This window comes from Macadamia integrifolia, chromosome 3, assembly GCF_013358625.1.
Source record: "Macadamia integrifolia cultivar HAES 741 chromosome 3, SCU_Mint_v3, whole genome shotgun sequence".
Lineage (NCBI taxonomy): Eukaryota > Viridiplantae > Streptophyta > Magnoliopsida > Proteales > Proteaceae > Macadamia > Macadamia integrifolia.
Window position 1 is genome coordinate 13637249 of NC_056559.1, and position 71835 is coordinate 13709083.

Consider the following 71835-nt stretch of genomic DNA (forward strand, 5'->3'; position numbering starts at 1 on the left):
TTGTAGCTTGGTAACTGTTGTTATAGGAAAACTCCATAAGGGGTATATATTCTTCCCAACTACCACACATTTCCATTGCACATGCCCTAAGCATGTCTTCTAATATCTGTATGGTTTACTCCGACTGACCGTCAGTCTATGGGTGGAAAGCAGTACTCAATTTCAATTGTGATCCCAAAGCATGCTGGAAGTTTTTCCAAAATCTGGAAGTGAACCTTGGGTCCCTATCTGACACAATGCTCACTGGCACTCCATGCAAGCGCACTATTTTATCCATATAAGTTGTGCTAACTTGGCCATAGAGAACTTGGTCTTGATGGGAATGAAATGAGCAGTCTTAGTAAGCCGATCAACTATCACCCATATCGCGTCCATTCCCTTAGGTGTGCATGGTAGTCCGGTGACAAAGTCCATTGTAATCCTATCCCACTTCCAGTCTGGTACTGGGAGTGGTTGAAGAGTACCATAAGGTTGATGCCTGTCAGCTTTTACTTTTTGGCATGTGAGACAAGTCGCTACATATAGGGCTATTGTGATTCTCATGCTAGGCCACTAGTAATTTTGTTTAAGGTCTTTATACATCTTCGTACTTCCTGGGTGGAGTGAGTACTCGCAGCTATATGCTTCTTGCACTATCTTGTCTTGTATATCCAAATCATCTGGCACACACAATCTTCCTCAAAACAACAATGCCCCATCATTGGCTAAAGCAAAATTAGGGTCGTTCATTATTTGATCTTGAATCTTAACTCTGATCCGCTGCAATTCAGGATCCAAAGGTTGTTTTATTATCACCTCATGCCTAATAGATGGATGCACCTGTAGAGCTGCCAGGGATACAGTCAACCATTTAAGGTTTTCTAGTTGATGTTCAAGCTCTAAGGTTGCTCCTTCATATAAGAGAGTTTCATCCATTAGCGTCGCCTCTTGTACAAGTGGTGGGCTGACTGCTAGGTATGAGAGTGACACAGTCTGTGCCTTCCGACTCAACGCATCTGCCACTACATTAGCCTTGCCAGGATGATACTGAATGTCGCAGTCATAATCCTTCATGAGCTCAAGCCATCTCCTCTGCCTTATGTTCAAATCCTTCTGGGTGAAAAAGTACTTAAGGCTTTTGTGATCACTGTATATCTCGCACTTCTCCCCATACAAGTAATGTCGCCAAATCTTAAGGGCAAAAATGACTGTGGCTAGTTCCAAGTCATGAGTGGGGTAGTTCTTCTTATACTCCTTTAGTTGTCGGGAAGCATACACTATCACCTTTCCACGTTGCATGAGAATACAACCCAACCCAACTTTGGAAGCATCAGTGTAGACTGTCATTCCACCTGTGCCTTCAGGGATGGTCAACACAGGGGCCGACACCAACCTCTTTTTCAACTCCTGAAAACTCTTCTCACATTCCTCTACCCATTCAATTTCACACCCTTTTTTGTCAACTTAGTCATTGGTGCTAAGATCCGAGCAAAATTCTCAATGAAGCGCCGATAATATCCAGCCAAACCCAAGAAGCTTCTAATTTCAGTGACATTTTTAGGGCTTTCCCACTCTACTACTGCTTTCACATTATCAGGATCCACCTCGATTCCGGCCTTAGACACTACGTGTCCCAGGAATCCAACTTGCTCAAGCCAAAATTCACATTTGCTGTATTTGGCAAACAATTGTTGTTCTCTCAACCTCTGTAACACCATTCTCAAGTGTTGAGTGTGCTCCTCTTCTGTCTTAGAGTAGATCAAGATGTCATCAATAAAAATAATTACCCATTTATCGAGGACATTGTGAAATACTCGATTCATTAAATCCATGAATGCTGTCGGTGCATTGGTTAACCCAAAAGATAACATTAGGAACTCATAGTGACCATTCCGAGTCCTGAACGCTGTCTTGGGTATGTCGCTGCTCTTTATCTTGAGCTGATAATAGCCTGATCTAAGGTCTATCTTTGAAAACACCCTTGCACCTTGTAGTTGGTAAAACAAATCGTCAATACGTGGTAATGGGTACCGGTTCTTAATAGTTAGCTTATTCAATTCCTGGTGATCGATGCACATACGCAAGCTGCCATCCTTCTTTTTGACAAACAAAACTGGGGCACCCCAGGGTGAAACACTTAGGCAAATAAACCTCTTCTCCAATAATTCTTGCAATTGCATCTGTAACTCCTTCAATTCGGCTAATGCCATCCTGTATGGAGCTTTAGACACGGGAGCTGCTCTAGGAATCAAGTCTATGGCAAATTCCAACTCTCTATCAGGCGGTAGATGCATCAGATCATCTGGAAAGAAATCGGGAAATTCTTTAACCACCTTTACCTCTTCTAGAGGTGTAACCTTTGCATCAACATCAAATACAGATGCTAAGTAACCCTGACATCCACTTTCCAACAACTTTACCGCTTGAAGAGCGGAGATGAGGGCCTTTCTAGCCCGTTTCAATTTACCTGCTCGGTATATCAATTCTTTTGCTTCATCATCTGTCACCCTAATTAATTTTTTCAGCACACATCACATTAGCTCGATGGGCAGACAACCAATCCATGCCCAGTATAACGTCAAAATTTTGCATGTTGAACTTAATGAGTTGTGCATCCAATTTCTTCCCACTGATTTCCACTGGGCACAGCCCCTACACCTCCTTTAACTGTGTAAATTTACCAGTAGGCATACTAACAATCATCCCATGATCTAGTGTCCTAGGTGACATACCAAGTTTCTCAGCAAATCTCTTAGATATGAATGAATGTGTAGCTCCTGAATCAAACAAGACATAGGATGGTATGCCCGATATAGGTAGCACACCTAGTGCAACAATGCATATAAGTACAGCAGATCATCAATATTTAATCATAAGGAAAATCTTAAATTAAAATGTACCTACTACCACTTCCGTGTTGGCCTTAGCTTCTTCAACTGATAGGGCATACATTCTTCCCTGTGGTTGATTCCCCTGAGTTAAGGAAGGTTGGTATGCAGAGGGCTGACTGGAGGGTAAGGCTGGTCTGACCCGACAGTCTTTAGCATAGTGCCCATGGGAATAGCAATTAAAGCAACGGATTTGTGACGCCGAAACTAGGGTAGGGCCCCTTTGCACTTGACCCGCTATAGATGGAGGTCGGGGCGGCCTTGGGACTGTAGGCACTGTACTCGTGTTTGGGCGAAAAGATGTAGAGCCTCAACCACCAGCTGGTCGAGGAAGGTAGCCAGATGGCCTATAGGGCTGCCTATATGTAGGCCTGGAACTATAAGACCCATGGTATACCTTGGATGAGTTGCCTATGTCCGGAAATGGATTTGTCCTCTTCCACAATCCAGGTGTGAGGAACTGTTCTCCCTTTTGCTTATCTTCCATGGTCTTAGCCTTTTGCACAATCTGGCCATAATCTGTCAAATCTAGGACCTCAAGCACTGACCCAATGGATGCCTTTAATCCCTTCAGAAATCTTGCAGCCTTTTCTTTAGCTGACCTCATATGCCTAGGGGCAAAATGGATCAAGCTTTCAAACTGCTGCTGATACTCAAGGATAGTCTTATTCCCTTGAGTTAAGGCCATGAATTCCGTCTCTTTACGGTCTCTGAAGCTACGAGGGTAATGGTTGGCCAAAAATAACTCCTTGAACTGCTCCCATGTGGATTCCGGATGTGTGGCCAACAATATAGGCTTAGAGGCTTGCCACCAAGAGTTGGCTTCATTCTTGAGTTGCAACCCCGCACAAATAAGCTTCTGTGCCTCAGTGCACTCAATCACCTCAAATATCTTTTCCAGCTCTTGGATCCACTGGTCTGGCTCTAGAGGATCACTTCCCACCTTAGAGAATACATGTGGTAAATTCCTCTTGAAAGATTCCACTACCCTTGACGTATTATTCGTCGATGGGTAATTGGGTGCATATGCCGGATAGTAAGGGTATGGAGGGGGCACCATATACAGAGGAGTGCTGAGTGGCTGAATTGGAGGTATAACTCCAGCTTGTGGCCACGTATCAGACCCTACAGGTGGGTCCTGTGGAGTAAGTATCCAGGGAGGTTGACCGGTTTGAGAAAGGTCTAACTGTTGCTGTATAGCAGCCATAAATGCTTGCTGCTGCTGAAGCATTTGTTGCTGGAAGGCTTGTTGTGACTGCTGGATTATGGTTGTAACATCACCCGGAGTGATAACCGGTGGAGGATCCGGAAGTGTAGTCACAAGTGGGTCCCTTTGTGCCACACCCTGATCAAAGGTTTCTAGAGGTTACGGAAGTGGGGTTTACCCCACAGAGCGGGACCTTCTAGGATTTGGTGGTCGACCGACTGGGCGAGGACCACACGAGGTACCTCGTGCATTGCTATCAGATCTAGTACTTACCATCGTGTCCTTACACCTGGAACATACCATACACAACATTGGTTAAGCACCTCAAAATTCATATCGGCACATAATCATATGCCAACGCACGGGATATTATAGTGTATGATGTTTTGCAACTAGCCATAGCTTAATCCCAAAAATACAGGGCTAGTGCTTCAACAAGTAGGATGATGGTCCCACTTGTCTATATGGTGCTAGCCACACACCCCCGCCCTCTTTTTTTTTTTTTGTATTTTCTCCCAACCAACGGGCTGCCCACCGGCGGGCAGCTCGAGTCAGCCCGTTGGTCTGACCCGAGGCGGAACACGAACAGGGCTTTTAAGCCCCTGTTTCCTATTTTTCTCCCATTTCTTCCCCCTTCTCTCACTCAGGCGATTTTTGAGAGTTCCTTGACGCTTCCACTTGCGATCTCACTCAACGATTCTATGGATTTTGGAAAGATTCAACTCCTCCACTCTCAAGTAAGTCTCTTCTCCATTTCTCTTCTTGGAACTTGTACTTTGGAGGTAGAATCCATGTGTAGTCCCCAATCTTGAATTTTTTCCATGTTTCTTTCTATAAAACAATCATTCCATGAGAATGTGATGTTTTCTTTGTGATTCATGCATAGTTTTAGGCTTTACTTCACAATTTATGAGAGAAATCCCAATCGTGCCCTAATTTTCTCTAATTTGGGGCTTTCTTCTATCTCTACCCTTTTCTCCCCAACTAACAACTCAATGTCATTCCTTATGCTTGATTTGCACTTATAATGTTGGAGAGATCATGGAAATTTGTGTATGCTTGAAATCCCACCTCTTTCCATAAAAATCCATCTCTTTTGTGTTGGGTTTCTATGATTTTCCTCCCATCACTTCATACTTGTGGAATAACTTAAATCTATTTCATTCCTTGCACCCCAATGTCATAATAGAAAATTTCTTTGCATACTTTAGATCGTATAATGATGGCATTTCATTCATAAACATGTAAGCTTCAAGCTTTACTCTATTGTGAGACTTTTCATTTCCTTTGATTGAACTTGCACATTGGGATTTGGGGTATTTCATTATTCCTCACTTGCCATGCTTTATATGCCTTTGTTACATTTCTATTTTGCAATGTGCTAGTGGATATCATGTTTTGGGGGTTTCCTCCTATTCATTTCTTCATGATTTATCCACTCCTCTTTCTATCATAATCCACGTTATGTATTTAGGTGCATTTACGTGCACTTACTCACCCATCTATTTGTTTCCCTTGTTATGCAATATCCTTACTTGTCATTATTTCCTCTCTTTTCTTACTAGGATGTCTTTTCGCAAGGGCAAGGAACCCGCATCCTCTTCCACTCGACGTAGGGCTGCAACTTCCAAGCAGAAGAGTGCAGGGACTAGTTCCCCAGCCCCCTGCATAAGGTGACAAGGACCTGCCCCTATCGACCCTTCAGACTACGATGAGGGACTCTTCCGAAGTTCAGAGGCAGCAACCAACTGGAAGGCCTTTCTAAAGAGGTCTGTGATGATGGAGAAGACAGTGGAAATCGGTGATTTCCACAAGGTTCAACTTCATGAGAGATTCAACGCACTGGGTTGGCAGTCTATCCTCAACATAGATCGTCCGTGCTATGAGCAACTGGTTCAAAGATTCTACTGTAATTTGGAGGTCTCTTACCAGTATGGGGAGTATTCAATAACTAGCATGGTGAAGGAGGTGAACATTCATTTGACTGTGGACACCCTTGCTAGCATTTTGGACATTTCGTTAGTTGGACATCATTTCTACATTCCCCCAAGGAGTAAGCCTGTGGGCCCATCCCTAAGTTTGGAGACGCAGGACCATATTTACAAGACCATTTGTGGCAGTAAGGAGCGTCCGGATTCTGAGATGACATTTTACCCAGAGGTTCGTGTATTTTTCCGTTTGGTTCAGTTCAATTTGTTCCCTGGAGGAGGTCACCGGAACCAGGTAGGCTTCATGGCGGCCTACATAGCCTTCTGCATCTATAAGGCCTTGGAGGGAGGTGCCGAGCACTTATGCTTGCCTTACATCATCCTCAAGACTATGGAGCATCATACCTCACACCCCGAGGACGAAGGGTTCCCATATGGTAGGATCCGCACCAGGATCTTTGAGTTCTTTGGGGTGGATCTGAGTGGTGAGGAGGGAAAGACTCCAGCAGACAAGTTTGACAGGGGAAACCTACTGAGGATCGGTCTCCAAGCTCTCATGGATGTACCTCAGAGAGTAGGAGCTCAAAGAGGCAGGGATAGGAGGAATGCCCATAGGGAGGATGTTCCCATGGAGGAGGAGACTAGTGAGGAGGATGAGGATTATATTCCTCAGTTTGAGGAGGAGGATTTTCTAGACGAGGATATCCTCGAGGAGGATCCTCTTGATTCGAGAGGTGCTGATCCTGGCTTCGCGGGGACTGCAGGCCCACAGCACAGAGCCCCACCACCTGAGAGTGGTGCATTTGATTTTGAGAGCATGATGACTGCTATGAGGGCCTTGAAAGAAGGGCAAGATCAGCTGCTAAGAAGACTAGATGAGAGTGCTTCTAGAGAGGAAAACATCTTGGAAAGGCAGGCTACCTTAGAAAGTTCCTTCCTGAGATTGGGTGAGGACTTGGATACAACGGCCAACGCCATTTCAGCGGATTTTTCCCGACTCTGGAGGGATGTACAACTGGTGAACTCAAGGTTTGATTACTACGACCATCGGATCAAAGTTAGATCGAGACCTAGGAGGGATGGAGTAGTAGAGTTAGACGATGACGAGGGTCTCTGAGGACTTAGCTCGCCCGTCTACATCAGCTTCTCACTTGTCTCTATGTTGTTGATATTATTATATATATATATATATATATATTTTGTACTTTCTCTGTAATTGGACTTATTTGTGGGGTGTTATGTTTTGTTGGTGACTTGTGGTTAGTTTTGTATGCTTGGTAACTTATCGGAGTTTAGTTGTAGCACCATTTGTTAGCCTTTATCAATTATGCTTCTTGATATATGTATATGTTGTCTATCAGGTGCTTGTGTGTGGAAAATTTTTGAAAATCTTATTTTAGTGCCGTTATGCTGCCAAAATTTCATTAAATTCGTACTCGATGGGTTATGACATCCAATAACTAATCTTTTATTTATTCCAAGTAAAATTTCTCTCATGCACGCCATGAAATGCAATAATTAAATGTAACCATTTTTTTCCTTTCTTTCTTTCTTTCTTTCTTTCTTTGGCTTTTAACTCTTTAAATTTTTTACCTTGAACCAATCCCCTTTCCTATTATAGATTCTATGGGGTCTAAATGGTATGCTGTGAGTGAATAGAGCATCACGCTCTGATACCACCGTTGTTACACCCCATTCACACAGAACTGGACCAGTGACCGGGTTAACTCCGGTTAACCCAAACCTGCCAGGATCATCTGATACAGTACCCAATCACAATATACACACATCTAAGGTAACGTTTAAAAATTCAGCGGAAGACTTAATTTACCTGTAAACACCCCCAATATACTTGATACCCAAATTATAGTATATAGATAAATACATGTGGGCCAGCAGGTATGATATTTACACAAAAAGAATAACAATTCACGCATCAAGTACACAAAAAGAGGTTACCAAAAGAATCAAAAAGTAAAACCCAGCACGGTATCAATACTGCGGTCCCGCAGCACAGCCCACGCACGAGCAATCTGTGCCATGCTCATATTCCTCGGGGACCCACCAATCCTCTTTGGGGAATTCAACTGTGGGGCCCGACCCTTGATCTTCAGGCTAGTGACCTACAAAATCATCTAAAAGAGGTGTACACGTGGGATGAGCTCACTAGCTCAATAAGTGAAAAGAAGGACCACACAATAGTCCACACAACAATCACAACCATATACACTATATACTATGCAATTCATTTTAAATCACATTCACCTAACCAACATTACTAAGTCTTTGGGTTAGTGCTACTACAATCACAGTGCGCGTATACTCTGGGTACGAGCCGTGAACTCCATCCCGCGATATGCCCATAGGGCTGTCGGAGAAGGCCCACCGTGAGTACTCAAAAAAGTAAAGCATGCCGACTACCCGCTCTCAACATAAAGTAAATGACAGAAAATAAAGGTGCGGACTCCAACAATTTAAAAGCAGTACGATTGATCCTCTTGAATATACCACCGAGGTTGTCAACTGTCCTAATGACCTGCCGGGCATTTGTCTAACCGCCACAGTGACCCGACAACCGCAACCACTGCTTCCCCCCAAATGGTAACCCAACACCTCAACCCCTGTTGGGAAGGGTCGTAGCACGGGAAGATGATAATCCTAAGCCGTATACCCCTATATGACATAATACGATTGCATAGTGCCACCGCATCCCATTCCACGGGCCACCACTCGTTTTCAAGTCGACTACGGCATCTAGTCTAATAATGCATTATGCACAATGATCCCATCATTTATCACATAAGCACATCATCATTTAGCATTGAGAAAGGAAAACACAACACACATATCATAATCATATGAGGATGGCTAAGCTACACATAATTTGCATGATGACATAGCTAGTCTAGATACAATTAAATGAATGTCAAATAAGCCTTAAAATAAGGCCAAACGTCCTCTCCTCACTTACCTATAGTATACAAAGACTCACGCCCGATAGGGATGAGATCCAGCGCGAGAAACATAAATTTTGGTAAACCTATCACAAGTGAATGGGGTTAGCATTTCACCACTTTGGGGTCAAAAGCAACAAGATTTTATGACAAAATCATGTTTAAAATCATAAAAGAAGGTCGCACGTCCATTTTGGGTCTATTCGGACACAAAAATCACGTTGGGGGCCTCTCGGGTGGGTCGGACAACCCACCTTCACGGCCCACCGGTCTTCACAGGTGGGCGGGTTGGCCCACTGGTCTTGACCCACCGGTCCTGACTGGTGGGTAGGTCGGCCCACCGATCAGTCCACCGGTGGGGGCCGAGGGTTGGGTAGGACCGGCTGGCAGGTTGGCCCATTGGTCGGCCCGCCAATCGGCCCATCAATCTTGATCGACGGGTAAGTCGACCCATTGGTAAGGGCCCACCGATCGGCCCCGAGGGCCTACCCTCTCAGGCGGGTGCCCTCAGGTGGGCCGTTTGGCCCACCAGTCTTGGCCCACCTGAGAGGGCGAAAAATGCCATTTTCCTTGAAACTTTTCCCAACCTTTGGGGAAACAAATGGGGCTTTTTCAAACCCATTTTCCACACATTCAAGGTCTCATAAGATTATTCGAACCTAGATCTAAGTTAGATTTAAGGATTGAGAAGCTATCTTACCTTCTTTGCTTAAGAACTCTTTCAAAACCCCAAACTCACTTCTTAGCTCAAATAATCGCCAATGCTTCTCCAACCTTATAAACACTTCTTCAAATCCTTCAAAATCAACACATAAATCATCTATCAAACCTTAGATTCATCATATCAAGGGGGATTTACAAGATCTCAAGGAACTCTACCCAAATCAAGGGTTTTACTTGGGTTTGGTGAAAGTTTAAGAAACATAGCCTTTGCTCACCTCCAATCGTAGATTTCGTGTTGGGGATCACTCTTCTGGTGTCGGAATGGAAGATCGAACCTTGGCGCCGCTTAAATCCCTTTCTTCTTCCTCTTCCTTCCCCTTTCCTCTTCTCTGTTCTCTTTTCCCCTTCTTTTCTCTCTCCTCTTTACTCTTCTCACCAAACTCCTTAATGTCATAAATGAGTAAATGAAAAACATAATAATACTATTTATACCGTTTTAAAACTACCAGTAACCATATGGGTGGGTCACTCAGGTGGGCGGATGTGCCCACCTGTGACCGCCCACCTGAGAGCCGAAAATCTGCCAACAAGTGGCATTTTGATGGAATTTGACTCTCGACGCGTATCTCACTCTCGGCACAAGGTATATTCTACGTATGCACTTTAGGATACGGTTACATACTAGCATTACCTGTATATGGCCTTATGATACGTGCATGTGCACGGCTTGGGTACACCTGTCTTCTCTGACACTGACTCGGACTTGTCTAGCCAACCTGTGTTCAAAGTCACCCTTGCCATCATGGTCCATAAGGAACCCGCCTTAACCTTCTTCGGTTTGGGTCCTGCATGGTTAAACCGGGTCAACCGTGTAATTAGACCGGATTTAAAAAGTAGGGTATCACACAGAGGCCCGGAGCTTTGTCCGTGATTAGTCCTCCGATGCTCAAGTTAGAGATCGGCCGCACAGTTCTTTACAAGAGTAATGGTGTGGGTCTATTTACTTACTTCTTTTCCTCCCCTCCGGCCCTCTCTTATAGTCCTTAGGGTTTAGGGTTTCTCTTTTCCTTGGAGGAGTCCTCCTCCGGTCCGCCTCCTTTCCTTTTCGAGTCCTATTCGGATACGTCTTATCCCCTTCGCGGGGAATATTCTCTTCACTCGATTGACGTGGTCAGAATCCTTGCAGTCTCTATCAGGTGGGCGACACGTGTCCAGGTGGGCGATGTATGTCCTTACCCTACTGGGCAATCAATTTGGCCGTATCAGGAGCTCCCTTACTCCCGCCAGGAGGCTCTTCCTGTGGGAGTAATCAATGTCCCTTCTGCCTTATTCCTTCGGCTTCGGATTTAGTTCTGCTTGTGATCGAGACCTTCGATCAGGTCCGCTCGGCCTCGACCTAAGCCCCCAACTGAGGTAGGGATCTTCGGTCAGGTTATTTTGACCTCGGCCTGATCTCCTAACTAAGGTAGGGACCCTCGTTCAGGTCAGCACGACCTCGGCCTGAGCTCCCAATCGAGGTAAAGACCTTCGGTTAGGTTCCCTCGGCCTTTGCCTGAGCTCCCAATCGAGGTAAGGACCTTCGGTCAGGTCCACTCAGCCTCGGCCTAAGCCCCCAACCGAGGTGAAGACCTTTGGTCAGGTCAGCTCGGCCTCAGCCTGAGCTCCCAACCGAGGTAGGGACCTTCGGTCAGGTTCAGTTGGCCTTTACCTAAGCTCCCAACCAAGGTAAGGACCTTTGGTCAGGTCCGCTCGGTCTCAGCCTGAGCCCCCAATCGAGGTGGGGACCTTCGGTCAGGTCAGCTCGGATTCGGCCTGAGCTCCCAACCGAGGTAAAGACCTTCGGTCAGGTCCACTCGACCTTTGCCTAAGCTCCCAACCAAGGTAGGGACCTTCGATCGGGTCCGCTCGGCCTTTGCCTAAGCTCCCAACCGAGGTAAGGACCTTCGGTCAGGTCCGTTTGGCCTCGGCCTGAGCCCCCAACTGAGGTGAAGACTTTCAGTCAGGTCAGATCGGCCTCGACATGAGCTTCCAACCAAGGTAGGGACTTTCGGTCAAGTCCGCTCGGCCTTTGCCTGAGCTCCCAATCAAGGTAAGGACCTTTGGTTAGGTCCTCTCGGCCTTGGCCTGAGCTCCCAACCGAGGTGGTGACCTTCGACTGTATCCCTTCGACAAAACTGAAGCCACCAAACAGGAGAATTCCTATCAAATGCCGTAAACCAACTTACACATTTTTCATAAATAAAATCCTCTAGAGAGCTTAGGATGAGGAGTTACAACTTAAAAGTGCTTAGGAGCAAAAAATACAAAATGTGTGTGTTTGCTGATCTTGTACGAGGCTTGGTTTTGCTCCATTAGCTTGAAGGGTTTCTTCCATCTGGATGTACTTATCGCACCGAGCTCTCAACTCGGCCAGGTTCCTCGGTGTATGCTTTGCCAAAGACCTTTTCAGCTCCTTATCCTTGACGCCTCCCAGTAGGGCTATGAACTCCTCTTTCGGGTCCAGACCTCTGATCGTGATCTTCTCTTGTTGGAAGCGCTTCATGTAGTTTTGCAATGATTCTTCTTCATATTGCTTGACGTTGGTCAAGTTCAACGGGGTCTTCTGAAGGGGTTGGCTACTGGAGAATCCCTTCACGAAGAAGTAACTTAAATCGCTGAAGCTATGGATCAACTTCGTCGGTAAACGGTTGTACCATAGCTTTGCCGCTCCTCTGAACGTCAATGGCAGGGCGCGACACATGATGTTTTCTGAGACTCGATGGAACTGCATAGCAACCTTGAAGCCTTCCAAATGATTGATGGGGTCTCCAGACCCGTCGTAGGTGTCATACTTTGGCAGGAGAAAGCCGACCGGGAGTAGGTCCCTCATGACCTCATCAGCTAGAGCTGTGTCATTAGTGAGGTCTGGCTCGCGAGCTCCCATCTGGTTTTCTACCACCTTCTTAATCTCATCTTTCAGGTTCATGATCATCTGCTTCAACCCCGAGACCTTGTGTCTTTGTTCGTCTCCTTGGTGTGGTTCCCTATGTATGGCCCCGGCGGCACGCCACGTCCTTCCCCTGGGTGTGGGACTTTCCCTCATTGCTCGGTTTCGAGGATTATGACCGGACCTTATTGATCCTGTACTACTCAGGTCCTCGTCTCGAGCTCGCTCGGGCCGGATATGGGGGCCTCGTGGTGCTCTGTCGGTCTTCTGAGAGACAGCTTTGGAGACCTCCTTCATTGCCTCGGCCATTCGATCATATTTCTCCTGGAGGGCTTCGAATTGCTCCCTTGTCACATATTCCTGTGCTCCAGGAGGGGGTGGAGGATTACTATCTCTGCGCATCGAATATTTGGCCGAACGTTGGTCCCTCGTGGAACCTTCCCGATCATCATTTTTGCTTTCTCTGATTTTCGTTGAGGGAGGGAGCCATCCTGAAGGTTCCTCCTCCCCCATGTTCATGTTCGATGCTACTCTCGTCTTCTTACGATTGTAAGTTCTCCCCACCATTACTGTCATTCCCACCGACGACGCCAATCTGTTGTTGCCGAAAATCCGTATGAGCTGATCCTGCATAAGCACAGAAGGCAGAGGCCCGGAGCTTTGTCCAGGATTAGTCCTCCGACGCCCAAGTTAGAGATCGGTCGCACAGTTCTTTACAGGAGTAATGGTGTGGGTCTATTTGCTTACCTCTTTTCCTCCCCTCCGACCCTCTCTTATAGTCCTTAGGGTTTAGGGTTTCTCTTTTCCTTAGAGGATTCCTCCTCCGGTTTGGCTCCTTTCCTTTTCGAGTCCTATTCGGATACGTCTTATCCCCTTCACGGGGAATATTCTCTTCACGCGGTTGACGTGGTCAGAATCCTTGTAGCCTCTATCAGGTGGGTGACACATGTCCAGGTGGGCGACGCATGTCCTTACCCTACTGGGCAATCAACTTGGCTTTATCAATTGATCATAAAAGGCTTGAACCGAATACATTTATTAATTGTGCTAGGATGGTTCATGCTCGATTGAACATCCGGAGTTGGACTTAGAATCGACACCCCTAGTTATGGTAGAGGGGAGGCTGTGAGATGGTTTGTAAGAGGTAGAACCACGAACAAAGGGTAGCATGGGTGAGGGGATCTCACATCAAGGGATAAGGAAAAGCTCGTGATAGATAAACAGGGTGGGGAGGAAACAATCAGTGTTGAGGGTAGATGGGAGTGTTGCAGCTGCAGTATGTAACACAGGAGGATGGGACCAACATAATGATCATGTAGGGGTTGCGGTAGGCCGATGGTTGAGCTCAAAGGCCAACAGAAAGGATGGGAATGATTCATAGGGAAAGTGACCAACAATAATGGAGTATTGATAGTGAACGCAAGGACAAACATGATAATGAATACAGAGTCAAGATGGATGAGGGAGAGAGAGGCTCCGAGAGTGATCAAGGCAACGACCTCAATATCTTGCCTTGAAGACAATGTCATCTCTTCTCCTAGTCTCATTTGTCTTTTACAATCCTCTTCATTTGAGATCACTACAATTTTCAAGGCTTGTGCTCATCTATTATCAACAAACGAACTTAGCCTTATCCCAACTTAATGGGATTGGCTACATGAATCCATGCAAAACAAAATAGGAAAAAGTCAACATTAAAAAAAAAAAAAAAAGAAAGACGAAAGTAAGCAAAAAGAGGTACAACCCATCAAGTCAGGAGATTCTCAGCCAAATGGGGTCGGATACATAATACATAAATCTTTGCCCTCCCATAGGCTCTATCCGAGCTCATACTTGAGTCAAGGCCAAGACTATGCATGTCATTCCTCAACACTTGTCCTCTGCTATGTTTTAGTTATATTTGCCTTTAATGATGTTCTGGTATGTGAACAGTGTTTTGAGGATCATATATGGTTGTTGCTCCATTTGAATCAAAGCCTTGTTCCATTGCTTCAAATATGCACTATGAAAATTCTCTTCTCAGGGATGATGGGCTGATGCACTTAGGCAAACTTTGGACTATTGAGCTCTGCAGTTTACCTGATGTGAGTAATACGAAAGAGCAATAAGATGAACCCTCTTTTCATAGAGGATGGGCTAAAACATTTGGCTGATCTTGACTGTCTGAGAGTCATATTTCATCTAATATCTAACATATAGCTAAGACGATAACCTTCTATATATAAAATTGGGATTGTTCTTATGTCCTAATTGATCTGAAAAATTGAGTAAAAAGAAGCCTTATCTGTGGATAGATAATTTCTATGTTCATTGTTATAATTTGTTGATGCTTTATCTTAAGATGTTCATGTTTTTTGGGACTTTATTATTTGCCTTGTTTTGTGACCAAAAAAGATAAAAACCTTGTTTTCTTTCTATTTGATTTTATTTTGATCTATTTTTTATTTCATTCAAGTTGGTCAAGAATTCATCCAGCTATCACATTGACGTCTCATGTATATGATACTATTGGGAAACAACGATAAACCAAGCTTTTTCCGGCTTGATTTCAACTTCTTTGATTGTTTCATCGCATTTCCAACATCTTTGGACATTGTTATTAAATATCCATTTTTCTCAGTTTTTCTCATTTTTTTTCCTCGTATCTTTCCTAGTTATTTTTTTTCCTTTTCTAGATACACACAATAGCAAACTGAGCCTTTTCCCTACTTAATGGCGCGACTACATGGATCCATACAAACAAAATAGAAAAATTCCAAACAGAATAGGGGGAAGGGAGAGATAGAAAGATGAAAGATGAAAGATGAGAGATGAGAGAAGAAATATGAGAATAAGAGGAAAGAGGAACAACCAAACATATATGAAAATCTCAACTAAATGGGGTCTAGTACATAGATCCTTCCCCTCAAATAGGTTCTATCCAGTGTCATTCCTCACCACTTCATCTATGGTTATTTTATGCCTGCCCCTAGCTCTTTTTGCTCTTTCAATTTGAATTCAATCACACTTTCTTACTGGGGTGTCCTCAAGCCTCCTTTCACCTCAAATGACTTTCATAGAGCTTGTCGTTGATCGGGACAACTCTCAAAACAGTTCTAATATGCACATTTTTTACTTTATCCATCGTCGATTTATCGCATATCCATCTCAACATTCTCATCTCAATCAAATATAACTTCTCAATATGACTCTTCTTAAGTGCCCATCATTTTCTCCATACATCACAGCTGGACACACAACAATCTTATAGAACTTTCCCTTGATCTTTAGAGGGATGCATCGGTCAGATAAGACTTTGAACACACGTCTCCACTTCATCCATCCCACTTTAATTATCTATGAGATATCATACTATATGTTACCCTCTTTAATTATGGTAGACCCCAGATATCTAAAATATTCACTTTTGAGAATCTCTATCTTCTCAATTTTTACCATTTCATCATCATCCATCATAAAGTGGCTAAAGTTACACTTCACATACTTTGTCTTCGATCTACTAACCTTGAAACCTCTTGTTTCCAATTTTGATCTCCATAGCCTTATTGCGTTGCGGCATGTTGTAGAGCCTTATTTGATTGCACCATTAATTGCTTTAGGAAACTAGCGAAACTAGGGATTCATGATTCTGAACCTATAAGGGTGCGGGGTAAGCGGCTCATGGGTTGCTCATGCTTCCCAAACATCACGCATTTTTAGGTCATTAGTCAATTGCTCCTTGGACAGCGAAATAGGGTGACTTCACATTGTCTCTTGACATGCCTATCAACATTTGAGGGAAATCCTCTCCACGTTCAGGCCTGGTGTGGGTAGGAGCGGGTCGAGTCTGTATTGTCGCGAAGCAACAGAAGCAAATCGACATAAAATGAAGAGTCCACTTTTGATGCATCAACGGCTTCATCGAAAGGCCACTTGGAAATCGGTTGAATAATGCCTCAATTCACTATTATTCATGCATCTACTGTTCACCAACCACTGCTGATCGAGGTGGTACAAGGCATGCCCTGAAGTCTCGGCCCTTGGTCCAAGACAAGAGAGATGCCTAGCATTGTAACTTTAAGGATGCCAACTCCGCCTTTCGGCTCAATACGTTAGCCACATCTTTGTGAGAATAGACCACTCGAACGATAACTTTGCCCTTTCTTTAGCTCGCCCTCTCCTCAACAATTGAGGGCGTATGCACACCTTTCCTTCTCATGATAATACATAATGGTTCTCTATGATTAGCTTGACCACCAGGAGAGAGTGGCAGTAGATTAACTCAGTTGTTGCTTCTTTGTCGTAGATCAGCTAGTGCGTGAATCCAGCAAGTACTTGGGCGAAGTGGCACAAGTGGACCTTGTTTAGAACCCAACTATGCACTGCGTGCATTTCCAAGGCATGCCGCCACAAGAGCAACCCAAGCCTTTGGATTATACTAAGAAATTGAAAGCTCGAAAGTTGTCATGATACTCTTTCACTCTGTGTTACCACAACGAATGAACCCAAGTAGCTTACTTGATGAAGCACCAAACACAGACTTTTGCGGATGAAGATAAAGACTGTATTTTTGCAATCTTTGAAACACACTGTCTTCAAATTCACTTCAGTCTCGTCCACTAAAATGATGTCATCTACGAAGAGCATATATCGGAGGACCTCATCTAGAATGCTATCGGTTAACTCATCCATGATTAGTACAAACAAATAGGGGCTTAAGGCCGATCTTTGATGTAATCTAATCGTAATTGGGAATTCCTTACCTTAACCTCTAATAGATCTCACACTAGTCACTACATTCTCATACATCTCTTTAATTATATCCACATATGTGCTCAAAACCTCTCTTTGTAACGCCCCGGCCCCATCAACCTTGCACAATATGTCCTTTTTGGCCCATGGGCCTCAAGGCTTTAAAACGCGTTGTGTCATGTTAAGAAGGCTAGAAGTTATTAACTAGCCTAATATTCTCTCCCTAGGTGATGAGGGATTAAAGTTTGCACACCCTCACCAATCTCTTAAACCCCCCAGTACTTGCTGTATTCTTGGTGGGGACACCTCACCAGTCTACCAAATGAGTCTGGTACTACCGTGTTTTTAGGTGTCACACTCTTTACCAAGATATGCCAAATTAAATCTCTAAGAACTCTATCATATGCTTTTTCTAAGTCAATAAAGATCATGTGGAGGTCTTTCTTGTGGGCTCTATAACTTTTCATGATCCTCCTCAGTAGGTAGATAGCATCTGTCGTAGATCTACCCAACATAAATCTAAATTGATTCTTCGAGATCTTAGTTTCTTTTCACAGGCTGGCTTTCATGACCTTCTCCCATAGTTTCATAGTATGACTCATTAGTCTTATGCTTCTACAATTATTGCAGCTCTGAATATTTCCTTTATTTTTGTATACCAGCACTACAATGCTTATCCTTCAATCATCTAGTATCTTCATTTGTTTTCATAATCTTGTTAAACATTTGGTTAACCAACCAATGCCACAAACTCCTAAGGTTTTCCACACCTCTATTGGGATCCCATCTAGGCCCGATGTCTTGCCCGCTTTCATCTTTCTCAATGTTTTTTTTTTTTTAACTTCTTTTTTGTTTTTTAGATACAATATTCTATAATTTCCTTCTTTTTTTGTTCATATAATTGTTGCCGCTAACAATCCAATGGCTATCAAGGGCCTCATTTCCTTCCTTCAGTATCAGTTACATATCAAGGACCTTGACACCCTCAAACATTTGCTAGGTATTAAGGTCGCTTGCAACCCTAATGGTATTTTCCTCAACCAACATATGTACACTCTTGATATTCTTTCAAATATTGGCAAGCTTGCAGCCAAGCCTGCAGCCTTTCCTATGGATCAAATGCTCCGTCTTGCCACTGATATTGGTGAACCTCTTCCCAATCTCGCATAATGTCTTCAATTTGTAGGGATAACACTCGACATCACATGCTGTGTCAACACACTTAGCCAAATTATGCATCAACTATGACTGTCTCATTTGAATGGAACTATGAGGGTCCTTTGCATCTCAAATCAAATTCACCGGTGTTGGAAATTTTTTTTTTTTAATCTTCTGAGAGCTTTCTCCAGCTTGCAGCCTTTTCTGACTCCAATTGGGTTGCTTGCCGCTCTACCCAACTTTTTTTTATCGGTTGCATCACTTCTCATGGCAATAATCCCTTGTTCTAGAAATCCAAGAACCAAAGCACTGTATCCCACTCTTCCATGGAGGCTGTATATCGTTCCATGGCTACTACCACATGCAAACTTGTTTGGCATCATGCCCTTCTTTAGGATCTTGGTGTACCCCACACAGCTCCCATGTGGCTCTATCGCGACAGTAGACCACCCTCCACATTACTTCCAATCCCTTTTATCATGAACGTACAAAGCACTTGGAGATTGCTTGTCATATTATTTGGGAACGAATCTAGACTGGTTGCATCGTCACTTTTCATGTTCCTTCCCACATGCAAATAACGGACGACCTTACCAAGCCCCTTGGCCATGACCAATTCCTATTTAATTATTACTTTCTAAGTTGGCGGTTCACAATCCTCACGCTCCAACTTTAGGGGGGGGGGAGTATTAGCGATTTGTTGGAGGAAGTCCAACTCATTAGCCAGCTAGCACTAACCGTGCTCTCCAAACTTATATTCCAATCACCAACTCACACTTCCATATTTATCTCAATCACATTTTCATCTTTCCTCGTGTAACTAGATTTTCTATCTCTATTGTATCATTATCACACAATCAAAGGGATACACGATCAAGGTCTCTTATGTATATGTCCATTATCTTCATTAATGAAATCATCGAATTTCACTCCCATATCAAACTTTTACAGTCGCCCGATTCGAGAGCCAGCATTTTCTCTTTCTTCATTTCAGGTTGAATCCATGAAAAAAGGATAAGGTTAAGCCAGGTTTGGGAGCTGTTGTGGATAAAAACCACCACAAGAGCGACTAAGATAGTCCCACATTGGTGAGTGAAGGGAAATTAAAGTGTGGTACTTATAAATATTGGAATCCTCATTCCCTCGTGAGGCATTTTAAAACCGTAAGGGTGTTCTGCCAAAAAAAAAACAAAAACCATAAAGGTGACATTAAGCTAGCTATGACGAGCAGCCCAGAGCGAACAATATCATGAGGAATCCGACTAACAACAGGCTCTTCTCTTCACTGGTAAAAACTATCACAGAGGTGAAGGGACAAGGCATGATACTTATAAGTATTAGAGTTCTCACTCCCTCAGGAGGCTTTTAGAACTGTAAAAAGTCTAGAGGAACATTAAGCTTAGTTACAAAGAAGCCTGAGAGGTTAAATGGGTTGACAAGAGCTTTAACTCTCACACGACCGTGTCGCGCCCGCAGGAGCTGGATCCAGTTTTTTTTAGTATACTTATAATTTTCCTAATAAACTTCTCACGCCCGCGGCCCGCCCATTCTTAGAATCAGGTGAGGATTGTCCTTTCTCTCCAAGGACTTGTCGCCTTCCTGTTAATTAATACTAATTTCTACCAAAAAATATACTAATTTTAATAAAAAACTTAATTTGTCACTAATTCATAATTTTTTACCAAATAGATTTCATGTCTACCCATTGTTCTTTGTCTTGTTTGACAAATTTCAACCCAGACAAAGTAAAAGGCTTCCTCAAAAAGCGAACAAACTGACAAAAGTTCATGAAATATGAAATAAGGACCGGTATGGAGTATGGACCCCACATTTTTATCTTGATTCCTGATCCTGACCGGTCGTTGTCATCCTTTCTAAGAAATCTTTCACCAATAAAAAAAAAAATTCTTTACTTTGTATTTATCGCTTTGATCGGGTTGGTATATGATTATCTAGAATTTAAATTTTGGGAATGGAATTGGTATCGGTCTTCGATTCCATATCTCAATTTAAATTCAACCGTTTCAATTTGAATCAATTAATTTTATCCTTTTTCTAAAAAAATTGAAAATTTTGGTGATTTAGCTTTATTTTAATATTAATTTGATATTAATATTTACGTTATGTTTAGTAGTTATTCAATTTTAGAAATGATGTTTTATGTCAAAAATAGAATTTTTAGTTTCGATATTAAAATGTCATTTTAAAATTAAAAAATGTGATGAAATTGTTTTAGGAATGATTACCTTAGTTATTCAATTTTTTTTTTTTTTTTTTTTTTTTTGGTATTTGAAATGAAACTGAAATGACGTAATAAGGTTTTATCGTTTCATCATTTTACGTTTTAAAATTTTTTCTCTTCCTTTTTGTTAAATAAAAAATTAAAAAATATCACCAAATGCTTTATTCCATTGTTTTATTCTTATAAAATAAAAACGTTTTTTTGAATGACTACTAAAAATGCAGTCTTAAAACTCTGACAATGTTCTAATACTCAGATGGAATCGGTTTCCATTTGGCCGATCCGTTCCTGATACATAGGCAAGGCACAAGCCTACATTCCCTCCCAGAAATTCAGGGGAAATAACACATTAAAAACATGAGAGAGAGAGAGAGAGAGAGAGAGAGAGAGAGAGAGGACAATCTCGTGAATCTATAGACTACAGTAGTTAAGTGGAGTAAGATTAGATATTAGAAAAAGGAGGAGAAATGGAGTGGGAGTTGCCGCGCAGTGACGAGTTGCCTGATATGGACTGCGATTCAGGCAATCGAGAAGAAGAAAGCGGCGGTCCGTCTTCGTCGGAGGTATGGGCGGAGTCTGAGATCCGCCACCTTCTTGGTATCAGCAACGCCCATGCCGCTGCAACTGACGCTGCTTCCGATAACGTCACTTCATCGTCTTCGTCTTCTGATCCTTCTTCTACTACTCCTACTTACCAGTCGTCCGTTCCATGGGATCGAGGAGCCTCAGCTAAGATTGGAAACAAAGGCTACCGACGCTCTCCTGGTGTTTGCAGAGAGAAATGGCGAAGTCTAGTCCGCAAGCTCAAGGCTAACAACAACAACAATAACCCTCATCATCAACTCCCCCAGGCCCAGCATTCTAATCCCTCTTCTCTCTCTTTCTTCAAAGATGCGGAGGATTCTTCGCTTGATCCCTACCATCTCCATCGCGAAGACCTCCAATTCTCCCCCAAAGGTAATCAATTCACTCTCTCTGTCTTTTCCCCCATGTTGTTAGGATTATGAATCCACTAATTAAGCTGTCTCTTAATTGTTTCGGTCGATGGCTAATTGAGATAGACCCCTATTTCGTTTGATGTTTGTAACCTGGCTACTTGTTCACCATGCGGATTAATATCGCGCTGCAGTATTTGCAATTCTTAAGTAGTACTTGTTTTTGATTCACTCCTTTTGCATTTCTTGGTTTCAATCAATAAAAGCTGATCTTATGGGTAGCTCATTGCGCATACTAAATCGTATCCAGTTGATTCTTTTGGATGCAGTGACGAAGGGGTGTTCAAGAAAATACTATATTGCTGTTTTCCAAATGTCAGCGATACTATTTCAGACTTATTTGTCATCTATATGTATCTGTAGTGGCCAGTATACATAAACTTGATAATCTTACTGAAAAAACATATCATGGTCTGTAAAGAAAAGATGACAGATTGGACCATAACAACGGTAATTTGAAAACAATGCATATTACTGAATTACCAGGTTATTCAAGGTGTTTCCGCCCCCCCCCCTCCCTCTTCCTCCTCCTCCTCCTCCTCCTCCTCCTCCTTTGGATTAATCACTGACCGTGATTCTTTGGATGCTCAATGTTGGAATTCCATGCTCTGGGATGCTCTAAAACTGCAAAGTAGAACTTCCCAAGTTATGAATTATTGTTTGCATAACCATTGTGGTTTTGTTATTGGTCACTGATGTATAATGGTTCTCCTTGGGTTTAAGCTTTTGTTGGTATTGGATGAACTTTGTGGTATCTTACTATGACATCTGTTTTTGCTTGGGATTCAGTAATTGGTAGCACCTCCACCTAGTTGTTGTATTAGGAAAGAATTCATCACTAAAATAACTTACAAATATAAGAAGTACTATTTATTTTCCTATGTTTGATAGTTGTAATGAGTTCGGGTCATGCTTGGGTTGCCTGCAACTAGAATGATGTGGACCTTGAGCTGTTTGATGGTTGAATGAGTTTGATTCTCATGTATCTCTCTTCTTCTGTTGGTTACCAAAAAGAGTCACTACACCTTGCCTAAGTCACTGAGACATAGTCTGGCTTGGCACTAGGACCTTTAATGTTGTCATTACTCTTATCTATTCAGCATTTATTGGAGTTATACTGTGCATCTGCTTTCTGAAATGGTATTTCTCTTCCAATTGAAGACCCATCGGAATGTCAGTTGGTCTTATAGTCATTTAAACTTTGTGTGCAACATTTAAAAAATTGTGGACACTTAGTAGGACAAACAAGCTGTATGATTGGAGTCTGTTTAGCCTATCAAATGACACTGGTGGACCATCTTTATTTTAGCCACAAAACTCATGCTGTTTGTGGCAGATCATTACACCCAATTTCTGTTGACTACTGGTTTTGAATTATTACTATCGTTCATTGGTTATGAGATTCCTTTGAAGTGCTCAAGTGGCCCTTGTAGTAAGCACATATTTTATCTTGTTTTAAGAATTTCAATTAGTATCACTGGCTCATTGCTTCGCCATGAGCAAGAGATATGGTTGATATGAGCTATATATGATTTTTTGATATGAGCTATATATGATTTTTATCTTCCCCCTCCATGGATGTTCTTGACATACCGAATAAATCAAGGTCACCTTCTTACCCGTGCGAGAGCTTCAAAGCTTTAGATCATATTTTGTAATTATTATGTCAAGTCTTAAGCTTATGTAGTTAGAAGTTGGTAGATACTTATTTAAATGTCAGGGGAGGGTTGCCTGAAAGGGTAGTGTAAGAAGGAATTTGCATGCTACACCAATGAAGGGTTGCAAAATGGTATCATCCATATGGTGATCATATGGAGACACATGGTCAGAATAGGAGAGAGAGTGTCAGTGTGGGACCCATTGTTTGCTATGTGAGAGAGGTATAAAAGAATCTGTACAAGGGTAGGGTTGCAATCTTTTTCCCTTGGGCCCTGTTTGTTTGACGGAGAAAAGTGGAAAAGGTAAAAAGGGTGGGAAATTTGTACTCGTTTGCTACAAACCAAGGCTTAGGATCTTGCTCTCACCCCCATCTCGCTAATCCGAAAAAGAGATCTGGCGAGATCTCGATAAGATCATGTATTTTTTTCCCAGTCGACTCAGTCGTTGGTCTCCATGGCTATATGGTCTTTGTAGCCCCTGAAACTTGGTATTTAACCTATTTTAGGCCTTCTAAACACACTGAAAATGTCAAATTTTTAAAAATCAAACCCAAAATAGTACTTTGACTTGTACCCTATGTAAGTAGTCTCCGACTCTTCGGACCCTAGGCTAGTATGTTGTATTCCACAATCAACACATGACACAACATAATCATAATAATTAAAAAACATCATATATAAGAAAAGTAACTCCAAATGTAGATGAGGAGGTAATATTCTCTACTCTTTAAGGTTTAATGAGTGTAGGAATGGAGATCCTCATGCAAAAGCACAAAAATCCTTGCTCCAGTGTTTTTTCTTCAAAAAAGTAGAGAGAGAGAGAGAGTCGAGATTTGGCGAAATCTTTCCGAGATCTTCGGATCTCGGTCAAGTTTTTATACAATTTATACCTCACCATGCATCTCGTCTCGCCTTTTTGAAAAACCGAGATATTATCGAGATCTTAAACCATATCACAAACTATTACAAATATGAGTATTTGGATAAATGGGGGGAGGGGGGAACTTACCAGTCAATGTCATTTAATGCAATAGTTGTTCTGTACTGATGTGGCAGTTAAATTTTCTCACCCCATTCACTTGCAAAGTCCTACCAACTTCATGGAAAAATTGTTTTGTGTCTATCTCTCTCCTATTTTCTCTTTTTCCCATAAATTTCATCTCACTTCCATTTCTTCTCTTTCCCATTGAGGTGGACCCCACTAAAAATTAAATATTTAATTATTTTATTTCCTTTTCTTTCCTTGTCAACCCAACCCACAACATGTGGGACCCGCCGTCACAAGTTTTTCACCCCTTTTTATCCATCAAACAATGGGGCCTAAATGTTATAAAACAAATTTATTTCTTGTTTTTAAATCAAGAAAGAATTGATATATGAACAATAAAGCCCAGAGGTAAAAATGCTTTAAATATGTTTCCTCAGGTAATTTAACTTCACCCAACTATAAATCTATTAGACCTAATAAATATGGAAGTTGATATGCTGAATTTCTTATGTGTGAACTGACACATTATAAATGACAGAGATAAGGGGCCTTATTCTTTGACACCGTAGCTTGCAAATGAATTTCTTTATGAATGGACTGAGTACTCTTTTCTTCAATGCTTATGTAAGATATCATTTATTTGAAGTTTGTCTCTCTAATCCCTATAAAAGGATTAATTTAAGCTCATATTGTGTCTCAAGGGGGAGGGGGAAGAGAACTGAATAATGAGATGAGAGGTGTCACATCCAACCCTGATGAAAAATTTTGCACATAAAAGATAAGGATTGGCTCTCCATTGTATCCTTCACGACTGAGGAAGCATCTCTCATTTTTGGACACTAAATAAGATCAATGTGAAATCTACAGTTTGGAACATATTTAGGTTCGTCCAACAAATTCCTTTAACTTCACTTTTGGAGTTAAAATGTTAATCCATTTAACTGATTCTCTTCCCCCCCCCCCCCCATTCTCTCTGCCTGCCACACCTATTTTCTCGCACTCTTCTAGTATGAGAGGAACTTGTGAGAGCTATTTTGGTGGCAGATAATAATTCATGGTCAAACAGTTTCACTTAAGTTTTGATAATTAATGGAATTTTTTATGATTTAATTAGATGGAGTTTATATTCTTGAAGTTTACCCAATGTTTACTGCTCGGGATACTGTGTGTGGAAACATTTTTCATGCAAGCTAGGATGAGCGGCGTTTATAGTGCACTTTCTGGATTAAAAGAAAAAATGGGTTTTATGTAGAAAACCAAATCAGTTTCACCCTTACAATCAATTCTCTCACTGGAAACTGGGAACTTTGAGTTGGTAAAAATCCAATAAATGGGTGTCACTGAGGTGTGTATCTTCACTGATAGTGCCAGTAGGCGGTGGAATATTTTGCCTTTTATGGCTGAGGACATGTTATTACTGCTGCACCTACAAAAGGAAAATAACTTTCAATTTATCTTTGTTAGCCTTACTGGTTTTACTTTATGATTTTTCATTTTTTCCCCCTTTTATCCCTTCTGTTTTTTTGGGAGAATTAGATGGTTGTGGGGAAATTGAATCTGAACCCAGGTGGACATTCCTATGAAGGAGATTTCATGACAGTCAATCAAGGCTTGTCAAGTAATTTAAAGGGCCATTACCCAGTGCTTGTCCTGATTATGCAGTGTCCTGGGAGGGGTGAGTTTTGAGACGGTCCTAACCGTTGGCATTTATTGCGCAAAGTGGCCACTCTCAAGACTCAAACCGGGCATTTTCCCAGGCAGCCCTAACGTTTTACCATTGCTCCAAGCAATGACATTTTATTGTCTCTGTCCATGTAATGACAATAGACATCCTTTCCTGACCCTTTTTTCCATCTGTCCTGGTATTTGAGTTGGTTCATGCTGCAATATTTGATTTGAGTAGCTCTAGCAATTCTTCAGATATCCCCCCACCCTATGTGTGTGTGAGCATTAGAGACATCACTTTTTACCTGGTCCTGTCTAGGAACGAATCATTCATTTTTTCTTTTTGGTGAGTTGGAAGGGGGGGGGGTTGAGGATGTTGGGGGTGAACCCATATATATGTCTTACCAACTAACTTGAAGGGATTATCACTGAAATCAGCATATATTAATGCTTATCATGTTTAATTCAAGATTATTTCTTCGATTAAGTCTTATGTTTTCATATTTCTACCTGATGTAGATCAAAGCATGAAGAAGAGAACAAAAATAGAAATCAAAAAAAAAAAAAAAATACTGTTTACAAGTTATCGTTCACGTGAACAGTGATTTTGGTCCATATTTTTGTATTTTAAATTCTGATTTAGTTTAGTTTCAATAAGTTTCGATTTTCTGTTTTGTTTTGGACAGCAAGCTGTTGATGGAGATTTCTGGAATACTTTCTTTGTCTAAACATTTGTTTCCTTTTTAGTTTATATCCTTCTGTAAAAGTTTGTTTGTTTTTACTAGGGACTAGCAACTTAGTTTCCGGTTTTAGGAGTTTCCAAAAGTCTTTGTTTCGTTTTTTGTTTTGTTTCATTTTGTTTATTTTGTTGCTTTCTTGTATTAAAGCATTGCTGTCAATATAATGTACTAGACTCTTTGGAGTCCCCCACGAATTAATGAATGGTAAAAGGATTCACTTTGTGCAAGAAGCCTGTGAGATGCAGTAAGGTGGCCTTGGGTGAGATGCCCTAGTCTGAGAGATACTACGTATATTATATTCTTCTTACCTTCTTCTTTCCAATTGATACCCATTCTCTCCCGAATTCTCAGATCTTAGCTTAGCCATTGAAAACCTAATCAATCATCCCTTCAAAGCTGATAATCATCACTGTCAGGCCATCAGAATATTGCTCTGTTGTTGCCACACTTGGTTTCTGATTAGAGAGATCATCCCAGTCCCTGCGATTCTGGAAAATTAGGTTTTCTGACTGTAACCTTGTCGGCATTAGATCTCACTAATTATCAATCAGTTTCTTACCAACTTTGGAGGATAGACTTCCCCCATCAGGAGTCCCACTTGACCGGCCTTTGGTGGTGCTCTGAGTTCATATCTGAGAGATATAAAAAAATTATCCCAAATCAAGCCCTAATTCAAGATTTGTTATTTCGGCATTGGTTCAGCTGTTGGGTCTGAGATTTTGGGAGCTGTTCCCCTCCATCTAGTCATCCGTTCGATGATAAGATCTGACCTAAACAACCTCTGTTACTGTTATTCTGGAGATTAATTATTCTCAGGCTTGAGTTTAAAATTCTGCTTGCGATAAGTGACCTATTGTTACTGAATTGAGTTGGGGTCATATGCTGTCACTCTTAGGTGATATTGGGGTGATTTTATTCTGTTCTTCTTCCCTGTTAAAGCTATTATCTTACTGTTTTAAGGTCTGAAGTCAGTGCCTGTTCGGAGCTAATTAGTGATCCTATCTGGGGTTAGAGTAATTGTTACCTAGCCTTACATTACTACCACTAAGAAAACTACCAGGGTTGTCAAGACATGAATTATTGGAATATTTTTTACCAAAATATTATTTATTCAAAAGGTTGCAGATAAACATATGGTAAAAGAATGCAAGTTTGAATGCAAGTTTAAGTGTGTACGTCTTGAATAATGCTATGAGTTATGCACCTGTTTTTATCTGATTGGACAAATTTTATATGGTCATATTATATGTTCGTAACTCCTAATTTGTCATTTACATTTATATCCTGCTTTATGAAAAATCCAGTCATCCAATATCCACAAATGATGTTTGAAGGATCTTAGTTCTGTTCTCTTTGAATGTTCTCCAGAATAACACAGCCATGAGAAAGAATAATAAAACTTAAAGGAAGAATTTAATTAGTTACAAAAATTGTTGTAGCTGGAAGTATTTTCTTGCAACTTGCGAGGGATAGAATAATGAGAAGTGATTCAAATGCATGATATGTATTTGAAATTGCCGTATGTGATATATATTCATGGGAATTGACTAGGTGATACTGTTGGAGTATCTGACATCAGTGTAAACTAAAATACCATTATCCGATCCTAGACAATGGGTTTGGCTTTTCAGATAAGGATTACAGTGGCCTTGGCTTGGAGCCCCTCCAATTCCATTTGGTGAAACAAATGTGGACATAGGCATATTATCAGTTTATGTCTTTACCTTTTTATACAAAACTAGAGCATGGTCTGTAGTCGATAAGGACTTCAGTTTGGGTACTCTGTAGAATGTTTTTACTTGTTTATTTGATATGTCAATGATGCCTTCCCTTGTTTTAGTATTTCCTTAATTCTATATGCTGAACGGATTTGTATGGTTTTTCATCTGTAAAACTTTTGACTTGATTGAAGATAGACTTAGGTATATAAAGTGCCTTTGCCGTTGGTAGAAATGTTTACACTTTTCCTTTTATTTTCAACTTCTGCAATTGGTTGGATTACTCTAATTTCTGGTTAACTTATTTATGTTCGTCTATGCTTTTGATGCATATGCTCATGAAGTATGCTTCTCAGGCTTGGAGCCAAACACACTAAATATTCATAGGTCAGACGGTGACCGACGAAGCACTACCTCTGTGATGTCTCAAGAATGCCCTCCGCAAAATGGAAGAAGCACGTGGAGTTGGAGAGATGGAAATTCTGCCGGTGCGGAGTGTGATCATTTTTCTTTTTGGTTCCAACTGCTTATTATAACAAATTTTTTTTTCTTGGGTTTTCTATTTTTTACTCCCTCTTGATATTGCATTTCAGTTGCTGATTCTCTTTTTGGCTCATCAGATGTGCCCCAATGGGATGGCGGGGTGGGTTGTTATCCTGTGTCTGTATCACCCCCTGCAGGGCATGTCATTATTGTGAAGTGGGGTGGCATGACCCGCAAAATAGGAATTGATGGATCTGCGGATGCCATCAAGGAAGCAATCAGAAATGCTTTTGGTTTGAGGTCGAAACGTTCTTTTTGGGTTGAAGACGATGATGGTGTTGTGAGGAGCTTTGATCGTGCCATGCCACAGACAACCTACACCCTTCACATAGATCCAGGTCAGTATCCAATGATTCTTCAACTTGAGTGAGTAGCTCCGTCCATATGGTGTGTCTGATCATATAATCTGGCAGACCACTTATGTAGTGATTGCATTCGAACCCAACAGAAATAAAAAAAAGAATCATGGACCTACACAAGATGTAAGATTGGTGGGTTTTATTTATGTAACTAATATAAATGCATCCTAGAGCATGTTATATTGCATATGAAAAATATGCAAATTGCTTAGGTTGTTTGTGGATCCCCTTTTTTTTGGTTTTGGGCATAGCATAATATATGCCTTAATTTGTCTACATAAAATCCTTAATAAATATGTAATGGGAATAGAATAAAGCATGTTATTTAAAGAAATAAATAAATAAATAAAGTGAGACTGAGACAAGTGATACAAGTGTTGTTTTTCAGGTGTGACAATTAAGCTTTATCACTATGATGCATGCAACAGCCAGGCAATTAACAGTGAAGATGCAACCTTGTACAGTGAGGACGATTTCCGTGAGCTTCTGGCCCGCAATGGATGGCAATCACTAAGAGAAGTTGGGACTTACAAAGATGTAGAGTCCATACAAGATCTTCGACCTATGGCTGCATACCACCATAGTGGAGTCAAGACATGAATTTATGAAGCCTTGTATAAATTACTGGGACATTGCGGTTTGGCATTGCTTGGCTTTTCAAAGGTCATTTCTGTTATATGACCAAGCTGAAGCTGAATAAAGTTGAGACAAGATGCAGCTCGCCTTTTCAAACTAAAGAAGCACTTGGGGATAGGTTAATTCAGGGTTTTCCCCTTTTTTCCTTTTTTTTTTTTTTTTTTCAAACTTGTTTTTTTGGTTATGTGCACAAATTTAGGTTATAGAGTGCAGGTTCCTCCTTTTTACATTTTAGTTTTGTAAATGCGAAAAAAATTGTCCAATGAAAATCTTGAGGAATGACATAAATTTGTGTAGAGGTGTATCAGCAGAGAACCGAGTGATAATCTAAGAAATCTAGAATTCCATTAATCCTTCTTAGATTGATAGTATGTCTAGATTTCCTTCATGTACGTGTAGCTGTGTTAAATATGGTGCAATGACAAGAATTTTGATGGTTCTCTCTCTTTTGTTTCAGGGTTTCAAAATGATTTCTTTGGTGAAATCTTTTTGACGAAGCTAATAATCCATGACCATATGTTGGTGTATATTTAATGGGAAAATGAACTCTGTGGGGGGAGTGCATCAGCTGCGCCCAGACACAGGCATGCATGTGCAGGGGACACACTCCCCCACAGGAAACACTTCCAATGTTTAATTTGTCTAACAGCAGCCCTCTCACTCTGGGTCCAAAACACTCTCTAAGCAAGATGGTACCAAGCAAATTGGAAGAGAAGCCATTGGCCGTAGAATGCAAGGACATATGATTGCCTACACTGTAAGGGTATTTTTCCCCCCAAGTGGCCGGTGTACTTTGTCTTGTAATTTTCCCTGTAGCCATAGAACTCTCTCCCAACCACCCCCCCTAAGACAAAAGCCAGAAAAGAAGCTTTATTTCCTCCAACCATGATAAATTCCATGACATAAGGAATGATGCTTAAATGGGCGCTTATGATTCAAACAGGTTTGAAACTAGAATTACTAATGATCCAAGTTCTTTTACTCTCTAGCAATCATTTGGACAAGCTCCGAAGCATCCTTATTTTTGCAGACAATCCTCTTCTAGTGTTCAATGTCGGAAAGCTATCAATGAAATGCTTCAATTTTCAAAACGCTTGTATTACCAAGATAATAGTCCAAGTATAGAGCTTAATGTTGTTACGAATTAAACACTTGACTAAAACAAAAGGGCTCGTTGATGATAAGGGTTTAGATTGATTCCATGTCTGCACAATTGCTGATACAGGTGTAGTAGCTGATATCTAGAAACTAATCAAATCCATCTGGAACAATATAGCAAGTCAGCAACAGTTGTCTTGGTTTGTAGAAGTTAATATAGGGGTCCCTTAAAGAAAATTAAGATAGGGGTGGTCCACGAGGCTGAAGTTCTGAGGGATCAATTAGACCTTCTAGAACAACAAGCTGGTCCAAGAGTGCAAGCTTCTCGTCTTCCAGGGCCTTGACTTCATCTTCAACCTCTTCCAATTCTCTCCCCAATATACAGCTCTCTTCCTCCAGAAGCAAATATTTTCGTCTCAGTGCTCGGTAATCATTCGCAGATCTTGAGGAATCTGGCAAGGAATCTGAGGTTGATCTCTCTGGCTGTTGGAATGATGGAGAACCTTCACTCTTCAGGTTTCTCTTCTGGGCCTTCTGTGTGACCTTGAAAGATGAAGGTAATGTCTCCTGAACCCCCTTGAGGTTCTCTCCTTGCATCTGGAACACAGGTGCAACATGCCTTGAGGCTTTCTTTTTTCGTAATCTTGCATTCGAAACTTCCTCAGGTGGCAGCATTCGAGGATCTTGTTGCATCGCTAACGATTTGAGAATAATTCTGTCAAGAGTGAACCAAGATTTTAATCCTGAAGACAACTTTTTTTGGTAAACTTCATTATAAGTACAAAGCCTTCAATCAAAACATTATTAACACTGACACAAATCATGTGGTTGTGATCTAGAAACATGTGCTGGATGCATAATGACAAAAAGCCAGGCATATTAAAGACTATTACAATAATAACATAAGATCAGAATACATGGAGGATAATAATTAGAAAGTCCTGTCAGCTTAAAATTGAGAAAGGTTTTACAAAAAGCCAGAATATTAAAGCACTATTACAGTGATAACATATGATCAGAATACACATAGGATATATAACTAGAAACTGGATTTAAATAAGTAGCATCAGCTTAAAGTTCCAAAAGATTTTATAGCTCAAGTCTAACACACCAAAAGTACCCAAGTGAACGAACATTCTGAATGATTTGTTCAACTGAAACAAAGTTTTAGAGCTTTAAATCTGGTCCACAAAGAGAGGTTTTACTAGCACGAAGGTTGGTTTTCACATAGTCCAGAAATGAAGGCAAAAGTTTAGCTTGTACACTGTCCAGAAATGTGGGCAGGGGGAGGGCCGGAGGGGTAGCATTCTGGTTGCTAGGATAGTGCAAACAGCAGGGGTTCAGTTCCAGACTTCAACTCAAAACCAGTTCAAGGACATGAAAATCGTGCATGTGCTATTCTCTCTGCCTATATGAGTATAGATTTTCACACAACTCAGCATCTCATCCCTCTGACTCATCCTTGGTGTCTAACCTGGGAATCCAACCAAACTAAACTAAACCAAACCAAACCAAACCAAACCAACCTGACATCTAGCTGATGAGGATGGACTAGCATTTCAACCCTCAGATAGGAGAGAGTCAATGCCGCCATTTATGCTTGGATTGGCCCATAACCTGAGCCAATAAGCCCAAGTTACACACTACCTTACTCCAATGGTGGCTCTTATGAGGATTTGAAAAACATACTGTGACAGATCTGACGTCTGAGGTTTGTGTTTAACCTCTTACTGACTTGGTTTTGAAATCCTTTGAACATGGTTAGCTCCAAAAGAGAAACTTCCCAGACAATCCAGCATCCAAAAACAATAATTCCAACTCTTTCTATTGCACTGTTTCTGCTTCCTCCATTAATGATAAAAGTGATGTAGTCTCCAGCCTGCATAATGGGTGACATTTTCTACTTCAACTTTTTGTTTTCTTTCCCACCCCCCTCCCCCCTATTATTATATTAATTTCTGAGTAGCTTAGAGCCCATTTGGTAACATTTCTGCTCTGAGAACATGTTCTTCGACTAGACCATCTTTTAGTGTTTCTTCATTGAAAGATGACTTTTTGGATCGACTTGTACGTTTGGTAAACTTGTTCTGGAACTATTCTCGGGAGAGTTCCTGAACCAAACAGCATTTGGTAAAACCCGTTATGGGTAGATGTTTACATTTTCCAATATTTACATAAATGCCATTATTCTCATTAATGACCATAAGGTGTAGGTAATTGACATCGCCATACACGATTTCATGATAAAAAGTCGGAAAAATAATATTATAATATCCATTAACTAAACATTAGAATTATATCATGAATCCAATAAAAAGTTCCCGGTTTCATTAAATAAAAATGAGGTTTCAATACTTCAGGCCGGTGGTATTACTCTCCACCTTTGTTCAAGTCAAGTTTGGTTCAATAAAATATAAAGATCATCATTGCTACAAAATCAATTGATCTTGGAGATGAACCTTAGCACAATGAGAGAAATGATTTCTGTTTTAACCTTGTGAATTTTAACACTGCAAACTTCACATAGCCTACCAAATCCATTATTTAATCAAATTCCCCAAGCAATTGGAACAAAAAGACAAATTTGTATTTTTGAGAAACCACAACTCTAATCTATTTGTTCTATAGCAGAGATTTGCAAAGCAACACATTTCGTTCAACCAAGCAATCACAGCATAGGTTTGTGGATCAACCAAGAAATCACAGTAATACAAAACGAAGCTCTTCTGCTGGTGGATGGATGGAAATAGATAAGTATGAAAATAACATCATCTTACCAGAACTGGGTAGAAACGATAACTGGGTGGGGACAATCTTCAATAAAAATTGAGGATAACAAAGGCAACACTCGTTGATTCTAGAAAATAAGATATACTAATCAACTATAGGAGTTCGGTTGCATCAATTTCACACTTCGGAGAGAAGAAAATCCTCAAATTTCAGACATACCAGATGCCACTCCAGCTTGAGAGATTTTGCAACTTCTAAATCTGGAACCACACCTCACACTTTCAATTCTCGAACCAAGAAATCCTCTGTGCTTTCTAGGGTTTAGGTAAGAACCAAGGAAACTTTCGATTCTGGAAAATGGGATTTAGGGGTTTGGTTAAATAGATGTATAGCAAGATAATTTCAGAAGAAGAGAGGTAAGAACAGCTAAGAACGGGATCTTTTTTGTTCCCTACTAGGAACCAGGGTTTGGGGTTTGAGTCGCCGACAGGTAAGAGATTCTTTCGCCCAAATCTCGATCCAAATGGATTAAACATGAATGGGATCGATCATAATTTCACAAACCTGTCGGTTGGTGTATAGCAGGAATTAAGAAAAAAAAAAAAAAAACCCAGTGGAAATCACAGCAAGATGAAGGAAAGGAGAGAATTTCAGTACCTGAGACGAACTGAAACAATAGAGAGCGGGGGCTTCAGCGAGCGGGAGAGAAGGGTATCAACGAGAGTGCAGTACGTAGCTGAGACGAAAAGAGTTTCTTCACGCCAGCGAGAACGAAGCTAGAGAGGCATCAATTGATACGAAAGAAAGCAGGGCTCGACCAGGAGAGAAGGATTTCAGTGAGAGTTCAATAGGGACGACGAAAGGGGGTTCTTCACCGAGACTTCGTCAGAGACGACGAAAGGCATCGGCTTTTTCCGGAACAATATTCTTTCGGCTGCGTTTGGTAGTCATTTGAAAAAACGTTTTTTTCATTTTATGAGAATTAAAAAGCGAAATCTTTTGTTTAACGTCCGTGGTTCATTTATTTATTTATTATTTATTTTTCAACGTGTGAATGACCCAAGGTGTGCCTAGTGGGAGTCAAACTTAGGACGTTCGAGTTTATGACTCTTACCAAGTTCGTTGCTCCAATTTGAGATATCAAACACTTTTTTCATGGTTCCGTTCTTAAATGAAATGAAGACAGGAAACATTCAGCAAAAGTTACCAAACGAGCCCTTACAAAGTAATGGGGAAACCTCAATGCAAAGTTCTCACTCAAGGCCAAAATGCTACAACTAAAAACTATTCAAAGCATATCCTATATACCATGGGAAGACAACTGCCATTCAACAATAACCGGCCATTACTATATACCATGAGAAGATGACTATCGTCCATCAATAGTTTACCCAAGGGCCGGGTGGTGAGGGAAACTGAGTGTGAGCTCTTGGAACTTTTTAAGGACTAATGTCCAACAAAACATAGAAGCATTGGTTCTTCCAAACAGAAGATGGCAGCCACTTGGAGGAAATACATCTAAGGCAGAACAAAATTTTCTTAAGCCAGAGAAAGTAAAGCAGCCATACAATAATATTCCAATTAAATGGGTTGGTTACATGTTTCATATTTCTACAATCAATTCTGTTAAAGGCTATACAAGATTTTAATCCTGAGCTATATGTGTCCTTCCTTACCACTTCTTCCATAGTTATTCTAGGCCTATTTTTAGCTCTTTTAGTTTCTTTTATTTGCAATAAATCATTTCATTGTACTCGAACATTTAAAGACTTCAATTGCACATGTCTACGCCACATCACAAGTTTTTTGTAACTTATCATGAATGAGGGCAATGATTAATTTTTTCGTAACCTATCATGAATGAGGGCAATGATTAAGTTTGCTATAATTTGTTCATTCTTTATATTTTCTTTTCTAGTTTTACCACTCATCTATCGCAACCTCTTCATTTTCGCCACATTAAGGTAGTGTTTTGGTAATGTTTTTGTTATAGAAATGACATTTTATGTCAAAACTAGAATTTTCTATTTCTAATAAAACCCTCGTGCATGAATATGGTTTCAAAATTATTCCAAACGATTATTATAGAAAAAAGATTCTGATTTCATGACAAGTGGGTCCACTCCAAACAGAAGTCGATTTTCATGCCACTGCAAAGTACTAGGAAAGAACTTTCCATCAACACCTCATTTGTAAAATTTGGACATAAGGTTTAAAACACTAAACCCTTGGATTGAAACATGCGCATCTCCCTCAATATTCAATAGTTAAGGTGATTCACATTGCTAAATTCTCATATGGAAAATGATTTTCACCTCAACGCATCAAAATCATCTGTAGTGAGCATTCCACAGCTAAGGTGTATGGTCAGACTCTCCCAATCGTTGGATGTTCACTACATCTTATCACTCTCTGCAGACAATTTTAACTCTTCAAAATTTAAGTGCAAAAACCTTGGATTGTAGAGAAACATACCAGTTTTCTTACTTTGATGGTATAAGAGGCGTATCCTTATAGGGGTAGAGGTGGCACCATAAGTTTAGCACATCGCCTCTTAGGCCTCGTTTCTTTATAGTGGTTATGGTGGAGATTAAGGAATGAGAAAGTCTTACTTACTTTTTCCATTTCAGCTAGGGTGAAAAAAGTTGGATCGGGTTCATCTGTAGCACAAGGTTGTGCTACACGATCTGTAGAGCAATACCTCAACTTGACACATGTAAATATTTAATCAATTGGCCTAAATTGCTGAACTGTAGAGGGTGCGATGGATATGCGATACATCTGATTATCAAACCAAAATGATAAGGAAAATAGAAAGAGAAATCTCCAAGCATGAATTCGTTCACTCCTGGTTTTCACAATGACTTCTCTGCGCAAAATCCATTGGCAACAAAAATCTCGGATCGTTTTCAACATTAATAACCGCCGGTGACCTCTCTCTCACTACCATCTGACTTCCATTTCAGATTGTTTCCTCCATCAAACCCTAAAAAAGGGGAAAATGATCTGAGATTGGTGGGCAACTTTCTCCTTCAACCTCGATCTCATTCTTTCAAACGGAGAAATCATGAATTTCGCCAAAATTGCTTAATACACAGAAAGAGCAAAAAGCAAAAGATGGTGAACCATGAGAGAAATGCAGAGGGGTGGAGATTTTAGAAGAAGACGAGAGGCATTAAATCAATAGGCATTTGCAGGGAATCCAAATACCCTTTAATTTACAAAAGCACAACCTGAAGAATCTAGAAAAGAACCACTTCCCAAATTCAATAAAAATCTCAAATGTTAAACTAAAAAATAATTAAGCTTTTTCTGGTCAAGGATAAACCCAAGAATGCTTGTCAGATCTACAATAATTAAATCTGGAAGGAGGAATTTTGGAATGAAATAAAATTATTGAAAAACGTTGAGTAGAGAAGGTATTTGAACAGCAACATGAGAGGAAGTTCAACCAAAATAGCAACAAGAGATGGAGCAAAAGAGAAGGGTAGAAATATTTAGGATTGCTACAGGCAACTTCCCAATCTATCTACTCGAAAATGATCAGAAAAAGAGGAACCGATGGAAAAAACAAAAAAAAAAGGGAGAAAATGGGAACCTAGAAATAAAAAACCGCAAGGGAAAATTTGAATTCGAAAAAGGCGAATAAACTAAAAAACCCAGGTGCAATATTTGTGTATCAAATGGCTTCTGCAAAATTCATGGATTTGAGATGTAAGTCCATTTGTAGTTGGCAGTGAGGGAGAGGTCGGGGGCAATGATACATGGTGAAAACAATCCCGTTTGGTTTGATAATCAGATATATCGCATGTCCATCGCACTCTTTACACTTTCAGTAATTTAGACCACTTGATTAAAAATGTCCACATGTCAAGTTGTGGAGCTGTGCTACAAACGAGCCCGATCCAAAAAAGTTCGGCAATCTCTTTTCTTTGTCCGCTTAGGTGTACTCCATTACAATATGAGCCAACCAAACATTTATACCATTCATTGGAATGGAAAAATTCTATTTTCATTCCTATCTTTCACCCCACTAACAAGTGAGATCTATTTGTCAGGTTTTCCCTTCCCATGCTCCTCTCTAAACAAGCAGGCCCTTAGGGGTTTCTTTTATGCTTTTAGCATGTTCTACCATAACCTCTTTTTTGTTAGGCATGCCCTTATTGTTCATATTTTGGTCGGGTAACTAGGAAGACAAGTTGTTTAAAAGTGGTCTGGGGTGCCTAATTCTTTCCTTTGTCCGCTATTTGACACAAACCCTAAATTACCACCAACTTTTCATTGAAATCATGTGGTTTTAAATGCGTCTTAAGCACTAATCTAGAGAATGACTCTTCTCTAACCTCTCTCCCAAGATGTTTACATCAGCGACTCTTGACAAAATCATTCCCACACATCCAAGACAGACAGACCTCTTGCAAAAGACCCGAAATCTGGAGGCAATCTTACATAGTTAACCAAATGCTTCCCAACAATGCCTCCAACCCCCATCCCTCCCTCCCTCCCTCCCACCCCCCACCCCCCCCCAAAAAAAAAAAAAATAAATAAATAAATAAAAAATGGAGGTCCAACTGGTGCCTTTATTCTATAGTACTCTGTTGCAATTCTGAGATAGTGAATTTGATATATTTCCTCACAAAGAAAGAAAGGGAAGGACATGGATGACTAGTCCAGTTTATGAAACCACATCCTTCAAAACATATATGCAACTTTTATAGGAAAACTTGTTCCAGCAATTGAATGGCAAACAAATGAAAAATTTTCTTACAACAAACAAGTCTTTCTCTTTTGCGTAGAACATTTCACATGCCATTGAACATGAAACAAGGATTAAGCTGACTAAATTTGTGAACCTTTGATAAAGCTGACTAAATTTGCTACTATATACTGCTGAAAACCTTCTAAACTCTACAAGTAGGTGTAGTTTTCACAAATCTATTTGGACTTGCAGTTCTACTTGTTCAATGGAAACAAAAGAGTTCACTTTGCCAGAGTACAAAATAGAAGGACAATGTTGTACAATTCAGTATGTTAATTTCTTTGAGTTAAAAAAAAAAATGAAAAACATATGTCAAAATTGGAAAATAAAATGCCAATCTCTCCAAAACCTTCTACAGCTTCTTAGTGTTTCCTTTGACATTTCTAAACATTTAAGATCACCATCAGAAATAATGCCCATGTCTTGTTCAGGGAGACATTCACATTGTAGTGGATTAAGGTATCAATAACATGTATAAATAGAAATTTAACATGCTTTACCAATGTTAATATAGTTTGAAGCAAGGGTCCAACTAGAATGGGAGGAAAGAAGGTCAATAGAATCATCAATAGCATGAATACTCAAAGGAAAGTTTCCTTGGCAGCCAAAAAGAACAGGCTCCAGAGATGGTACACAAGCTGGACACTTATATGTTGGTGCCTCTTAAATGCTAGTATAGCCACAAAAGCACCACTCATAGTTAGCAATGAGGTTTTTTGATCACTTAACCAGTCATACTAATATTTTCTATGTGAATCTACCAAACTATTTAAAGGGTCAAATGTTAATTTCCATCTCTACAGTTTAAAGGTTTTTAGCTTCTATTGCAACATTCATCCATGATTCTTACCAGCCTAAAAAAAATCATGCTCATTTATATCATTTCTAGTACCTAAACAAACATCATTGATTTCTATAGCTCACCCAGCTTTATTTCATCCTTTGTTCTTCCCTCTTTTGTTTTTCTCAAAATCTGAGCATCATGCAGTAAGTCACATGAAATCATTCTTTGGACCACCTAGAGTAGCCTCAGTCCCTTAAATCAGTTCTAAATCGCATTATTTTAATATAATTAATGGTCCTCTCCAAATTTTTCTTTGTTCCATTACTTCAAGTCAACAAGCATAATCTTAGTTTCAAGTGTCAATCCTAAATATTGTAGATTCCCTGTTCAAGGACTTCCAATAACTTACAAATAATTGACTTTCAAATCCATGTAATTTTAGGAAGCAAAATATATAATCAAACTCCTGACTTGAAGAAGCCTTAATCAAGAAGCATTTTACAATTTAGGGAAAGAAAAACGATTAATTAAAATATAAGCTTGAGTTGGGATCTTGCTAACCTCCTAATAAATGTAATTGAAGAATACATCCCCTGAATCAGATCCACCAACATTCAATCAGGGACTCATTTTGTGGATTCACCAGTTATTTACAATAACCAATTTTCCCAATTATTAAAGTAGAATTAAATCTCCACTCCTTAGAGTTGGGGCAGAAAATCTCATTAACACACATTTACAATCAGTTGGGCTTTAGTACACAATTGTCAAGACATGACAATCACCAGATGAATTGGCAAGAGCTCATTGCTAATGTTTGGCAATAGGCAAATGCTTACTGCACCTTGTTCACAACTCAGCCATACAAGTTTCTCCAGAAATGGTCCAAGCAATCAGTGTTGAAAAGTAACAAGATATTTGACCCAATTTACTTGATATGTACTACTAGATAAAAAGATTGTCTTGGAGTTCAAAACAGAGTTTCCTTTTCTTTGAGCGGCCTACCAAATAGCTGGGCATCTCCCAAGCTTGTTTAGAGAAAGCATGGCCACAGTACAGTATTATCCTCAAACCCTAACTAGCATACAATATGACTTTATTTTTGTTGCAATTTAACTTCTTACAAGAGAAACCTGGTTTCCACATACTCATTTTCTTAAAGTACAGTGATGCCATAAGTCCCATAAGAAATCTCTGTGAATAATCATCAACATACTATTCATTTTTAGAACACGTCATTGCTCTCATGGCCTTAATCACATAGTTTTGGAATTCCATTCCAGTTTCCAACAAAGCTAGTTAGTTGCTTCATATCATATTACAATATATGTTGGATAAGAACTAAGAACAAAATAAAGGAAGATAAGCACATATCTACATCACATAGTTTCGGAATTCCATTCCAGTTTCCAACAAAGCTAGTTAGTTGCTTCATATCATATTACAATATATGTTGGATAAGAACTAAGAACAAAATAAAGGAAGATAAGCACATAACTACATCACATAGTTTCGGAATTCCATTCCAGTTTCCAACAAAGCTAGTTAGTTGCTTCATATCATATTACAATATATGTTGGATAAGAACTAAGAACAAAAAAAGTAGATAAGCACATATCTACATCAAAATGACAGATAGATACATTCACTTACAATGGATTGGGTGAAACCCAAAGTGGAGGAGGCCAAATTAATTGAGAATGTTGTGAGTAACAAGGTAACAACTCCACACTTCCATCCCCTAAGTTGAAGATCCCTAAATCATGCTCCCCACATACACCTTCATAGTTAGCCTCAGAATAGTCGTCGGTGAAGTAGATACAGTTTGCTCTGCATCCCGGAAAATGAGAAGCCGGCACAGACAATGATGAGTTTTTACCTAAGAACAAAGCATAGTCACCCAAATTCTCCACCTTATTCCAAATTGGCCCGCTTGAATCAAACTTTGAAACCTCGAATCGTGTTGTTTTATAGATCAAATCAGGTTCATCGTAAGGTTTGAGCTCCAGATATTTCATCACCAGAAACAGCTCCCCTGATAACTCCACCAAATAAAGTATATCACCGCCGAACAATCGAGGGGTTTCGATCAGCTTCACCACAACAGAAGTATCTCCTACATCGCAAATCGCAATTCTTCCATATTTATCAACCGCATGGAACGACCCTTTATAATCTATAACGTCTTCGCAGTAAGATTGGGCGTCTGGAATCAAAGACCATGCTTCGTCTCCTCTTCTGCAGAATGCCAAATCACCTGTTTCGTTAAGAACGGCTAAGATAACATAGTCGGCGTCGGAAGAGGTACCAAGATTTGAAGATACGATGACTTTCTGCATAAACCTGTCTCGCATTTCTCTGAGGTTACGGGTGTAGCGATGCCCAGATGAGTTCTTGAGCAGGTACTCTCTGCCCACCTGGGAAATATCGAAACCCAATACGGTTGGAAATGTTGAGAGCGGTGGGAGGTAGAATTTTACTCGCGTCAGGGGATTCAAGAGAGTAATCATAGGAGTCTCTCCGACGACGACTAGCCAGCCTTGTGAGGATCCACGGAATCGCTCGCGACGAGAAGCCTCCGGAAGCTCAAGCCAATGAATCTTGTCTTCTGATAGACTGAAGAAGCCACGAAAGATTTCGTTTCCCCTCTTATTGTTGAGCATTAGCCATGGAAGTTGGGTAGGAAGGTGGAGAGGCCTCTTTGGTACTTCTGAGCGCCAATTCACGCAGACGGCACGGAATCGGAGATAATCGATGAATAAGTTTAGATTTTGCGCGATCTTCCCTAACAGATCCGGTGGAAGCTGACTCCAATCGCCGGCCATCATTCCTCCCTTCTCCAATTCAAATTTTCCCAATTTGATTTCGTGACCTTCAAAACGTTTCAGGCACGGCTATAATCAGTTCTTTCTATTTCTGTTACCCTGGTTAGGTTAACCAGTGGTGGAGTCAAGGATTCAGTTAGATATCATCGGTCACTTTTGCCCTTACATTTCAAAAAAAAAATTTATTTACGATTTTACCCCTAAACCGATCCTGATAATAATTGATCTGGATCGGTCTCAGGTATTCAATTCGATCATAATCGATCGATTTACTTTTCAGTTGGTAAATGGTAAGAGAAGCAGTCATGGCGGATGAATGGTCTCAACTTCCAAGAGACATATTAGAGCTGATCGCAAGAAGACTAACCAACCGCTTCGATGCCCTTCGATTTCGCGCCGTCTGTTCTTCATGGCGATCGGCTGTATCACAGAGGCCTCACCGCTTACCTGGCCGTTTCCGCATTGTGCCCAACGAGGGTTTCGTGGAAACCAACTATGGGTTCTTCCTTTCCAAGCGGACGATTTTCCGTCTTGGATCCACCGAAGCTCCCTCCAATGGGTGGTTGATTAAGGTAGAAGAAGATGATCTCCAAAATATTCTCTTAAATCCTCTAACCCAGGTCCAAATCAGGCCCTTACCGTCGATGTTACCTAAGGTATTAGGTTTATCGGATTTCCGAATCTCTGAATTAGGTCAAGAATATGTTCTTCAGGAAATTAATTACCCCGCTTTCCCATATCTCAATTTCTTCAATGCTGAAACTTGTTTTACCAAGAAAGTCGCCTTCGCCTCTTCAAAATCGAGCATTTCTTCGCCTGAAGACGACAACGATGATTTTACCCTCTTGGCGATTCACGTTTCCGGACAATTGTCCATATTTAAGTCAGGGGATGAGAAATGGAGCATCATAGAAGATCTGCTATCTTCCTACAGTGACGTGATATGCTTCAAGGGAAAATTTTATGCGGTTGATATCACGGGTGGGACTGTCATTGTTGATCCTTCTGCAACTGTGAGTTTGAGGACTTTCATTGTTGGGCCTTACACAACAGCTGTATTCGAAGGTGGTAAGAGGTATTTGGTGGAATCCGAGGGGGATTTACTATTGGTGGATTTGAGACTGTGCAGAGACCGTTTAGATGATCCCCGTTCCAATCCCAATTTCGATTTGTATTCTCGTATTCATCCCCGTCTATATGAACGTATAGGTTCTCCAGTTGAGTTTAAAGTATTCAAGCTCAATGAAGGCAGGAAGAAGTGGGTTGAGCTGCAATCCTTGGGTGACCGTTTGTTGTTCTTGGGAGACAAATGCTCGTTTTCTGCTTCGGCCTCTGATTTCCCTGGCTGTAAAGGGAATTGCATCATCTTCCCCAACTTTTTTACCTGTTCAACCGGGCAAAGTTGTTATGGATTCAAATATATAGAAGTCTTCAACTTGGAAGATGGTTGTATTGGACCTTTAGCTTCTTATCCATGTTATTCCAACTTATTCTGGCCTCCTCCATCTTGGGTTGCATCCCCCACTGTTGGAAGTAAGTGTTCGTCATCTGCCATAGCTATGTCTTTTAATTTAGTTGCTTTAATAGACACAATTCTAGTTAGTGATGCCATTGCATTATCTTATTCTGTTTGTGTATGGATATCTTTTAATCTTGATTTTGCAATTGATGATTTTGACAAAACCATTTTCTTTGTGTACTGATCTAAAATATACAACTTTGGTGAAAGTCGAATTTCCCCATAAATGTATGGAAGATTACAAGCAAAAATACCACTACACAAAAGATAATTTCAGATAGATTCCATTTCATTGTGGAAAAAAACTCAATATTGAGTATGAAAAAAGAGTTCCCCCACACCCAAAGAAACAATTCTGAAGCTTCCCAGACAAATGGAAAAGTGATTGTATGGGGCACGAGTTCTCCCTTATTTTAACCCCTTTCTTGCTACATCTGCAAATTCATCTGAAGCTTAGGTTGTGTTTTGTTGTATAATGTGGGAAAAGAGAACTGAAGGAAAGTCAAGGATTATGGTCATTTGGCTGTCTGTGAGAGAAAGAGGAGAAAAGAAGATTGAGGGAGTAATTTTTCCATTTGACACGGACATTTAATGGCTAGCACTTTCTCATATGTTTCTAGTAACTGAACAACCAAAAAACACTGTTTTCTTACAAATCTCTCTATATTTTTTGCTCAATAAACAAACAAGTAATTGAAGATATCCTTCTTTCTTTGCTTCAAGAAAAAAAACCAAATGCACCCATAAAAACGCTTCTCTTACAAATTCCCCTAAAGATCTGTTTGTTTCACTGTAAAATATTTTATGGATTTTCTGAAAACTAATTCAAAGTTGTATATGGAATGGAAAGGGGGAAATATTGTACTGATATGCAATACACAAAGTTGGAAAAAAAACATCCATTTCGAAATTTAGGATTTTTTTTTTTTAAACCAAAATAATCATGGAATCTTGAATTTTTTTTGCACGGATCCATGTAGCAGACCCCATTAAGTTGGGAGAAGGCTGAGTTTGTTGTTGTAATGATTGAATCTTGATTATTAGTACTTTTGGCAGCCACGGAGGACTCCACCCTCATCATTCGGCTGGATTATTTCACTTCCTCGATCATGTTCAAACGTGCTTTTATTTGTCATGTCTAACATAAAAATATCAATGGCAGAAAAGTGTATAGGTATTTCCCATAAAATATTTCATGATGAAACTGACTAAAGAACCTTTTCCCTTGACCATTTGTTGATTAATACTTCTGATGGAAGTTTGTATTTGAGTGCTTCAACAAAGATGTGGAAATTATAGGGTGCCTTTGAGCTTGCAGGATAAGGGTGTACATGATATTATATAGTCCTATAGACCCCCCAATCCCAACCCTTTTTAGGTATCAGTGACCCACTTTGAAATGGAAAAAAGGTAGACCTCTAGGGCAAACATGCTGTTTAACAGGATGTAAAATATAATCAATATTCTTGTTAGCATGATTGAAATCAGATTTTTGTTTGTTCAATATTTATTTATTATTCATGAGCTCTATATGATTAATGCAGCAAGCGCACAACCACCTTGAAGCTCCAACCTTATGAAGTGAGGTGATTTCTGTGAGCCTGAGGGGCTTTCGGTGAATGGGAATCACTGTGGGAGGATTGTGCCTGCAAAGATAACAAGTCCACTGGTGGTGAGTAAAAATCAGCTCCTTTTCTAAATAAACATGTTCCCCCTATTCTTCCTTTGGCAACGTGTGGGAGGTTATGTATATAAACCAAGGGAAGACTTGGTCAATAGACACTTCTGTAATCTTTATGCAATATTAACATCTACATAAAAGTTTTTTTTATGTAATTGTGTGGTTATCATGTACTTGCCTCAGCCCACAAGTTTGCAACTATTGTACCCAGTATTCTTTCTCACTTCCTAACCGATTGATTGTTTCTTGTCTAATGGTAAATAAGACTGGTGATGTAAATGAATTGATGAGATATTTCTGGGTTATGGTCTATTGGCCGTCATGGATTAGGGTTTCTGGTTCTGAAGCTTATATAAGCATTGGAAGTTTGTTTCAATGATGTCTATGGGATGTTTAATCAACCCTCTCCCCCATATGCTACTTACAATAGCCTTAAATTTACGAAAAAATATCCTCTGCAACAAAGAGGATCTGCGGTGAAGTGGTGGTCGAGAGATGATCAACGGCTGAGAAGACAAGCCCAAAGCATTTGAAAATCTCGACCCGTTGAAGCGGGTTACTTTATGATAACCCGTCGGAAAACTTAGGCAACTACTACTGCTGTTCATTCTGCTGGTGATGCTACCCTAGTTTCTTCTACTCTGAACTCTGATTCCAAATCCGAGTTTCAGAGTGATGTGCACGAGCTGGTTGATTTGCTCCCAAATTAAATTGCAAACTACGGGTCTGCAATTTATCGAAGAGTATTTGACAACCTTGGTTTTATCATTTCTCTTTTTTTACTTGATGATTTTCGGTTTCTATTTTGATCTATGAGGGTTGGGATCAATTTTTACATTGGCAGACCTAGAGTTGTTTAATAATCTTGCTTGTAAGTCTTATACAATTTGCACCATAAGAATCAAAGAGGAGCTTTAACCTAATCCAACATTGAACAAATAGAACCTTAAACCTTACAAACTTATATTTCCTTACAGAAAAACAAAGAGAGCACTTGTTGGCCTCTTTGCTCTCTTTGGTTTGTTAAGGATTTTCATGCCAGTTTTCTCCTTCTTTGGTTTTGTTAAGGTCTTGGATATTTGTAATTACCCTCATACCAGCTATGTACCAACCAAACAGAGCAGCAGAACATGATTTTCTGACTGAAATACTTGGAATCAGAAAAAGTTGCAGGGAAATATTAAAAGACACATTAGAACTTTTGATTCTCCACCAATTATGAAGAAATAAGCATATAAAACTGCAATATGATGTGTGATTGAATTTCAGGCTTAGAGGCAATGTTGTTGTTCTTAGTCATTTCAGACACTATAAACTAGGTATATTCTATTACAGCTTTCTATATGTATTTTTCATTTATATATTTGGCTGTTGTGCATGTGTTTTCCCAAACTTATTCTATCCAAATGGAGGCTTTACTTTTTCGATGCTTACTATTCATCCAATTTTGTGACTATGATCAATTAGGTCTTATTATTTACCCAAAAAAATTGGGAGTGCGGTGGATCCGGATCCAAATTCCCCTGACAATCGCCTCTCTTTCTCAGCGGTTTCACAAATGCTTTATTAATGAATTCTCATTTGTGAATTTTTATTCGAAGTCTTTTTCTTTCCGAACTCTTCTTTTATGATAATTCCTCATCGTATTTTATTCCCCTTTCACAACATTGAGTAACAGATGTGCATGATTTTAGGTATCGGCCTAGGATCGGCCCTTGACCCAAGTCCGGATCAAGTGGACGTGGGAACACCTTCGATCAAATGGTAGTGATCAGTACTGCATCGGTATTGTTCCAACTGATATTAGTACAAATCGTCCGAATCGCATTAAGTATTGGCCACAAATCGGCCTTTATCAATCAATATCTTCTCTTTTGTTTTTTGTTTTTGTTTTTGTTTTTGTTTTTGTTTTTTTCTTTTTTCTTTTTTTTTTCAATCAAAAAAATGCTCCATGTAGGGGTGTCACACGGTCGGGCGGGGGTTGGCCTCAGTCGGGTCTAGTCAGACTCAACCAATTCTTAGGATTGCACCGTGAACACCTATTTAGCTATATGGGTTTAGTTAGGCATGATACAATTAATAATCGGGCCGGTCAGTCTTAGACTTAATTGGGCCGTCATGAATGAATCTTAATCGGGCCGTAATCAGGCTACAAACCTATTTAATTTTAAACAGACTTTAAAGAAGCATTTTTGAAAAAATTGTCTCTTAAATGGGCTTGGAGGGGATGTCAATAAAATGAGGCAGAGATAGATATTGCAAAGAAAGATCTCGTAGTTTAAATGGATTAAACCAAAGATGCGCATAACAGCTAAGTTACTAAGATATTAGGTTTTTAACCCATGAAACTCAAATCAATTAAATTATACCTGCATAACCCAAGTTAAACAAGTTTAAATCAATTAAACTATGTCTGAAAAAGATGAATTGTTCAGATAACAACTATCACCATCTCAATTGTACATATTACAATAGTCTTAACACTAAATACAGGTAGTATTAGAAAGAAGAAAAAAAAAAGTGTTGGGCCGGTTAGGCTAGGTGGCTATACCGTGTACGAAACCCAACACATTTATTAATCGGGTTGATTTATATCAGGCCATAAACGTGTAGAGTCTAATTAGGGCTACTAGTGCGGGCCTAGAATTGACACCCTCCATGGTAGTGATCATAGCCCCTTAGACAAAGGCCCTCATACGGGAAGCAGGGCTCCCATAAGACCAACGAGCGATAGTAGACCATACCGACTTGAATCCACAACTAGCTGACTCGAAGAATGGTGGGGCAAGAGGCTACCAACCCGATTGGCCATCAACTAACACATATGGATGTCAACAAATACACGTAGCAGACATTGGGTTTGGTCATGGTCTCATGGGCTAATAGCCTCAATGGGCTCTACGCGGCCACTGGGAAGCAGCTTCCTGATTTGTCTCTAACTTTGCAACTCCAATTGGAATATTGGAAGGAGGCCACAGTTAACCCTGCTTGATGGTAAATATCTAAACCAGTCTGGAAGAGTTTTGTCAGTTTCTATGAGAACATTTCCTTTCCAGGCTGGGTTTTAGTAAGGGCCCATTTGATTTTGTTTCCAGAGACAGTTTTTCCCTTTTTTTGTGTTCAGAAACTGAAAAACATTCTAAAAATCGTTTACTTGTTTTTGGAAATAGAAATAAAAATTTATGCCTATTTCTATGTTTGGAAATAGGAATGGAAAAATAAGTTAGACTTGTTTTTTTGTTTCTAGAGACAAATGGGAGAGACAAAATTTGTGAAAAACCAAATACTTCACTTGATCTACCCAAAACCCCAACCCATTGTTGAAACTTCTTACCATCCAAATGTGGCGATTCCAACCTGGTTGTGCGAAACTCACAATTTCATATTGCCTTCATTTTTCTGAAGCTCATCTTCATGAAGCATATATGCAACTCTAATGTCATGCATTCACTCGTGAGTTGCATTCTTACAACATTTTGCTTTCACTCATGTCTTGAACTTGATTACACTGTTGAAAAAGTTTCGGGAAACAAAAAAATCAAACACCTTTTTGTATTTTCAAAAATCATTTCTTAGACACAGGATAAACAAAATCAAACGGACCCAACTCTCATGAGTCTCGTCCAACTATGAACAGCTCAAAGTTCATTCATTCATTCTGATCATGAATTTTCCATTTCCTTTCTTCGCTTCACCTCTCTCGTTTGCTTCCTTCCCCCTTGTGTATATAAATATGTATAGACTTACACTGCATCCACAATAGCCCAGTCTCTCATTCCTGACCTTAATCAAATCAACAATTTTCCTTCTCAACTCAGCATCCACTCTTTGTATCTCTCATGGCTACTTCTTCTTCTTCATCTTCCTTCACTGTTTCCCTAGTGTTATTCTCTGTCCTAATGGGCACCTCTTTAATGGCTCTCTGCTAATGGTAATTTCAACCAAGATTTCGCCATCACTTGGGGCGATGGTCGTGCCAACATACTCAACAATGGGGAGCTTCTCACTCTGTCCCTTGACAAAGCTTCAGGCTCCGGTTTCCAATCCAACAACGAATATCTGTTTGGGAAGATTGATATGCAGCTCAAGCTTGTTCCTGGCAACTCCGCTGGCACTGACACCGCCTATTATGTAAGCTCCTTTTGGTTATCCCCCTGTTCTCAATGAATAAAGTTTCCAACATTTCCTCAAACGTCTCTAATTCAAAAATGAAATTCTGTTGCAGTTATCTTCAAAAGGGGCATCATGGGATGAAATTGACTTCGAATTCTTGGGGAACCTGAGTGGAGATCCTTACATTCTTCACACAAATGTGTTCAGTCAAGGCAAAGGAAACAGAGAGCAACAGTTCCATCTGTGGTTCGACCCAACCCCCGACTTCCACACCTACTCCATTCTTTGGAATCCCCAACGAATCATATAAGCAAGTATTACTCATATCCACCCATCAATCCAAAGTTCCAGTGTTCTGATCTGATTGTTATATTACATTTTTTTTTTTTTCAGCTTCTCTGTGGATGGCACTCCCATAAGAGAGTTCCAAGAACTTGGAGTCAAAGGGCGTTCCCTTCCCAAAGAACCAACCCATGAGGATTTATTCCAGTCTCTGGAATGCAGATGATTGGGCTACCAGGGGTGGGCTTGTCAAAACTGACTGGAGCCAAGTTCCCTTCACCGCCTCCTACCGCAACTTCAACGCCAATGCCTGTGTTTGGTCTTCTGGGTCGTCTTCTTGCTTCTCCAATTCTCCATCCTCCTCTGCATCCTCCGGCAACAACAACAATAATTGGTTCTCGCAACAGCTGGGTTCAACGAGCCAAGAGAGATTGAAATGGGTCCAGAAGAACTACATGAACTACAACTACTGCACCGACACCAAACGCTTTCCTCAGGGTCTTCCGACCGAATGTACCACCACCAGTCAATCTTAGATGGATACACATACACGCAGAGGCTCCACAGGATTAATTGCTCTTATTATTCATTCATTGACTCAATTTTTTCCCATCTGTGAAATCCATGTTACCCAGATTCTTTTATTTGTTATACTTGTTAATTGTAACTCAGAACAACACGAAACTATTCTCTTTGTCATTTAATCAATATTTCAATCTACAATTTGAACTGGATTTAATTATAAAATCTTTGCAAGAACTTGAATTGGCTATATCTACGGTTCCAACACTACAAGATTTCATATATAAGAGCTACTGTGATGCCATAATTTGACTATAGGGATAAAGAAGCAAGATCATCCGATAAAAAAATGAAACATCGGTCAAGCCCAAACTGGGCCTGTAAAGCTTAAATTAAATAAGGGTGGAGAATGTGGAACTGACTTCCACCAAAATTGGGACCGACATTAGCTATCTCAGACCTTGATCACGCGTGATATTTTCAAGTTCTTCGATGAAGTATTGTGAATGGCAACGAGCAATTGAAAATGGCAATAATGGAAGTAATAGTTGCTTGGTGGTCTTCTAGTTCCACCCGTGGTCTCTCAATTACTCTCTCTAATGGTAAGAGGTAATGTTCAAGAAAGAACTAAGGGCCCAATCCTCTTATATATCTCCACTCAATAACAGCCTCCCATTAAGGTGTTTATTAGAGAGAGTATTTGTGCACATCTCCACTACCTTAAGTGGGGAGTGAGAGTTTGTTAACGTGCATAACTTTTTTCCCCATATGTTGGTGTGGCATAGGCCACATCCACTAACATTCTCCCACTTGGCATATGTTTCCATGTGCCAAGTAAATGTTTAAATTCAACTGATGCATGGCCATGCCGAATTTTAACCAAAGGAGTATCACCATGTCCAAAATGAGATCTCCAATCCGTGAATCATGACGGAGCATATTCATACAAACAATACTTCCTTCCATGCATCACGATGAATTGTCCTTCTCAGGTCAAACTGGTGGCCACAATAGAAGCAACAATTGCTTGGTGATCTTCTAGTTTCCACACGTTGTCTCTCAGTTATTCTCTTTAATGGTAAGAGATAATGTTCACGCAAGTAGAACTAGAGACCCTAATCTCTTTATATCTCTTTGCTCAATAACGGCCTCCATCAAAGTGGGTTTTGGAGAGAGTGTTTGTGCATATCTCCACTACCTTAAGTGGGGAGTGAGAGTTTGTTATGTGCATAACTCTTTCTCCTATATGCTAACGTGACATAGTCCATATTAGCTAACAGGGCCTCTTCCAGATCGGACATTGGGGCTTCCCTAAGAAATCCAAAGTCAATCATCCTGCTCTTTGCTTGAGGACTTTCACAGCCAGATCTAACCCAAGTTTGATATTCTATGTGACATATATAAGATGTTGTATATCGTTCTTGTCAATTTAATTCGATTCACCATTGAGAATCGATCATAGACTAATACAACATGGTCCAGCATAAAATCATTCTTATAGGGGTAACTATGGGTTCTATAGATAACAAGAGCCTAAAACAATGCTAAAGAACGGATGAAAATTGTTTCACAATGCACACAAAGATTTACATGGTTTGACAATATTGTACACACAATGTTCACGATGAGATGATGTCTATTTCACTATCAATGTAGAATAGGGTTACAACCTCTCATTTTCACACCTCTCACAAATTGATTACAGAGAACAAACCTTGCTACAAATGTATAGCGAAACCTTACATAGGTAATTTACCAAAATACCCACCATATAGCCCACTTATACAAGCAATGGAATACAAGATATCATACCCCAACAGTTGGAATAAGGTATAGTGACTTCCAGAAATTTTAGAATAGGAGAAAGAATGCTAACCGGTCGTGCTCTCCAGCGTCTAGACACAAGAATGGTGAAATGACCATCTCACCCCCTAGTTGATGCTTGGTTGCATTCTCCCATCGGCCTTGTGCTGGTGCAAGGGCCATACGACCTGGTAATAATTTTCTCTCTCCCTTAAGAATATTATGTTTGGGCCTTAGACCTGACCTATCCTGCCTTAGTTGCCGCATCTCTACCAAAACAATGATTAAGGTCATTGGCTATATAGCAAATGCACTGAAATGCTTTCTTAGAATCCATTAGATTATGGCACGAGTTGTGCCAATGAGATTGTCTGGCCGAGTATGGTTTTGTAATGAAGCAAAGGATAGTCCAGGCTTCTGAAAAATCGAAATTGAAACAGAGGTCCATCTTGGGTCTAGCTATGGTTTGCGTTATAGCTTGTTGTATATATACATATATATATATATACTTTATATTATAAAACAAAGTTTCAAAATTATGACATATTCCCTTGTTTAAGTTTTACTCTTTTACTTTTAACTTTTGGGTTTGAAGCTCAAAAGTTTAGGAGGGAAGTTTTCAGCGAAAAGTTCAAAAACTCATAAGCAAAAGACAAATTCTTGTTCTAAAGGCCAAGGTGTTTATTCCACATTGGTTTGAGATGAGTGGAAATGTGGGCATATATATAGACTTATTACTTAATGGTGCAAGCTCTTTGGAGAAGAACTCTCCCATTTCACACGTGTGTGGGGTTTTCCTGGGATGCTTTTGAATCACGTGTCGAATAGAGCCAATTCGGGTCGGGTGTGGGTCAAGAGATTTTTATCTTTTTGCACCAAATTTAAATTTTAAATTCAAATACATATAGGTGTCTATATGTACATACCAACTCATACATACAGAGAGATGTCCATACATAGACAGGTTTGTACGAGTAAAGAGAGGTGTCTATATGTAGACAAGTGCCTCAGTACATGTATAGATAGAACAGATACATAAGTATACGAATATCTATATATACAATATTGTGTCATGGATAGAATACGTTTTGGCAATACTCTCTCTCTCTCTCTCTCTCTACTTCTCTATTTTGACCGTTGCATACAAAGTGTATTACGAAACTATACTTAGTGAGCTTAGCCTTTCTCTCCCAAAGGATCAGAGGCTGTGTACAATCAGACAGAAATCACTGGTTGTTTTATTTTAGAGGTAAAATGCAAGATTCCCCAATTGTACTATTGTAGGGGGGTTTCAAACCTTAAGGAGAGTATCTTCTTCTGATACGACTCAACCTGTTTTGGTCCGTTGGCTTCAACATCAGTGCTGGTTTTCTTTAACAGTTCATCTTTTGCAATCCAAGAATACTTCCCATCCATCTAGTGGTCTTATACTTCAGTATCGGGTACTCTTTTCTAAAACAGTTCAAACACGATGATAATGGAAATTCATGCCTTGCTATCTATTGATGAACTCGATAGTAATTAAGTCAATTTTATTTTATCTTCTGCCACTTATGTTACAAAGTAAAGTCTCCATAAGAATAAACTGACAAAATATTGTGTGTTTCTTCTCCTGGTATTACAGTGAAGTAATGGAGCCTCCAATGGCCTAAGCTGTTTTATTAAGGGAACACTCTGGAGGAAGGCCTCGAGGGAATCGCTTGGTGTCAGTGCAATAGTTGTAGACCATATAGTTCTTTTGCACCCATTTGAGTCTACTTTGGCTGCTCGAGTCCATATCTTGATACATCCAAGTATAATTCTTTGAAGAAGAAGAAGAAGCACATGAAGATGACGAGCTCCCAGAGGACCACATGCAAGCATCCGCTTTATAGTTTTCATAGGATGCAGTGAAGGGAGCTTGAGTCCAATCTGTCTTGACTAGGCCTCCCCTTGTAGCCCAATCCTCTGCATCCCAAATGGTACCATAAATTTTCATTGGCTGCCTCTTTGGGTATGGAACACCAGTACTAGACTCTGCGTTCTTAAATTCTCTGATAGGAGTTCCGTCCACATAGAAACTGAAATATGATAAACCAAAGCAATCATCAGATGTGAGTAGTCCGATGTGAAAGCTTAAGAGGAATTGTGCACCTTCTCCTTAATGGTTAACCCAAAAATAGTGTTGCATGCACTTACACAATGTGAAGAGGGTTCCATAGAATAGTGTAATTGTGGAAGTCCTTAGTTGGGTCGAACCAGAGATAGAATTGTTGTTCCCTGTTCCCCTTCCCCTGTGTGTAGATATTAGTGTGGACAATATTAGGGTCTCCACTCAGATTTCCGAGGAATTCAAAGTCGATCTCGTCGTGGTTTGAACCTTGAGATGATAACTGCAAAATAATCAATTAAACAACATTAAATACAAAGATACTTAAAATGAAAATTGAAAGAATAAGCTCATCCCAAAAGGCTAAAATGAACCAGGATAAACTCACATAGTAGGTGGTGACCGTCCCAGCTGAGTTGCCAGGGACAAGCTTGATCTGGATATTGAATAGCCCAAAAAGATAATCGTTTTTGGATTGAAAGCCAGAGCCAGAGGCCTTGTCAAGAGACAATGTGAGGAGTTCCCCATTGTTGAGTATTTTAGCCCGGCCATCTCCCCAAGTGATGTCAATATCTTGGTAGAAAAAACCGGTGGCAGAAGCTGTGAAATAGCTTAGTAATAGATAAACCAGCAACATAATTGAAGCTGATCAGCAAGTAAAGGAGGTAATACCAGTAAAAGGGAGGAAAGGCTTTGAAGCGATATCACTAGTGAAGCTCACCTGGGCCAAAGGTTGTGGCTTTGTGTTGTGTTCAAGGAAGCCATCACTGATGGATATATATATATATATATATAAATGTGTTGTGTTCAAGGAAGCCATCAGTGATGGATATATATAAAGGTCGGTGGTTGTGGGGTTTGGTCAAAGTGGAGAAACACGTAGAAATGAGAACCAATGAGGGATGGAAGCAGGGGAGGTGGGATTGACGACATTAGATTGTGGAGAATACACGGGGAGTGACCTGGCAGCCTGGAAGCAGGAGAAGTGGTAGTGGCTTCTGGAACCAAGGACACGTTTTCATAACACAGGGCTTAAAAGTTGAAGTCTAGCCTGACATAATAAGTATCACTGAGGCTGGGTGCTGGCTCTGTTCTTTCCACAATCTGATTAGTCTTATGGGTTGACCTTCCTGCTGGCTGCGGCTTTGTGCTATAGAATTTTAGTAGAGAGCGACCGATGGGACAGTTTGACTTGGAGCCCCAATTGAAATGCCCCTCTTAAGAACGCATTTGGCAAATTACACCAAAACCATTGCATGGGATTTTCTTCTTCCTTAGGTCTATGGCTTCGATGGTCCCAATATTTGTATAATTAATGATTTTGAAAAGGAAAGTTGTTTCTTTCATATAAAATAGAAGGCAAATCCAATGCAATGGTGAGGTTGTTACATTGGATTTAATGATCATGGGTTTGAGATGGAAAAAAATTTCTTCATAAAGCCAAGATGGAGGGGGAGGTTAAGGTTGTATGTATTATGATCCTTCTAAGATTCGGCAGTTTGATAAGATCCCACTTGAGAATCAATTTAGCAAATCACATCTAAATTTTGATTCTTAGTATCCTTAGCACCCATGGAAGACTTTACCGCAGTAGATTGTTTCCCTCACTCAATCATGTTCAATAAAAAAATATCAATAGCTAAAAAATAAAATTGGTATACAGTTGGGACAAATCAAATGTAGCCTTAATTTGTTGCATATTTTTAATTAATTTTATTCATAAGAATCAGTTTTTCTACAGCCATCATCCAAGTTAGGGGCTTCGATTTGTAGTTGAACTAAAATCTCAAACAGATTTGATCAAAAAAACAGAACTGGTTGGACCGAATTTCCTATTGGTCTAATTTTAGTTTTATCTTAGAAAATCTTAAATATTGATCAGTTTTCGGTCAAGTGACTCTAGTCTGATTGGATAAAAAAGACTAATTGAAACCGAAAGAACCCAATAATTAATCAATAATTCTTGTTATTTTATTTATAACAATAATAACAACTCAGTTATATCCCAACTAAATGGGGTTGGTTATGTGGATTCGATCAAAGACGGAAAAAGAAAAATAAGTAAAAAGGAAAAGAGCACACCAAAAAAAAATAAACACCTAAATGGAGTTGAGTTCATGGATTCTTGCCGTCCAAAAGGTTTATCCAAGGCATACTTAGGATCATACTTAAATTGTGGATTTTTTTCTCACTACATCTCCTATGGTCATCTTAGGTCAATCCTGCCTCTTTTTTATCATTCTATTTGAATCAGATCACTCATTCTTATTAGAGCATCCTCAGACTTCGATTGAACATTATCATACCACCTTAAACAACTTTCTCGAAACTTATCATCGTGGCAACTCCTAAATCTGTTCTAATATGATCATTTCTTATTTTCTCCTTCCGAGTTTTACTACATATCCACCTTAACATCCTCATTTCTACTATATCTACATGAAACTTCTTAACAGGCCAGCATTCCCCGCATGGTTAGCTATTTACTTTTAGAGACTCATTTAACTTATGTCAGATGCTTTGATCAGCCCACCCAAAACTGACCGATTCACGTCCCTTGCTGAAGTTGTGGGCCGCCAAATAATGCAGATATCACTCGTTTCTTTATTGGAGTCCAGAGAGACAGAGATGCATGCAAGCGTGATCTAAACGATGTCAAAACAAAATTGGATTTGGTCAACTTGAGCGTCATTTTCACATATGGCTTCATTGGCAGTTCTTAGGTGCATCTGGCTAATTTCTGGATTTCCTAAATGTTGTTCAAATGGTCAAAACCTTGTAACAAAAATATAAAATAAAAAAAAATAGTCAAAATCGGAGAACCCATCATATAGAATAGCCTATACAATAATCCCTCCCATCAAGCTGATGTGGCCTATGATGCAATGTTAACATAAGTAATGGACTTTGGGAGAATTACCAAGCTCATATTAAGGCTGTGTTTGGTATGCATTCCCATTATAAGAATGTGTATTTTCATTTTGAAAATACAGAATGTGTTCTTAACTGAGAATGAGAACATTGTTTGTATAAAATGTCTGTTTAAAATGCATTTTTTATGTGAGAATGCTCACACATTTTATCAAACATCTCATAGGCCATCTTCAGTGAAAATCCCAAACAATATTATATCAATAACTCACAAATAAAAATATAAAATTTTGAATGGTTCCTTAAATAGTATTGCTTACATCAAACCCGTAAAGGTCGCGAGAAAAACAGGAGATTCTAGGATTTTGGATTCGAGATGAGATCTTAAAAAGGAGAAAAAGAGAGATTTGGGGTGTGATGAGCACAATAATGTGTGAAATTTTAGGGATTTAAGTGTATATTTTGCCCCACTTTGGATAGTACTACTTTTATTTTTCTTGTTTTTTTTTTTAGTTTTTAAGTCTACAAGAGAAAGTGCTTAAAGTAAATCAAGAACCGGTCCAAGCTTAAACTAACTTGTCTAAAGGTGGAATCCACTTATTTGTACCACATCCTCTCTCCTACAAAATCCTGAAGATTATTCTCTCTCCTTACCACCTCACAAGATCTTAAAGATGCTATGCTAAGATTTCTTTCTGATTTAATCAAGATTACAAGATATTAGTTAATATTGCAAGGAAGGAATAGAATTTGTTAATTTTGGAAACAAGATTCTCTCTTTCCTCACACAATATCTCAGAGAATGAGGATTTTTACCAAGATTTAATTTAATTTTATTTTCTTTCTTTTCTTAAAGAAGACTTGTATAAGGAAGGAGGCAAGACCAAAGCCCTATAAAAGCTCCTTCCTCCCCCCTCCTATTAATTATTATTCCCCTTAGTTTATTTTCTAGTGTATGCTTAGTTTTCTTTTTTCTCTCCCTCTCTTACTCTCTTTAGTTTTAGTTTTTCTTTATTTTTTTCTTTAATCATTTTTGTAATAGCTTTTTATGTCAATTAATGCAAACACTCTTTTATTCTTATTCTGCCTTTTATGTTTATGATTTATGCAATGAATTGTAATTTTTAAAGTTATAGTTCTAGGCTTAGATCTAAGTGACAAGATCATGAGCCGTGGAGCATCTTTTTTTTTTTTTTTTTTAGTTTTTTTTTTCAAAGTTTGTTTTCTCTAGTACTAGAAATTTCAAATTTGGTTTATTTCAGATCTGGTTTTTAGTACTAGTATTATTTCAAATCACCCAAGCTTTCAAGTTCAAGCATTGATTCAAGTAAGTAGGCTCCTTCAGTAATCTTCTCTCCCCCCTCTCATTCCCTCTTCTAACTACCCTTTATTTCTTAATTTAGAATTTTAATTTTAGTTGTTATATTATTCCTTTCCCTTTCCCCCAAGGTTCATGGCTAGTGTATGTATTGGCTTTGCCCCTCCTAACCATAAAACCATAAATTTATTACTTTTATTTTAATTGTCTCATTTTCCCTAAAACCAAGTAGAGTAACCCTTGTAAGAGTGACTCTCTGGTCAAATAGGAAAGCTCATATTATGATGTATCTCTTGGGCTAAGTAGAGAAACCTACTTGTGAGTCTCTCTCTAGCTTTATCCCCTTTCTTTTACTTTATTTTTATTTCAGTATTTTTTTTCTTTATAGTTAATTCTAATTGCATGGGTTGTTTATTTTCAATTATTTATTTATTTAATTTTAATTGCATGGCTTACGTCTTTAAATTCTTAGATGACGAATGGTTAGGACGTTATTTTAGATACATATGTTTAGGACGGTAGTTAGAATTAGATCACAACCATTAATAGGTTCACTTTTGCATTATTAAAAAAAGTAAAAAAATAAATAAATAAAGTGACTGCTCTCCCTGAGTTCGACCCGTAGCTACACTGATCCGTACACTTGCGGTTACATTTAAAATCTCAAACAAGTTTTTGGCGCCGTTGTCGGAGAGACAGTTCCATGTTATTTTTCGCTTTCTTTTGGTAAATCGAAGTGCTTTGTTTTGTTTTTTCTTTTCTTTTATTGAATTTCTGAGAAGATCAACTTGCAATAATAGTTGTATCAGTGGAGGTCGTCATACCTCACAGTATGATAAAGACAGGTTTCGCCCTATAGCAGTACCTTAGAAATTGACCTGAGCAACCCCGGATCTCTACCGGTAAGGTCCCAAAAAACCAAAAAAATCAAAAATTAAAAATTAAATAAAAAATAGAGTTTTTCTTTCCATTCTTTTGTGCTTGTCTTACTCTAGTTGTGGGTAGTTTTTTATTGCATGAGTGTGTGGACCCATGATTCTACCAATCGTCTAGTAAGAATACTTATTTTAAGAATGACAGAATAACCTAAGCCTACTTTAAATGATAGATTCTATCCAACCAGGGCAGCCCAACCTTCTTGCATTAGATTACCAGATGCCACATGGAACAATTATGAGCTTAAAACTCAATTCATCACTATGTTACCCCATTTCCATGGGCTATCCTCTGAAGATGCTTATTTGTTCCTGAGAGAATTCAAGGAGGTTTGTGTACTCATTAAGATACAACAGCTCAGTAATGATGCTGTTAAACTTAGATGCATTACCTTTTCACTCAAGGTTGGAGCAAAAAGATGGTTATATGGGCTACCAACTAATTCCATTACCACATAGGATTAGTTTACGGTAACGTTCTTAAGAAAATTATTTCCCTTACATAAAACAAACAAACTTAAGAGCAAGATCATGCAGTTCCGACAAAAACCTCAAGAGTCATTTTCTAGACTCATGGAAAGGTTCTAAGACCTTCTCCAAGAGTGTCCCCATCATGGGATTGACAAATGGTATCTTTGCCAAATAATTTATGAAGTGATAGACTACTACCATACCAAGCAGATGTTAGAGTCTATGTGTCCTACAGGCTTCACAGCTTATGCGGACGAAAACGAAGCTTGAAACTTTTTGGTTGACCTAGCTGAAAAGACAAGAGAATGAGAGTCTACTCAAGAAAGTGAGAGAACTATAGGAGGTAAAGGATACTATGTCAATGGAATAGTAGTCAAGGACGCCCATTTAGATGGCCTCATTAAGAGAATAGAAACCCTTGTCCCTAAAGCACATGCCCCAGTCCACCAAGTCAAAAATCAGGTCTCTATGTATAATTGGTGTCACTCCCCTAGACATGTAATGGAAGAATGCCCCAATAGTTCTGGGGGCAATGAAAGTGTTAATGCTCTTTACCCGAATAACCCATTTAGCAACACTTACAATCCAGAAGCAACACTTACAATCCAGAATGGAGAAATCATCCTAATTTTTTATGGAACCAAGGGAATCAAGGAGGTCCATCCAACTTTCACAACCAAGGGTAGCCTAGTCCTCAGAGGCCCAATTTTGCACCATTACCTAATTCTTTTCCTCGGCCTAATCTAGGTCTTCAGTTAAATTTTTCTAGGCTCCCTCTCTAAGCACCTTATCAACAACCCCTGGGGTTTACATCCACTGGAAAGGCGGCAAGAATTAGTGAGCTAGAGAAAAGTATGACACTTCTCATGACAAGTCACAATAATGTGGAGAGGCAACTCACGCAACTTGTCACAATCATGCATCAGAAGAAGAAAGAAAAATTACCTAGTTAGCTAGAGCTGAATCCTAGACATCAGGTGCTGACTCCACAAGGGCTACCTGCTCCTCAGCTCAATGTTGTATAGATTCAACAACACCAAGGGCCCTCCAACCAGTGTAATGCATTAAATGTCCTACAAAATGGTCGAGAGTATCTACGGAATGGTACCACTCATTCTTTACCATCTGACCTTTCTGTTAACCCTCCAACTATCGAGGCTACTACTATGCCTCCCATTCCAGGTTCGCCAGATGGACCTAAAGAGATTAAGGATGATTTGATGGAAGCCATAAAAAGTGATTCTATTAATGAAAGAACTTCTGACAGTGTTTATGTTCCTCCTGTCCCCTATCCTAATCGTTTGATGAATAAAAAGAATACAACTTTAATGGAAAAAATTTTAGAAGTCTTCAAGAAGGTAGAGGTAAACATTCCTCTTTTGGATGTTATAACTCAAACCCTAGCCTATGCCAAAGTCCTCAAGGATTTATGCACTCATAAGCGTACTACAAGTGTACCCAAAAAGGAGTTCTTGGCAGCTAATATCAGTTCAATGATCACACAACCTATAGTAGCCAAGTATAAGGATCCCGGGTGTCCCACCATCTCTTGTATCATTGGCAACACTCGTATTGATCATATCTTACTTGACCTTGGTGCAAGTGTGAACCTTCTACCTTATCATATTTATCAACAACTTGGATTAGGAGATTTGAAAGCTATAGGGACCACTCTCCAGTTGGTCAACCATTCTATCAAAATTCCAAAAAGGATGGTCGAAGATGTCCTACTTAAGGTAGGAGAATTTATTTTTCCAGTCGATTTTATTGTTTTGGACACTAAACCCTTCACCACTAGGGATAAGAAGATCCCTATCATTCTTGGAAGATCATTTCTGGCTACCAGCAATGCATTAATTAATTACCATAACGGTCTACTAAGGATGTCTTTTAGTGACCACACTAGGTTGAGCAAGTAATCCACAATTTTTTCTGATGATATTGATGAAAAGATTAATATGCTTGAAGATTTTTCTGATGATATTGTTAAAACTTTTGATATTGACTTTGATTCAGAATTCCAAAAGTGTATGAAAGAATTAGAGGATGATACTGAAAATTTCTTCTCTGATGTTTGGAGCCTTCATACACCTATAGAGCCCATTGGTCCTCTATCAAATTCTTTTCCTAAACCCTCAATTGTTGAGCCCCCTAAGCTTGATTTGAAAGAGTTGCCCTCTAACTTAAGGTATGCCTTCTTAGGAGAAGATCCAACTCTACCAGTTATTATCACCTTAGATTTAACTTCAAGTCAAGAGAAAGAGTTGATCAAAGTTTTAAAAGAAAACAAGGAAGCGGTTGGACCATGACAGATATTATAGGAATTTACCCCTCAATCGTTCAACATCATACTCACCTCATGGAGGATTCAAAACCTTCTAGGAAACCATAAAGAATGGCTAAACCAATGATGCAAGAAGCTATCAAGAAAGAGATCCTAAAGTGCTTGGATTATGGTATCATCTACCCTATTTCTGATAGCGAGTGGGTAAGTCCAGTGCATGTGGTGTCAAAGAAGTCAGGGGTCACAGTAGTCCAAAATACTAAAAATTAGTTGATCCCTACCTGTGTCCAAATAGGATGGCGTGTGTGCATTGACTACAGGAAGTTAAATGCGGTAACTTGGAAAGACCACTTTCCTTTACCTTTCATTAATCAAATGTTAGAGCGATTAGTCGGAGATGAGTATTATTGTTTCCTTGATGGTTATTTCGGCTATAACCAGATTTTCATTGCCTTAGATGACCAACATAATATCACCTTTACATGCACCTATGGAACCTTTGCTTATCGGCATATGCCTTTTGGGATTTGTAATGCCCCAGCCACGTTCCAAAGATGCATGATGAGCATTTTCTCTGATATGGTGAAGTATTTTTTTTTAAAGTACTTATGGATGATTTTTCTATTAATGGCTCCTCATTTTCTAATTGTTTGCATCATCTTTCTTTAGTACTCAAACAATGCAAAGCGACTAATTTAGTCATCAATTGGGAGAAATGTCATTTCATGGTTACACAGGGCATAGTGTTGGGTCATGTCATTTCCAAAGAAGGGATCAAGGTTGATAGAGCTAAGGTGGACTTAATTTCTAATTTACCACCTCCCAATTCAGTTAATGACGTTCGTTCCTTCTTAGGTCATGCAGGGTTCTATCATCAGTTCATTAAGAACTTTAGTCACATAGTTAGACCTCTCACCAATCTTTTGGCTAAAGAGCAACCCTTCGAATTTTTTAGTGAATGCCTCATGTGTTTTGAGCAATTAAAGAAGGTGTTGACTACAACCCCCATTATTCAAGCTCCCTTATGGACTGAGCCCTTTGAATTAATGTGTGATGCATCTGATTTTGCTATAGGGGCAGTCTTAAGGGTAGAGAGTTGATAAACTTTCTCGTAATATCTATTATGCCAGTAGAACTCTCAATGATGCACATTTGAACTACACCACAACTGAAAAAGAATTTTTAGCTATTGTATTTGCATTAGAAAAGTTTCGTGCATATCTGATAGGTTCTTATGTAATTTTTTATACTGACCATGCAGTTATTAGATACCTTATTCAGAAAAAGGATGCCAAAGCACGTCTTATCAGATAGGTTTTGCTTTTGCAGGAATTAGACTTAGAAATTAAGGATAAAAAAGGCAGTGAAAATTTGGTTGCAAACCATTTGTCCCAGTTACCTAATTCTTTGACTGTAAATACTCTAGTTAATGAGCATTTTCTCGATGAGCAACTCTTTGTAGCATCTGGTGAACCTTGGTTTGCAGATATTATAAATTTTTTAGTTACAAACAAGACTCCGGATCATTGGTCTTCCTAAGAGAAGTATCGTTTTCACTTACAGGTTAAGTATTTCTTTTGAGATGATCCTTACCTTTTTAAATCATGTCCTGACCAAATTATCTGGAGATGTATCCCTGATCATGAGCACCATTCTATTTTTTCCTTTTGCCATGATCAGGCTTGTGGCGGTCATTTTAGGCCTGTTAAGACTGCAGTCAAGGTATTATAATGTGGATTTTATTGGTCCAGTCTCTTTAAGGGCGCCTTTGCTTATTGTAAGGCTTGTCTTTCTTGTCAGTATTTAGGAAAAACCAATAGAAGGAACATGATGCCTCTCAACCTAATTCTTATGGTTGAGATTTTTGATGTTTGAGGAATAGATTTTATGGGCCCCTTCCCTAAGTCATATGGATGTGGATATGAATATATTTTGTTGGCTGTGGACTATGTGTTCAAATGGATTGAGGCTCGTGCTTGTAAGACCAATGACCATAAGGTGGTCATTCAATTCTTAAGAGAAAATATTTTTTTTTCGATTTGGTACCCCTAGAGCTATCATTAGTGATAGGGAAAAGCACTTTTGTAATAAGCCTTTTGAGGCCTTAGTGAAGAAGTATGGGTTTAGCCATAAGTTGGCTACCCCATACCACCCCCAAATCAGTGGACAAGTAGAAGTGTTCAACAGACAGATCAAGCAAATTCTAAAAAAGACAGTTAACCCAAATCAAAAGGATTGTTCTAACCGTCTGTTGGAAGCTTTGTGGGCGTATAGGACTACTTACAAGACTATACTTGGTCAATCCCTATATCATTTGATATACGAAAAAGCCTGCCACCTTCCTGTTGAGTTAGAACATCATGCCTTTTAGGCGATTAAGAAATTCAATTTTGATTTGTCTACTGCAGGAGCTCATAGAGATCTCCAACTATCTAAGTTGGAGGAATTGCGAAATGATACCTATGATAGTGCAAAAATTTTCAAGGAAAAGACTAAAGCTTTTCATGATAGGCACCTTGTTAGGAAATATTTTATGCCTAGTGATAAAGTTTTATTGTACAATTCTAGATTGCATATCTTTCTAGAAAAACCTCGTTCTCGGTGGGAAGGTCCTTACCTTGTGCAAACAATATTCCTCCATGGTGCCTTAGAGATTATGAATCCATCCACTCGAAAAAATTTTTAAGTTAATGGGCACCGTTTGAAGTCATTCCTTGAGTTGCCTTCAATGCATGATACAGAGGTCATGATTTTTCATGAGCCTCTTTATAATGATATTTGATCCCATTTGATAATTTTCTCTCCTTTGTCCTTCTTGTTCTATTGTCTTATCATTTTTTTTCTTTTTCTGCATTGAGAAAATTGTACAATTTAAGTATGGGGGAGGGTTTGTCTGTTTAGAACTTGAGGTTACTTTTAAGAGTTTTTTGGTGCTTTATACATACCCTACAAAAAAAATTTGAGATCTAGGACCCATCTTTGTACTATTGGGAGGATGGTAATGAATATATGTCTTGAAGTGAGACCTCACTTAAATGATATAGAGATACTTGTCTTAAGGTGTAGGACCATTTGTTAGTTGGTGTCCTTATTATTAGGTTAGGAGTTGAGACTATATTCTTGGCATGGTATAAAAATATATGATATGGATATGCAAAGAAAGTGAAAATTGGTCAAAATGTAGAAAGTAGGTATAGAATTTCTAGGAGCTAGACAGAACACTGCGCCTCATGAAGCAGGGTGTTTTGATCAAACTTCGTAGAAATCAACACTTCTGAAAAGAACTTAGCATCACTGTCTTTGTTAGCATATGCATAAAGCAAAGCTACTTAGTAACTTGGGTTTCTGGTGTTTGCTCCACCATGTTATTCAGGGCAAATGTAGTGGAGTAGAATGAATTCTCTACTAATAAAAAAAAAAAGATACCATTATGCCTTGTTGTTTATGAGTGGTTAATGCTCCAAAACCCTAGTTCATGGTCCCTACTTTACAATGTGGTTTACCTTAGGATTGATCATGCTTTAGAAGATACAAGGGTCGTCCCTATTTGAGATGTGTGATTGTTCCTAAATCTAGATGGAGTATTAAAGTTTAAGTGTGGGGGTTCCTCGACTGATGTGCTCTAATTGAAAGAGGATGTGTATTTTGTAGTTATTGAAAACTTTATATGGTAATTTTTTTAAGTTAATTTGAATTTTGGGTGTATATTCACTACAAAGACCCGCAAGACACAACTCGTCCACTAGGGTAACTTAGGGGTTTAAAGACTTATTACACATGCTAAATACAACCGTGATTCCTACGAAAGTGAGTTAGGTTTTTTTTTTGTTTCTTTATTTATTTATCTTGCTCGAGGACAAACAAAAGTCAAGTATGGGAGAATTTGATGAGCAAAATAATATGTGAAATCTTAAGAATATAAGTATACATTTTGCCCCACTTTGGATAGTACTACTTTTATTTTTCTTATTTTCTTTTTTTTTTTTAGTTTTCAAGTCTACAAGAGAAAGTGCTTAAAGTGAATCAAGAACAAATCCAAGCTTGAACTAACTTGTCCAAAGGTGGGACCCACTCATTTATACTACATCCTCTCTCCTAGAAAATCCTGAAGATTATTCTCTCTCCTTGTCACCTCACAAGATCTTGAAGATGCTATGCAGAGATTCCTTTTTGATTTAATCAAGATTGCAAGATATTGGTTAATATTGCAGGGAATAAATAGAATTTGTTAATTTTGGAAACAAATTCTCTCTTTCTTCACACAATATCTCAGAGAATGAGGATTTTTACCAAGATTTAATTTAATTTTATTTTCTTAAAGAAGACTTGTAGAAGGAGGCAAAACCAAAGCCCTATAAAAGCCCCTTCCTCCCCCCTATTAATTATTATTCCCTTAGTTTATTTTCTAGTTTATGCTTAGTTCTCTTCTCTCTCTCTCCCTCTCTTACTCTCTTTAGTTTTAGTTCTTTTTTATTTTTTGTTTTAATTACTTTTGTAATAGCTTTTTATGTAAATTAATGCAAACACTCTTTTATTCTTATTCAGTCTTTCATGTTTATGATTTATGCAATTGAGTTGTAATTTTTAAAGTTATAGTTCTAGGATTAGATCTAGGTGACAAGATCACAAGCCGTGGAGCATCTTTTTTTTTTTTCAAGTTCTATTTTTTTTTAAGATTTCTTTTCTCTAGTATTAGAAATTTTAGATTTGGTTTATTCCAGATCTGGTTTTTAGTACTGGTAGTATCTCAAATCACCTAAGCTTTCAAGTTCAAATTCAAGTAAGTAAGCTCCTTCAGTAATCTTCTCACCCCCTTCTGATTCCCCTCTTCTAACTACTCTTTATTTCTTAATTTATGATTTTAATTTCAGTTGTTATATTATTCTTTTTTCTTTTTCCCAAGGTTCATGGCTAGTGTATGTGTTGGCTTTGCCCCTCCTAGCCATAGAACCATAAATTTATTGCTTATATTTTAATTGTCTCCATTTCCCTAAAGTCAAGTAGAGTAACCCTTGTAAGAGTGACTCTCTGATCAAATAGGAAAACTCATATTATGATGCATCCCTCAAGCTAAGTAGATAAACTTACTTGTGAGTCTCTCTCTAGTTGTATCCCATTTCTTTTACTTTATTTTTATTTCAGTATTTTTTTTTTCCTTTATAGATAATTCTAATTACGTGGATTGTTTATTTTCAGTTATTTATTTCTTTAATTTTAATTACATGATTTGCGTCTTTAAATTCTTAGATGATGAATGGTTAGGACGTTACTTTATATACATATGTTTAGAACGGTAGTTAGAATTAGATCACAACCATTAATAGATTCACTTTCGCATTATCAAAAGAAGCAAAAATAAATAAATAAAGTGGCTACTCTCCCTGAGTTTGATCTGTAGCTATATTGATCCGTACGCTTGTGGTTACATTTAAAATCTCAAACAGGGTGAGAGAAGTGTTTTTTAAAAAGAGAGAAAGAATAATAGTTTTTGCAGATTTGTAAAAATGAGACGTTATTCCTTAGGAGAGAAGGTGTCTTTCATAAGATTACTGGCGGAGTTATTTTCATCGGGCTATGCTAAGAGCTAGAGAATGGAGGATGCAAAATGCAAAATGGAAAAATATCACATTCCAGAATGGGTTGCATTCTTGATCGTAATGGGTAGCATTCTTGATCGTGTTCTAGAATTTTGAGAATGGAATTCTTACCAAACAATGTATCGGTCGGGCCGGGCCGGTCTCGATAGGCCAGGCCTAGCGAGCCTATGTCCTTGGACCATGACCTACCTATTTAAGGACAAAAAGGAAAAAAATTCATTGCTGCCTGAGTAGCTGCAACCCCATGGTATCAATAAAGGGAATGGAATCCCAGGGGCAGGTTTGAAAATACTCATCTTGGATGAATTATTTCACCCTTACCCATGAGATTCTATTCCCCTGATTGGTACTAGGGGTCGTAGCTACTTGATTGCAACCTAGGCAACAACCAAGTTTCGCTCAGACAAAAAATGGAAGAATCACTCTCCATGCAAATAGAGTTTGTGAGAAATTTCATTAGCTTGAAGAGGAGGTTATGGACCTACCTCTATTAGGACTGATAGGCTTGGCATCCTCTATGAAATAAGCTTTAACTTTTTCCGAAAAAGGTGGTGACGAGGGTACGTGGTGGCTTCAGTGGATGTGCTTCTAGGTTTTGGGTTTCCTAAATTATTGCTTTAATGGTGAATAATGAACTAGATTAAAACCAAAATCAAGGGTGTACCTGAGCTCATATTAAGGATACATTTGGTAATGTTCCTGATACGGCCAAATTGACTATCCAGTAGGGTAAGGACACGCGTCACCCACTTGGACACGTGTCACCCACCTAATAGAGGCTGTCGGGATTCTACCACGTCAACCGCATGAAGAGAATATCCCCCACGAAGGGGTAGGACGTATCGGAGTAGAACTCTAAAAGAGAAGGAGGTAGACTCGACGAAGACTCCGACGAGGAAATGGGAAACCCCAAACCCTAAGAGCTATATAAGAAGGCCCGGAAGAAAGAGAGAGGTAAGTATCAATACCCACACCATTACTCCTACACAAACTGTGCAGCCAATCCCTAACTTGAGCGTCGGAGGACTAACCTCGGACAAAGCTCCGGGCCTCTGCCGTCTGTGCATGTGCTTGTGCAGGTCAGCTCATATGGATTTTTGGCAGCAACAGATTGGCGCCGTCCGTGGGAACGACCGTAATGGTAGGGAGAACTTACAATCGTAAGAAGACGAGAGTAGCATCAAACATGAACATGGGGGAGGAGGAACCTTCAGGAGGGCTCCCTCCCTCTACGAAAAATGGACGAGAAAGGCTGAACGATGGTCGGGAAGGTTCAGTGAGGTACTAGCATTCGGTCGGATATTCGGTGCATGGAGATAGTGATCCTCTGCCCCCTCCTGAAGCGCAGGAATACGTGACAAGGGAGCAGTTCGAAGCCCTCCAGAACAAATATGACCGAATGGCCGAGGCAATGAAGGAGGTCTCCAAAGCTGTCTCTCAGAAGACCGGCGGAGCGCCACAAGGCCCCCGCATCCAGCCCGTGAGAGGACGAGACAAGGATCGGAGCAGTATGGGATCAATAAGGTCTGGTCATAATCCTCAAAATCGAGCAATGAGGGAAAGTCCCGCACCCAGGGGAAGGACGCGGCGTGCCACCAAGGACCGACATGGGGAACCATGCCAAGGAGACGAGCCCAGATATAAGGACTCGGGGTTAAAGCAGATGATCTTGGACCTAAAAGATGAGATTAAGAAGGTGGCAGAAAATCAGACGGGAACCCGTGAGCCAGACCTCAGTAATGACACGACTTTTGCTAATGAAGTCATGAGGTACCCGCTCCCGATCGGCTTTCGCCTGCCAAAGTATGATACATACGACTGGTGTGGGGACCCTGTCGATCATCTGAAAGGCTTCAAGGTTGCCATGCAGTTCCATCGAGTCTCAGAAAATATTATGTGTCGCGTCCTGCCATTGACGTTCAGAGGAGCGGCAAGGCTATGGTACAACCGTCTGCCGACGAAGTCGATCCACAGCTTCAGCGATCTAAGCTACTTCTTCGTGAAAGGATTCTCCAGTAGCCAACCCCTTCAGAAGACTACGTTGAATTTGACCAACATCAAGCAACATGAAGGAGAGTCACTGCGGAACTACATGAAGCGCTTCCAACAAGAGAAAATCATGGTCAGAGGCCTGGACCCGAAAGAAGAATTCAAGGCCTTGCTAGGAGGCGTCAAGGATAAGGAGTTGAAAAGGTCCCTGGCGAAGCATACACCTAGGAATCTGACCGAGCTGAGAGCTCGGTGCGATAAATACATCCAGATGGAAGAAACCCTCCAGGCCGACGAAGAGGCCGAAAGGAAGGCGATAAGGAAGAGGCTCTCAAGGACCGACGACAAACCCTCTGAAGGAGGCAAAAGATGAAAGCCTGAGCGCGGTCGAGCACCCAGTACACCAAGGAAGTTCTAGAAATACGCACCCCTGAACCGGAGACGAACGGAGATACTGATGCAGATTAAGGACTCCCCGAATGCCAGGGCCATGAAGTGGCCAGGAAAGATGGGGTGACACCCCGAGAGACGCAACATGGACAGATATTGACTTCCACAGAGACCATGGCCACGACACTGAAGACTGTTGGCACCTCAAGGGGGAGATAGAAGGGATGATCCGAAGGGGATATCTAGGCCGATTTATAGACCGCGAAAAGGAGGATGCCCAAGACGGTAATGACCATAGGGATAACCGTCGGAGAGATGGCAGAGGTCACTACGAGAGGAGGGGGCCTACCCGTAGAGGCAATCAAGAACGACGAAGGGACCCGACACCTGAGGAAGCTGAACGTCACCTCCGATATGAGAATAAGAGCCCGACTAGAGTTATAGAGACCATCTGTGGAGGCCTAACCGCTGGAGAAAGTTCAGTCTCTGCCAGGAAAGCAAAAGCCTATGCAAGAAGCGTACATACGGCAGAATGGCCGAACAAGAAGGCAAGGACGGGGACGGTTATTTCCTTCTCAGATGATGATCTGGAAGGGGTACACACTCTGCACGACGATGCCCTGGTATTCACCATGACCATAGAGGATTGCAAAGTGAAGAGAATCCTAGTGGATAACAGCAGTTCAGCTGATATCCTGTTCCTTGAAGCTTTCTGGAAGATGGGCCTGGACGAGGGAAAGTTAAAGAAAGTCGAACACCCGTTGCAGGGATTCTCCGGTGTCCCAGTGAAGGTGGAAGGATTGATTGAGTTGCAAGTAAGAGCCGGCACCGAAGATCGCCAAGTGATGATCATGATCAACTTCCTGGTAGTAAGCATTACCTCGGCATACAACGCCATACTAGGGAGGGTCGGTTTGAACCTACTAAAGGGTATCATCTCCACACCCCATCTCAAGATGAAATTTCCAACCAAGAACGGTGTCAGGGAATGTCGAGGTGATAAGGAGGCATCCAGGAGGTGCTACACCACGACCTTGTGGGGAAAGAAAAAGGCGGGCGAGGCGCTCCCGATAGAGGATATGCGCGATGATTCCAATTACCAACGGGGGGAACCCGCTGAGGATATGGTACAAGTTGAGGCCAAGGAGGGGGATAATGCTCAGCAATTCCAAATCGGAGCTATAATGCCAAGGCAACAACGAGAAAAACTCATCTCATTCCTTTGAAACAACTCTGAAGTCTTCGCCTGGTCGGCTTCAGACATGCCTGGAATAGACCGAGGGGTAATAGAGCATCATCTGAATGTTAACCCGACGAAGAAGCCGGTGCAACAGAAGAAGAGGACTTTTGCCCCTGAAAGACAGCAGAAAATAGACGAAGAGGTAGAGAAGTTACTGAAGGCCCAGTTCATCCGCGAGATCCAATACCCAGAGTGGATATACAACGTAGTGATGGTCCCGAAGGCAAATGGAAAGTGGAGGATCTGCATCGACTTCACCGACCTGAATAAGGCCTGCCCGAAGGACGCATACCCCTTGCCGAAGATAGACCTCCTCATTGATGCCACGGCAGGATACGAGGCGCTGAGCTTCATGGATGCATACTCGGGGTATAATCAGATCAAGATGTCAGAGGCTGATGTCCCAAAAACTTCCTTCGTGACTGAGGGAGGACTGTACTGCTATAAAGTCATGCCCTTCGGGCTAAAAAATGCAGGGGCCACCTATCAAAGGTTGGTGAATAAAATCTTCAAGGGGATGATCGGCAAAACCATAGAGGTGTACGTGGACGATATGC

General features: G+C 39.9%; 4 protein-coding genes, 1 long non-coding RNA gene and 1 pseudogene across 6 annotated transcripts; 3 read left to right on the forward strand and 3 right to left on the reverse strand.

Moving 5' to 3' along the window:
• Positions 1-21058: 21058 nt before the first annotated feature.
• LOC122072834 (trihelix transcription factor GT-1-like) lies at positions 21059-30266 on the forward strand. Of its 2 annotated transcripts, none has more exons than XM_042637259.1 (4): positions 21059-21633; positions 28785-28928; positions 29061-29321; positions 29731-30266. In XM_042637259.1, the coding sequence occupies exons 1-4, from the start codon at positions 21144-21146 to the stop codon at positions 29940-29942; spliced, it is 1107 nt and encodes a 368-aa protein (XP_042493193.1). In that variant the 5' UTR covers positions 21059-21143; the 3' UTR covers positions 29943-30266. The 2 variants fall into 2 exon arrangements, with proteins under 2 accessions (XP_042493193.1, XP_042493194.1); XM_042637260.1 differs by having other exon boundaries at positions 21060-21633; positions 28797-28928.
• An 886-nt stretch (positions 30267-31152) lies between these two features.
• On the reverse strand, positions 31153-42267 carry LOC122074023 (F-box protein SKIP23-like). The gene is made up of 2 exons (XM_042638808.1): positions 41003-42267; positions 31153-31791 (listed from the first exon to the last, which is right to left on the reverse strand). Exons 1-2 carry the CDS (start codon positions 42175-42177, stop codon positions 31314-31316), a joined length of 1653 nt encoding a protein of 550 aa, XP_042494742.1. The 5' UTR covers positions 42178-42267; the 3' UTR covers positions 31153-31313.
• Positions 33854-34779, reverse strand: LOC122074027. The gene is made up of 3 exons (XR_006138945.1): positions 34464-34779; positions 34026-34370; positions 33854-33933 (listed from the first exon to the last, which is right to left on the reverse strand). It is a non-coding gene; the product is annotated as an uncharacterized LOC122074027 (long non-coding RNA).
• Positions 42268-42414: 147 nt separating the features above from the next.
• Positions 42415-45556, forward strand: LOC122074024 (F-box protein SKIP23-like). Its single transcript, XM_042638810.1, has 2 exons — positions 42415-43707; positions 45238-45556. The coding sequence occupies exons 1-2, from the start codon at positions 42462-42464 to the stop codon at positions 45255-45257; spliced, it is 1266 nt and encodes a 421-aa protein (XP_042494744.1). The 5' UTR covers positions 42415-42461; the 3' UTR covers positions 45258-45556.
• Positions 45557-48461: 2905 nt separating this feature from the next.
• Positions 48462-50541, forward strand: LOC122074026 (annotated as a pseudogene).
• A 3105-nt stretch (positions 50542-53646) lies between these two features.
• Positions 53647-54921, reverse strand: LOC122074025 (xyloglucan endotransglucosylase/hydrolase protein 22-like). Its single transcript, XM_042638811.1, has 3 exons — positions 54572-54921; positions 54273-54466; positions 53647-54154 (listed from the first exon to the last, which is right to left on the reverse strand). Exons 1-3 carry the CDS (start codon positions 54818-54820, stop codon positions 53743-53745), a joined length of 855 nt encoding a protein of 284 aa, XP_042494745.1. The 5' UTR covers positions 54821-54921; the 3' UTR covers positions 53647-53742.
• Positions 54922-71835: the final 16914 nt, after the last annotated feature.

Coding starts and splice junctions, on each gene's coding strand:
- LOC122074025 (XM_042638811.1), bottom strand. CDS start 54,820: ATGTTGCTGGTTTATCTATTACTAAGCTATTTCACAGCTTCTGCCACC. Junction 54,467..54,571: donor GGACGGTCACCACCTACTAT/GTGAGTTTATCC, acceptor ATTATTTTGCAG/TTATCATCTCAAGGTTCAAA. Junction 54,155..54,272: donor TGGAACCCTCTTCACATTGT/GTAAGTGCATGC, acceptor ATCATATTTCAG/TTTCTATGTGGACGGAACTC.
- LOC122072834 (XM_042637259.1), top strand. CDS start 21,144: ATGGAGTGGGAGTTGCCGCGCAGTGACGAGTTGCCTGATATGGACTGC. Junction 21,634..28,784: donor CCTCCAATTCTCCCCCAAAG/GTAATCAATTCA, acceptor ATGCTCATGAAG/TATGCTTCTCAGGCTTGGAG. Junction 28,929..29,060: donor GAGAGATGGAAATTCTGCCG/GTGCGGAGTGTG, acceptor TTGGCTCATCAG/ATGTGCCCCAATGGGATGGC.
- LOC122074023 (XM_042638808.1), bottom strand. CDS start 42,177: ATGATGGCCGGCGATTGGAGTCAGCTTCCACCGGATCTGTTAGGGAAG. Junction 31,792..41,002: donor TGGGTTTCACCCAATCCATT/GTAAGTGAATGT, acceptor CACTCTTGACAG/AATTATTCTCAAATCGTTAG.
- LOC122074024 (XM_042638810.1), top strand. CDS start 42,462: ATGGTAAGAGAAGCAGTCATGGCGGATGAATGGTCTCAACTTCCAAGA. Junction 43,708..45,237: donor TGCATCCCCCACTGTTGGAA/GTAAGTGTTCGT, acceptor TGATTAATGCAG/CAAGCGCACAACCACCTTGA.